A 70,114-nucleotide genomic window follows, 5' to 3' on the forward strand; every position below is an offset into this window, starting at 1 on the left:
CAACACTCTACTCAGCAAATTGGATGCAGTTTATCACAGTGGCATCCGTTTCGTCACCAAAGCCCCATATACTACCCACCACTGCGACCTGTATGCTCTCGTTGGCTGGCCCTCGCTTCATATTCGTTACCAAACCCACTGGCTCCAGGTCATCTATAAGGTAAAGCACCGCCTTATCTCAGCTCAATGGTCATCATAGCAGCACCCACCCATAGCACTCGCTCCAGCAGGTATATTTCACTGGTTACCCCCAAAGCCAATTCCTCATTTGGCTGCCTTTCCTTCCAGTTCTCTGCTGCCAATGATTGGAACGAATTGCAAAAATCACTGAAGCTGGAGACTCATATCTCCGTCACTAACTTTAAGCATCAGCTATCAGAGCTGCTTACAGATCATTGCACCTGTACATAGCACATCTGTAAATAGTCCATCCAACTACCTCCTCCCCATATTGTTATTTATTTTAAAAAAGTGGGTATTTTGCACCCCAGTATCTCTACTTGCACATTCATCTTCTGCACATCTATCACTCCAGTGTTTATTTGCTGAATTAAAATTATTTTGCCACTTCCAGAAGGATAACCATCTCTGCAGCACTTCACCAATCAGGCCTTTATGGTAGAGTTGCCAGATGGAAGCCACTCCTCAGTAAAAGGGACATGGCAGCTCGATTGGAGTTTGCCAAAAGGCACACAAAGGACTCTCAGACCATGAGAGTGAAACCAAGGTCTGATGAAACCAAGATTGAACTCTTTGGCCTGAATGCCAAGCTTCACATCTGGAGGAAACCAGGCACCATCCCTACAGTGAAGCATGGTGGTAGCAGCATCATGCTGTGGGGATGTTTTTCAGCAGCAGGGACTGGGAGACTAGTCAGGATCGAGGGAATGATGAACGTAGCAAAGTATAGAGAGATCCTTGATGAAAACCTGATCCAATGCGCTCGGGACCTTAGACTGTGGCAAAGGTTCACCTTCTAACAGGACAACGACCCTAAGCACACAGCCAAGACAACGCAGGAGTGGTGTCGGCACAAGTCTCTGAATGTCCATGAGTGGCCCAGCCAGAGCCCGGACTTGAACCCGATCTAACATCTCTGGAGAGACCTGAAAATAGCTGTGCAGCGACGCTCCCCATCCAACCTGACAGAGCTTGAGAGAATCTGCAGAGAAGAATGGGAGAAACTCCCAAATACAGGTGTGCCAAGCTTGTAGAGTCATACCTAAGAAGACTCAAGGCTGTAATCGCTGCCAAAGGTGCTTCAACAAAGTACTGAGTAAAGGGTCTGAATACTTATGTAGATGTGATATTTCAACTTTTTATTTTTAATACATTTGCAACAAAAAAAATGTAAACCTGTTTTACTTTGTCATTATGGCGTATTATGTGTAGATTGATGAGGTGAATAAACTATTTCATCCATTTTAGAATATGGCTGTAAAGTAACAAAATGTGAAAACGTCAAGGGGTCAGAATACTTTCTGACTGCACTGTATATGATTTCGCTGATGGCTTTCAGAGTTCAATTCAGGACTGTAACGTTAGCTAGCTAACTTACCTAGCTATTCCAGCTAGTGTAATAGTCTTGCTTCCGTCCCTCATCCTTTACCCAACCTGGGCTCAAACCAGGGACCCTCTGAACACATCAACAACTGCCTCCCACGAAGCATCGTTACCTACTGCTCCACAAACGCCACGGCTAACAATGCTTTGTGGGAGGCAATTGTTGATGTTTTAAGAGGGTCCCTGGTTCAAGCCCAGGTAGGGGTGAGGAGAGGGACGGAAGCAACACTGTTACACTAGGCTAGCTAGCGTTAGTTGACTAATTGAGAATCATACGTTTTGATGTGAATAAAATAAATAATAATAATAAATCAATGGTAAAATCAGCTGTCATCAAAATGTATTCCCCATCAGTTCAGCCTGAAAATCCCTCTGATAATCTTTGCCATTGGCAGCATTGGGGTAAATCTCTGGTAGGTAGAACAGTAAAACATAACCCATATTTTTGAGATTGCTGTGTGCTGTTCGTTCAAAGTACAAGCCATCATCCAACTTTGTGGGCACGCCCCATCTACCTTAGCGGGCAGGAGTGCATTCGCTATGAATGCCGGAATTTGTGGTTCACTTTGTGCAGACGAATACACAGGAAGTCAAAACTTTCTACCAGTGAAATTAAAAAGTTTCTAGCTTGTGGTTTGGATAATTGTGATGTTTTTGATAAAAGCGTAACGCTGTTAATATAGTAATGACTATATACTGTGGCAGAGCCAGGGTGTAATTCCCTTTTAATCATGGCATTATCAGGATTAATTTAGAAGTGTTCAGAAATATATGATCTACTCACTTAGGAATTCAATTACTCCAGTCATCATGCCCCATTCAGTTACAATTGGGCTAAACATAACCCAAAACAAACTGCAAATATAGTCATGCAAATATAGCATAGTCACAAGCTGTAGTCATTTCTTGCAAAGAATATGGGACCAAATACTTAACTTTTGACTACAAGTGAATTTGTCCAAATAGTTATGACTTCTTTACATGGGGCGACTAGACACATAAAGTGCCCTCATAATAAAAAGTTAAAACCCTCAAATGAAAGGTGACATTCTGTACCATCGCATCATGAATATTTAATCGTATCGTTGAAGATCCGCACTGTAGCGCGATTAAAATGTAAAGGTAATTTCCTATTGAGCCGACATATGCAGCGTTTACCGTGAACGCAGGAATATTGCCTTTACATTTCTATTGCCAGCCGCGCAGGCCTTCAGCGCCACTGATTGAATCAAGCTCTTGATCTCAAATCCAAAAGGCTGAAGTACAGTATAGAGACACATTTTTAATTGTAGCTTTACTGTCCAAATAAATATGAAGGGGAGTGTAGAAGAATAAGTAAATAGAAATACAGTATATGCCCCAGTGTGAAGGCCAATCTGATTGATTGATTCCTTCTGTGGACAGGTGTCTTTTATACAGGTAACAAACTGAGATTAGGAGCACTCCCTTTAAGAGTTTGCTCCTAATCTCAGCTCGTTACCTGTATAAAGACACCTGGGAGCCAGAAATCTTTCTGATTGAGAGGGGGTCAAATACTTATTTCTCTCATTAAAATGCAAATACATTTATAACATTTTTGACATGCGTTTTTCTGGATGTTTTTGTTGTTATTCTGTCTCTCACTGTTCAAATAAACCTACAATTAAAATTACAGCCGGATCGTTTCTTTGTCAGTGGGCAAACGTACAAAATCAGCAGGGGATCAAATACTTTTTTCCCTCACTGTATGATTGAGTGTAGTCTGGCCCAGGAGTGTGAAGGTGAACGGAAAGGCTCTGGAGCAACGAACCGCCCTTGCTGTCTCTGCCTGGCAGAGCAACCACCAACTTCCCCTCTCTCCACTGGGATTCTCTGCCTCTAACCCTATTACAGGGGCTGAGTCACTGGCTTACTGGTGCTCTTTCATGCCGTCCCTGGGAGGGGTGTGTCACTTGAGTGGGTTGAGTCACTGACGTGATCTTCCTGTCTGAGTTGGTGGCCCCCCCTTGGGTTGTGCCGTGGCGGAGATCTTTGTGGGCTATAATCGGCCTTGTCTCAGGATGGTAAGTTGGTGGTTTAAGATATCCCTCTAGTGGTGTGGGGGCTGTGCTTTGGCAAAGTGGGTGGGGTTATATCCTTCCTGTTTGGCCCTGTCCGGGGGTATCATCGGATGGGGCCACAGTGTATCCTAACCCCTCCTGTATTTATGCTGCAGTAGTTTATGTGTTGGGGGGCTAGGGTCTGTTTGTTATATCTGGAGTACTTCTCCTGTCTTATCCGGTGTCCTGTGTGAATTTAAGTATGCTCTCTCTAATTCTCTCTTTCTCTCTTTCTTTCTCTCTCTCGGAGGACCTGAGCCCTAGGACCATGCCTCAGGACTACCTGGCATGATGACTCCTTGCTGTCCCCAGTCCATGTGGCCGTGCTGCTGCTCCAGTTTCAACTGTTCTGCCTGCGGCTATGGAACCCTGACCTGTCCACCGGACGTGCTACCTGTCCCAGACCTGCTGTTTTCAACTCTCTAGAGACAGCAGGAGCGGTAGAGATACTCTTAATGATCGGCTATGAAAAGCCAACTGACATTTACTCCTGAGGTGCTGACTTGCTGCACCCTCGACAACTACTGTGATTATTATTATTTGACCATGCTGGTCATTTATGAACATTTGAACATCTTGGCCATGTTCTGTTATAATCTCCACCTGGCACAGCCAGAAGAGGACTGGCCACCCCTCATTTCCTGGTTCCTCTCTAGGTTTCTTCCTAGGTTTTGGCCTTTCTAGGGAGTTTTTTCTAGCCACCGTGCTTCTACACCTGCATTGCTTGCTGTTTTGGGTTTTAGGCTGGGTTTCTGTACAGCACTTTGAGATATCAGCTGATGTAAGAAGGGCTATATAAATACATTTGATTTGATAAAACAAGTAGGATGATAATGTGAGAGGGCAGGACATTCAATGGACATATAGTTCTTGAGATGCTCCTACAGATCAGGGTGTGGTAGCTAATTATGTTTCTATTTCACTGGCGAGCATATCTGTGAGCTCAAAATTCTGGCTGGCAGGAGATGACATGACCAAAGGGGTTGCATGTTTGATTGTGATGTTGTGATGTCCTCGTGAACCCGAACAAGGGTCAGTTGGCTATTCTGGGGCAATGAACAGCATAGTGAGCACAGCTTTGGGGATGGTCCCTTCTTTTACTAGTCATCAATCCTGTCTTGTTTTTATAGACACATACTTTTGCTTCAGAAGGGGATTTGGTATAATCAGAATCATACCATATTATACCTAATCAAATTGAGTAATCAGGAGATTGATTAAATGACAATTAACCTTTTAAAGGGCCTAGGATTATTTACAACCATGATCGACCAGTAATATAATTCCATAAAAAAATAACAATTTTTTTGCGTTCAAAGTGATTCATTCGTTTTTTATGCCTCTGCACACTGCAAAGCTCAAGTGGAACCTAATAATGCATCTTGTAGACACTATTTACTTCCTCATCCATGTAAAACTCTCAGCAATGGTGGAGCATGTTAAATGCTCCTTGTATAGGAGTTCTCCCTGCCTGTCAGTCTTTCACCACCCATGTACTGTACATCACTCCCAACTTTTATTTCGTAAAATCAGTCAACTTCATATTGCTGAGGTAGAAAGTGGTGAGTGGGAACAGGAATTATGCTGCTTTTGGTGTGTGTGTTTGCGTGTGTGAGTTTGAGAAAGGGGGGAGGAGTCAGGTTGAGTAGACTTGGTGCATACAAGGCAGGAAGAACAGTGTTATGTTATAGCAAACGTATTGCTCTACAGACATGGATTGTGGGTAGTTGCAAAGCTACTGGTATTTTACTGGAATCTTTAGTCATTTTGGTAATTCAGATAATCTATGCAATCTATTGTAATTTTGGTAATTTCTATTTGAATAATATACATATACTATTCATTTTTTATATCTGTGTCCATCTTGTCCATGAGTTTCTAGTAGATAAACTATATGGTTCAAGAGAAAACAGCCTAATCAATGAAAAAAGCATCTAAATCAACAATGGCATTATTTTCAATGAACTCCGCAACTCTTTCAACTGTTGACTTTTTCCACAACTGCCAACAGTTTGACACAAAAACATTGACAACAAATACATACTGACATAGTCAAATAAGTTAAAAAAATTATAAAGGATATTTCATGCGGAAACCCTCATACTAAACACCAATGGTATTCACTTAGTTCATGGTTTATATTTGATTGATTTCATTATTTTTACTTGGCAAGTCCACACAGAGGGCCGGAAATAATTACAGACACCTGTGATAATCTGAAGTACCCAAAAGGGTCTTGTGATAGATTACATACAATTCTTGAAAGATACCAAAATTCTGGTGGTTTACTGGTAAACATAGAAAGTTTCCAGTAATATACCCTCCCATTGCAAACCAAATTGTGGGTACTGATTTAATGTCAGATACTACAATCACCACCAAGGTGTTCTAAAACATGGCCATGGCACGGAGGAAATCATATTCCTGGGACTTAAGTCTATGCTTTATCACAACAACTTGTGGTTAGACTGCATCATGTGAGAACAACCCAGAGCAGTCACAACTGAAGTTGGATATAATGAAGTCAGGTTAATAAGTAGTTTTTTAGTTATTGTTCTATGATTATTGTGCATAGTATGTGGTTATTTCAAAAGTTGTACTAAATGTTGTTTAAACAATGCACCCTAACGTGTAAATGATTCATGCCACCTCTGTCTGGCTCATTTCCCTAGGTCACCCTGTAAGCACAGATGGTTCCTATTCTGGTACACTTGATTTAAGCTGCAGGGACAAAGCATTCTGCAGCGGATCGTGAACTTTGTGTTGACAATGCTACTCCTTCTCATCACGCTCTCCCTTTCTATCATTCCCTCTTTCTATATATGACACTGGTTTACAAGCCACTCATCAAGATGCTTTAAAAGGTCCAATGCAGCCATTTTTATCTGAATATGAAATCATTTCTGGGTAACAATTATGTACCTTACTGTGATTGTTTTCAATTAAAATGGTTGAAAAGAAACAAAAATAGCTTCTTAGCCAAGCAAGAATTTTGCTAGGACTGTCTATGAGTGGTCTGAGTGAGAGGTTTGGAACTCTTTCTTATTGTGCTATGTACTAATTTACTGCCTGGCCATGTCAAAACTCCAACCCACCAAAACAGTCTGACATTTAAGATAGTCTTTTGAAATCGCTCTTACACTAAAAGGGCTTCATTTTCCAAAATGTTGCAGTATTATTCCAACCTCATACTATGGAAATATATATAAAACACAGGAAAATCTAATTTGACTGCACTGGGCCTTTAATGGTGTTTCTGTGGCCTATGACCCTGGCTGTGTATCAGTCAGCTGTCAAAATGCGGGACCTGACTTAGTAGCCATTTCTGAAAATTACAGCATGTTCCTCTACCCCTCTCTTAGGGTGTCAAGTCCTCTGTGCCCCTCCTCTTCAGGCAGGCCATTTTGACCTGTTACATTACGGCTTGTGGTAGTTCAAACTCAGATATGGTTGTGTGTGGCTGAAATATAGATATGGGGTATTAAGTTGGATGGAGCCACATTTGCCACATCAAACCAATTACAATATCTGTTTTGCAAAACAACGCCTGTAAAGAGCTCAGAGATTTTGCCAAATCGAATCAACCTTGGACATTTAACCTGGCCCTGCACACATTGTCGGATCGTTCAGATTCACAACATAAAATATTTACCATCAGACAACTTCATTTCTGAGTGTAAAAACCTCAAAGATAAGTTTATTACTTGGGACTAGACAGTAATTTTTACAAATAAATAGAAACACAACATAACATCATCAACAGTTAGTTACATTACACATCATAGACTTGCTCTAAAGATATACATTATAAACTGAGTGTACAAAACATTAAGAACACCTTCCTAATATTGAGTCGCAACCGCTTTTGCCCTCAGAACAGCCTCAATTCGCTGGGGCATGGACTCTACAAGGTGTTGAACGCGCTCCACAGGGATGCTGGTCCATATTGACTGCCAAGTTGGCTAGATGTCCTTTGGGTGATAGAAAGAGCAGGTGTTCTAAATGTTTTGTACATTCCGTGTAGCTCTACAGTCAGAATAGAACATGCATTATTATTAATTAATGTGACAGACTATGACATTGACTTATGATTAGTTACTTTGTAAGACAAGAAAGTGATAGATTAAATTCTATAGGCAGGTTAGTGTAGTAAAACATAAACAAAATAAATATGTTGGTAAGTTTTCAGTCTAATGAGCAGATGTGATCATTTTGAGCCAACGGGTTGAAGAGTTCTGATACAAGTCTATCAGTCTTAGAAAGGGAGGCTTTCATAGTCACAGGCTACTTCTATGATAAATGTATCAAACATCTATTATTAGCTTCCTGAAAGTTGTTGAAGGCAGGATGGTGTGAAGATACTGAATTACCCAAACAATCTGGGCTTGACTTACATGTAATGCTCTGTTTGTTTAAATGATAACGCTAATGAGTGTGCCTTTTACTTTTCAGATTTATGTTGATAATGCTTTGTTTAACCGAAGATCCTGCACAACGTTTCTGACCAAAGGATTCTCTTTACATTGGCAGTCTACCAGGCAGGCAGAAATAAGGCCACAAAGCTACTTACCGTAATAGTTAGAGAGATAAACAAACACAAAACCAGACACAGTCATGGTTCCACTGCTACCATAGAAACAGGAGCTCACATTTCTTATTACTACCAAACAAGTGAAAGATTCTGCTGTGCCCATCAACAGGCAGCAATTACACATCCTGGACCTCACAAGACAATCTATATCTCATGACACGTAACATTCTTTAACCAGCAAAGCCTTAGTTTTGAATATTTATAACAGTGTAATACAAATCAAGCTAAGAAAATACACATTTTGACCTCACAAAAATAACCTATATATACACAAAAGTATGTGGACACCCCTTCAAATGAATGGCCACACAAGCTCACAGAACGGGACCGCCGAGTGCTGAAGTGCGTCTCTCCTCAGTTGCAACACTCACTACTGAGGTCCAAACTGCCTCTGGAAGCAACGTCAGCACAAGAACTGTTCGTCGGGAGTTTCTTGAAATGGGTTGCCATGGCCGAGACGCCGAACACAAGCCTATGATCACCATCCGCAATGCCAAGCGTCAGCTGGAGTGATGTAAAGCTCGCTGCTATTGGACTCTGAAGCAGTGGAAACACTTTCTCTGGGGTGATGAATCACGCTTCACCATCTGGCAGTCCGACAGACAAATCTGGGTTTGGCTGATGCCAGGAGAACACTACCTGCTCGAATGCATAGTGGCAACTGTAAAGTTTGTTGGAGGATAAATAATGGTCTGGGGCTGTTTTTCATGGTTCGGGCCCCTTAGTTCCAGTGAAGGGAAATCTTAACGCTACAGCATACAATGACATTCAATACGATTCTGTACTTCCAACTTTGTGGCAACAGTTTGGGGAAGGCCCTTTCCTGTTTCAGCATGACAATGTCCCAGTGCAGAAAGCAAGTTCCATACAGAAATGATTTGTCAAGATCGGTGTGGAAGAAATTGACTGGCCTGCACAGAGCCCTGACATCAACCCCATCAAACACCTTTGGGATGAATTGGAACGCTGACTGCGAACCAGGCCTAATCACCCAACATCAGTGCCTGACCTCACTAATGCTCTTGTGGCTGAATGGAAGCAAGTCCCCGCAGCAAAGTTCCAACATCTAGTGGAAAGCCTTCCCAGAGGAGTGGAGGCTGTTGTAGCAGCAAAGGGGGGAACCAGCTCCATATTAATGCCCATGATTTTGGAATGAGTTGTTCGATGAGTAGGTGTCCACATAATTTTGGTCATGTAGTCTATATCAAATTCTATTTTTGAAGGAATGTAATTCTAAAGTACATTTGGAAAGGAATCACCTACTCTCGTCTTACTGTGAATCTCATAGCTGTAGACTGAGTCACTCTAAGCCAAAGCCCTCTGCGTTTGAGATGGCGATGGTTAACTTCTGCTTCAGTTCCTTCCTGCTTTTATAAGGTGGGAGGCAGATCTGGTTGAAGCAGGTGTGAGATATGGGTAACCTGAAACAGACAAGGATAACCTGTATAAACAATTACCGTAAGGGCCCTTCTGTTGCCATTGCACTAAACCTGGCTGCATTATAACAGATTACAATGACACCACTAAATATCTGTCCACTTATACTCTACAATACTATATGATGCTCAACATATAGCATTTGCAGTCAACCAGTTAATTAAGTCAACATATAATAGCTGGTCTATTTAGATATTGTTCTATATGGTTGGATATATGTGAGAGTAAGAGGCAATGAGATGACTGTACAGTACCAGTCAGTGGACACGTCGATCTTGGCGATCTTGAAGTTGAGGTCGGCCAACCCTCCCACGGGGACACGGTCACTTCCTGTGGCGAAGTGGAGCAGCTTCTTCTGCAACTCCAAGGGGAAAGCCAGCACCACGTCCCAAAAACAGCTAAACACACATACAAGAAAAACATAGCCAACGTGACTTTTCTGTAAGGAAAGGGGGGTGGGGGGTGCAGCTGGAGTAAACAGGCCTGGAAGGGAGAGGAGCAACTTACAGCTGTAAGGGGGCACTGGCTGGCTGCAGGGATCCAGAGAGTGGAGGAGGTATGAAGAGTTCAGCTCTAGGTTCCTCCAACAGAGTGAAAGGCCCTATAGCACTGCATGGGTGTGTCATAATGGTTTGTTGCTGTAGGCTTTGTGATATTGGATATTTGTACTCCACAGCAGGATCAGGGGTTGCTGGCCAGGTGAAAGACGAAAAAGGTATGCATAGTTGTATAGATTGGGTGCACTGTGTGTTTGTGTGCATGACCCTTACCGTACTGTGAGGTCAGCTTTGCTGTAGCCCTCGTACTGAGCTGCTCTCTGTAGGGCGCTCATGTCCAGCTCTGGACTCCCACACACCAGCATCTCCACCTCCTCTGGCCTCAGCAGCTGCACAACCACAACATCATCACTAAGGAGTGCCCTATAGTATAAACCACAGGAGGCTGGTGAGGGGAGGACAACTCATAATAATGTCTACAATGGAGTGAATGGAATGGAATCAAACAAATGGAAATGTTTGATGTATTTGATACCACTCCACTAATTCTGCTCCAGCCATTACCACGAGCCCGTCCTCCCTAATTTAGGTGCCACCAACCTCCTGTGATATAGACATAACAGTCTCATATTATGCCTACTGTAATTCAGTAACATCACATATTGGACTATGCATCCAGGGCTTAGTTTGAGACATAGCTTTAGATGAGGGATTTATATCACACAGCTGAGCGCAGAGCTCTGACTAGCTCCCTGACATGAGGGATTTGCTGACAATGCCAACAATACATACGATGAGATCTTTTTAAGTTCAGTGCTTTATCTTGTCTATCAATATTGTGTTTGAGTCCATGCACATACATTCATTGTGGCCTACAATGTGTGCTTCACAGTGATTCGCATATATTCTACATGACCATACATCTTAGTGGTAATGTAAAGTTTGGCAAGAGCCTAAACACAAATATTTGATCTTAACTAGTTTAGGATTGGCTCAGACATACAGTAACTTGGCAGGGTGTAGACCATACCCACATTGTCTGCGTGTGTGTACACTTGTGGACAGACCAACATTGAACATAGTCAACCAGCCACAGATCCTGGAGTTGCACCAATATTAACAACGATCTTACTTATTAACTCAGTGTGTTACAATACAGATGAAGGATCTTAATTTAATTTGCAATGTAAAACTTGAACTGTATTTGAGGTTTAAAAAAAAGCTTCTGAAGTTTGTAATTTCCCTTACGAAACATGTGTGAACCCCTACAAAAATGAATGACAATCCACATAGTTATTCACATTTCCTCTTGCTGAGCATCATTTTCCTGCTGTAGCAAACTGGGTCAAATTAAAGATCCTACATCTGTAACTCCAAACTATTCTATAGGTCATCAAGTTATTCAGTGTCAGCAGGTTTTCAACCAATACTGAATGCCTATTCTAGGACGCTTTAGTGTCTCTGACAAACAGATATGTACCACCAACATTAGTATTTTGTTTATTTAATTACCAGGCAGGTAACATACACTAAATGACCTCTCTGTCAGGAGGAAATAAATTGACAAATCTATTGAGAGTTCACAATCTGAACATATAATTGATTCCATTGTATTTTAGCTAAAGTATTTCAGGAATGTACAGTATGAGTAAGCATACACAGTACCAGTCAAAAGTTTACACACCTACTCATTCCAAGGGTTTTCTTTATTTTTACAATTTGCTACATTGTAGAATAATAGTGAAGACATCAAAACGATGAAATAACACATATGGAATCATGTAGTAACCCCCAAAAATAGTTAAACAAATATATATTCCATATTTGAGATTCTTCAAAGTAGCCACTCTTTGCCAAATGACAGTCCCACTAAGCGCAAACCAGATGGGATGGTGTATTGCTGCAGCCATGCTGGTTAAGCACCATCACACCTCCTCCTCCTCCTCCATGCTTCACGGTGGGAACCACATGTGGAGATCATCTGTTCACCTACTCTGCATCTCACAAAAACACATTGGTTGGAACTAAAACTCTCACATTTGGACTCACACATTCCCACCAAAGGAAAGATTTCCACCGGTCTAATGTCCATTGCTCATGTTTCTTGGCCCAAGCAAGTCTCTTCTTATTATTGGTGTCCTTTAGTAGTGGTTTCTTTGCAGCAATTCGACCATGAAGGCCTGATTCACGCAGTCTCCTCTGAACAGTTGATGTTGAGATGTGACTGTTACTTGAACTCTGTGAAGCATTTATTTGGGCTGCAATCTGAGGTACAGTTAACTCTAATGAATGTATCCTCTGCAGCAGAGGTAACTCTGGGTCTTCCTTTCCTGTGGCGGTCCTCATGAGAGCCAGTTTCATCATAGCGCATGATGGTTTTTGCCACTGCACTTGAAGAAACTTGAACTGTTCCGTATTGACTGACCTTCATGTCTTAAAGTAATGATGAACTGTCATTTCTCTTTGCTTATTTGAGCTGTTCTTGCCATAATATGGACTTGGTCTTTTACCAAATAGGGCTATCTTCTGTATACCACCCCTACCTTGTCACAACACAACTGATTGGCTCAAACGCATTAAGGAGGAAATAAATTCCACAAATTAACAAGGCACACCTGTTAATTGAAATGCATTCCAGGTGACTACCCCATGAAGCTGGTTGAGAGAATGCCAAGAGTGTGCAAAGCTGTCAAAGGCAAAGGGTGGCTACTTTGAAGAATCTAAAATATTTAGATTTGTTTAACACTTTTTTGGTTACTAAATTGATTCCATATGTGTTATTTCATAGTTTTGATGTCTTCACTATTATTCTACAATGTAGAAAATAGTAAAAATAAAGAAAAACCCTGGAATGAGTAGGTGTGTCAACTTTTGACTGGTACTGTTGTAGAATTACAGTAATTTCGAATGGAATTCCATCTATTGCAGAATGTGGCTCTCCAGCACAGGAGGCTGGTGAGAGGAGAACGGCTCATAATAATGGCTGGAATGGAATCAAACACATGCAAACCATGTGTGTGATGTGTTTGATACCATTCCATTAATTCCGTTCCAGCCATTACTATTAGCACGTCCTCCCCAATTAAGATGCCACCAGCCGCCTGTGCTCTCCAGATAGTGCTTTCAGAAGTGTTTGATTTGCACAGCAACACATCCTGGATAGAGGAAGTCAACACTTGATTTAGATCTAACATGTTTCTGTTCTAGTACGTTTCAGTGTGTACTGTATCCAGCTTCACACAGTGAGCTGAGTAGAAGTAGACATGAATATTGGCCCACGCTCCACAGTGCCTGTCAATCATCCTCACCCTGCTGTGTCCAGACATCTATAGCCCGAAGACACAGAGTTGTTCCAAGGCTCATGATCATGATCCACTAGGTGAAAGTAGATTTAATTTCATACATACTTAAAAAAAAAAATTATGGCCCTAATCATAGAAATACATATAGAATCCCTATTAATTGAATAGGATCTCTATGGGCCTAATCATATAAATACATATAGAATCCCTATGAATTTAATAAGATCTCCATGGGCTTAATAGTAAAGATTTGTCATTTAACTTTTAAAACGTATTAACCTACCTTCTAATGTGGCATAAACACAACCAGTTATGCTGTTTTCATCTGATTGTTAAACATTATTTAAAAAGGCTCATGTAGGCTACCTGGGCATGTTACTCCGGGACGGCGGAAAGACAGTCAGTGCAGGAAAAATAGCTTTTAAGCCTCATTTAGATATTTTTCTGCTTCCAATTTCCGACATTTGGTAAAATTTTTGTTAGTCAACTTGTATATAATTATATACATGCAGCTTCTCTATTCGGTCATTACTTGATGCAGCTTCTCTATTCGGTCATTACTTGATGCAGCTTCTCTATTCGGTCATTACTTGATGCAGCTTCTCTATTCGGTCATTACTTGATGCAGCTTCTCTATTCGGTCATTACTTGATGCAGCTTCTCTATTCGGTCATTACTTGATGCAGCTTCTCTATTCGGTCATTACTTGATGCAGCTTCTCTATTCGGTCATTACTTGATGCAGCTTCTCTATTCGGTCATTACTTGATGCAGCTTCTCTATTCGGTCATTACTTGATGCAGCTTCTCTATTCGGTCATTACTTGATGCAGCTTCTCTCCGGTCATTACTTGATGCAGCTTCTCTCCTGTCATTACTTGATGCAGCTTCTCTCCGGTCATTACTTGATGCAGCTTCTCTTCGGTCATTACTTGATGCAGCTTCTCTTCGGTCATTACTTGATGCAGCTTCTCTCCGGTCATTACTTGATGCAGCTTCTCTCCGGTCATTACTTGATGCAGCTTCTCTCCGGTCATTACTTGATGCAGCTTCTCTCCGGTCATTACTTGATGCAGCTTCTCTCCGGTCATTACTTGATGCTCGTCTAGAATATTAAATAAAGCCTTGCTCGCCAGAATGATGTCATAAATCCAATGCATCATCAACAACCTAGTTGACATTGGTAAAGTTCTCTTTCATTTCTGCTTCTCTCACGGAGCGAGGACGTTTGGGGACCAGGGAGATTTCCAAATGACAACAGTTTGATTGGTTTTAAGGAAATTAAAAGCTGTGAAAATGATCCAACATGTTTCTGATAGTATTTCAGTTAGTCTTGATGCATATATTATGTGGTTGAAAATGAAATACTGTCAGGCTTTAATGTCACTGAAAGAAATGGCACTTTAGGCTACACAACAGGTCCCTAAACTTGCATTTGCATTCTCGCAAGATGCTGAAACAACAAATATATATTTCTCCACTTCTGTTCCCGAGAGACAATTCACATTTGGTCTATCATTTTACTGCGAGGAACACTTAATTCTTCAGGAGTTAATATTAGAATAGGCTATATGTGAGGCCTACATTCAGTGTCCATAGTTCAGTTACTATTCTAACCAATAGGCTACTCCACTCTAAAATAATTCCAGCATCCACACAGTGCCATTTGATGAATGCAAAGAGGCATCACTTACAAAACACCAAAAAGTGTTCTGAATGACATTCGGTGATTGTCATGATTCGGCCTACACAAGTCTTGTAACCTGAATTGAATGGTACACTGCTGTACGCGGGTGTCTCGGTATTGGCCACTCATCTCTGCCTTGGCAAAATGCCTCCGTTATCTTCGAGCCACACTGCATTTTGGAGTCTATTTGCACATTTTTCATGTGACTGACGTGGTAATGATAAAGAGTTTAATAGCCTACAGTTTTCTTGGAATCTATGTTTGAATTATTGTGATAAGCTCATGTTTTACCGGTACGGCTTACCCCACTATTTATTTTGCCGGTACTCCGTACTGGACCGTTCCGGCTTACTTTCACCCCTAATGATATCCATCTATGGCCACTGTCAAAAGGCAACAGCCCATGAGAGACACAAGTGTCCCCCATAGATTTCAAAAGCCAAAGCAAGTGTAAATCCAAGATACATGCACACTTAGCTTTCCAGGTGCTAAAGTCACTGACTGAATTGAAATTTTACCAGTAGTCAAGAAGCAGATTCCCGACCTGACAACAGTTGTGTTGCACGTTGGTTCGAATGACATTATGGGAGTTTAGTCTGAGAGACTCAAACAACTTCTTGTTGCTCTTGGAAACAGCTCGAAGCCTTGCGGGAAGAATCGTTATCTCAGGACCAATCCCATCTCCTCGCCGTTGTGGGACTGAGTTTTAGTTGTATGTCTTTTAAGAGACATGGGCACGTCATTTGTTGACAATTTTGATTGTTTTTGGAAAAAACAGAGGTACTTCGTCAATGATGGAATTCATCTGGGTGAAAATGGCGTCCGCCTGCTATCATCCAACATTAAAAAGGTACTTAAACAATCAAAATGATATAGGGCTAGTCCCAGTATTACTATTGCAAGTATTGTATCAGACTACCATTTAACCACATGTTTTCATAAATGTAGGGGTAATGTACTTAGTAATCTTGTCACTTGGTTCACACTGGCGGTTATACTTGTCTAAACACATCAAATACCCCGGTCGATATCAACAATCCACATTTTTAAAAACTGTAAGGGACTTGGGTTTTTACATTTGAATATATGTAGTATATTGTCAAATTTTGAATTTGATTAAGATTTTAGTTTCTCAGGCTAGTCCTGATTTCTTTGTTTAATCTGAAACTTGGTTATCGAGGAATTCTAATGATGCCGATATTGCACTGGACGGGTACAATGTTTTTAGAGCTGACAGGATGAGTAGAGGGGGAGGAGTGGCTATCTATGCTAAAAATTACCTCTCCATTGCACCAATTAAATCTGTCTCTCAGACTTCACTCCCATAATGTCATTCGAACCAACGTGCAACATAACTGTTGTCAGGTCGGGAATCTGCTTCTTGACTACTGGTAAAATTTCAGCTGCCTAAAAGTCAGCCAGTCAGAGCTATAATAAGTTTATCTAGCCTTAGCCCATGCTACATCTCTTTTAGTAGTTAAAAAAGTAGTTAAAACATTAAAAGAACAATATGCACTCCACACTCCCAAATCAGATAGGGTTGGATACTGGACTCATTACTGATAAGAACGCCATTGCTAATGCCTTCAACAATCACTTCATTGCAGCAGGCAATCTTGTTGAGAAAATGCCAACCACAAATGAAGGAAGAAAAGATACATATGAAGGCATTATGCATGAGTATGCGGATGCTGATGGTCAGGGTTTCTCACGAAGCCTCTTCACAGAGGAGAAAGTTATTGATGCCTTGCTAGCCATAGACACTAAGAAAGCGATAGGGGCTGACAAACTTGACCCAGGGTTGCTGGCTAGAGCTGCACCACTTATCTCTGGTGCTCGTACTCCTATTTGTAACCTCACGTTGACCTCTGGGGTCATACCTAAGATTTGGAAAATTGCCTATGTGCTGCCTCTGCACAAAGGTGGGGATACTGGTGACCTTGATAATGATCGACCAATCTCTAAGCTGTCTTGTAAAAATGTTAGTCATTGGTAAATGGCTTTCGACACAGTTGATCATTCTCTTCTGCCTGAGAGACTGACCTCACTGGGGTTGGCCTCAGATACATGTTTGTGGTTTCAGAATTATCTCAGTGACAGATCTCAGGCTATTATTGCAGATGGGGTAAAATCAGATTTTGTCACTGTTCACAAAGGAGTCCCACAAGGTTTGATTTTAGGTCCTTTATTATTCACTATATTCATAAATGATATCTGTATCTCAGTGAAAGAAATGCTGTTTTAATTTCTATGCTGATGACACAGTACTATATGCCACAGCCCCATCACTCACTAAAGCATTTGACTTCCAATTGCTTCAAGATGCACTTGTAGATCTTAGGCTGGTGCTTAATTCAAGTAAAACTAAGTATATGGTATTTTCACAATCCAAAAGTATACAAATTGAAAATCTGAACAATGCTAACCATGATGGCTCTCTTTTGGAACATGTTCCCACCTATAAATAACTTGGAATTTGGTTAGATGATCATCTCTCTTTTACGTGTCTATAAAGCAGTCTTACAGAAATGTCCTAATTATCTTAACTCAAAAATTCAGTGGTCAAACAGTATTTATCAGACTCGGTCACAGGACATGCTAGTGCTAGAGATACCCCGGATTCACTGAGTTAGGCAAAATGCCATTTGAATATCATGCTTCACACTCATGGAATGATTTTCAGAGAGAACTCCAGTTAGATGTTTTGGTGCCTGTAAGACAGTTTAAATGCACATTACATTAACTTCTTATTATAAACTGTGATTGCTTTTGTAATGTGTGTTTTTCTTATAGAAGTTAATTTATTTTAATCTTTTTAATCTCCATCTTGTACTTTTTATGTTTTAATTTTGTTTGGTTTTAAATTCTTATTAATTGTTGTGTTGTTGTTATATCACAGGACACAACTGTAAAAGAGACTTGGTCTCAGCTTGTTTCCCCTTAATAAATAAATAAATAAACAAATCAATCAATCAATCAATCAATAAATAAATGAGGCTACCCTGCTGGCCAAGTCTGGGCCAGGGAGGACATAAGCTGTTCTGTGTCTCTGGCTGATCGGTATTCAATGGTAGTCAGCTGTGTTAGATTTGTGCTGCAGTAACGAGATAAGTAAAAACATTCTTCCTAGGAGGCCCTAATCCCTATAGACTGTCTAAATAACTAAATCAACTCATCACCTCCATTCTTGAGCCACTTAAACGGTCATGTTTCGCAATATAGGGGGGCTACAGTATCTGAGAAATGTCAGTCAGTGCAAAATATACCCCAGGAGAGGGGGTCATGGAGAACAGGAGGGGGTAGAAGTTGTGCATATTTACATTAACAGTCAAGAGAGACTCCTTCATACAATTGTGTATGTGTGAGACACATGCATGCACACCACAGTGGCTAGTGGCACCTTAATTGGGGAGGACAGGCTCATAGTAATGGCTGGAATGGAATATATGGAATAAAATCCAGCCATTATTATGAGCCATTCTCCCCTCACCAGCCTCAAGTGAGGTACACATATTGATATTAGCTTATCTCCTCCTTTTACTATAAAACCTGTATTAGAACTTTCATCTAGAGTTTCGGACCACAGTGATGTGAATAACTTATTGTAATAACTTATTGTAACCCTCCAAGAACCTGGGAGCCGAGCCGACCTTAACCCCACCCCCACAGAAAACCCAGAGAAGTCCTGACTCACCATCAGAGCGTCTGACGCACACACACTGTGGAAGCCACGATAGAAGGCTGCAAACTGCTTGTAAATTGACTTATTAAGCAGGAAACCAGTGTACAGCTGAACATACTCTGCAGAGAAAGAAAATAATTTTATAAATCACTCAAGCACCCACAAATTGAGACACATACTCAAACAAGTTTCAGTTTTCAAGTCTTATGCTTCAATGTCACGTGCACAAGTACAGTGTGATGCCTTTCTTACAAGCACCAAAACCAACAATGCAGTAATCGATATCAACGTAGCACTAAACATAAGGTAGAACTAAAACACACAAGAAGTAAAATAAGAACATGAGAAAGTAAGAAGCTACAGTTGAAGTCAGAAGTTTACATACACCTTAGCCAAACACATTTAAACTCAGTTTTTCACAATTCCTGACATTTAATCCAAGTAAAAATTCCCGGTCTTAGGTCAGTTAAGATCGCCACTTAATTTTAACAATGTGAAATGTCAGAATAATAGCAGAATTATTTTTTTCAGCTTTTATTTCTTTCATCACATTCCCAGTGGGTCAGAAGTTTACATACACACAATTAGTATTTGATAGCATTGCCTTTAAATTGTTTAACTTGGGTCAAACATTTCAGGTAGCCTTCCACAAGCTTCCCACAATAAGTCGGGTGAATTTTGGCCCATTCCTCCTGACAGAGCTAGTGTTACTGAGTCAGGTTTTTAGGCATCCTTGCTCGCACACGCTTTTTCAGTTCTGCCCACACATTTTCTATGGGATTGAGGTCAGGGCTTTGTGATGGCCACTCCAATACCTTGACTTTGTTGTCCTTAAGCCATTTTGCCAGAACTTTGGAAGTATGCTTGGTATGCATTTGCATTTGTATGCATTTGCGACCAAGCTTTAACTTCATGACTGATGTCTTGAGATTTTGCTTCAATATATCCACATAATTTTCCCTCTTCGTGATGTCATCTATTTTGTGAAGTGCACCAGTCCCTCTTGCAACAAAGCACCCCCACAACATGATGCTGCCACCCCCATGCTTCACGGTTGGGATGGTGTTCTTCGGCTTGCAAGCGTTCCCCTTTTTCCTCCAAACATAACGATGGTCATTATGGCCAAACAGTTCTATTTTTGTTTCATCAGACCAGAGGACATTTCTCCAAAAAAGTATGATCTTTGTCCCCATGTGCAGTTGCAAACCGTAATCTGGCTTTTTTATGGCGGTTTTGGAGCAGTGGCTTCTTCCTTTCTGAGTGTCCTTTCAGGTTATGTCGATATAGAACTCGTTTTACTGTGGATATAGATACTTTTGTACCCGTTTCCCCCACCGTCATCACAAGGTCCTTTGCTGTTGTTCTGGGATTGATTTGCACTTTTCGCACCAAAGTACGTTCATCTCTAGGAGACAGAACGCCTCTCCTTCCTGAGCGGTATGACGGCTGCGTGGTCCCATGGTGTTTATACTTGCATACTATTGTTTGTACAGATGAACGTGGTACCTTCAGGTATTTGAAAATTGCTCCCAAGGATGAACCAGACTTTTTTTTCTAAGGTCTTGGCTGATTTCTGTTGAAAGGCACAGTCAACTTAGTGTATGTAAACTTCTGACCCACTGGAATTGTGATACTGTGAATTATAAGTGAAATAATCTGTCTGTAAACAATTGTTGGAAAAATTATGTGTCATGCACAAAGGAGATGTCCTAACAGACTTGCCAAAATTAGAGTTTGTTAACAAGAAATTTGTGGAGTGGTTGAAAAATGAGTTTTAATGACTCCAACCTAAGTGTAAGTAAACTTCAGACTTCAACTGTATATACAGGGTCAGTTCCAATAACTTTTTAACAATGTGCAGGGATACTGGAGTGATAGAGGTCGATATAGTGCATTCGGAAAGTATTCAAAACCCTTGACTTATTCCACATTTTGTTACGTTACAGCATCATTCTAAAATTGATGAACTCGTTTTTTCCCCCTCATGATGACAAAGCAACAAAAAAAAGCAAATTTATAATATATATATTTTTAATATCACACTTACGTATTCAAAAAATATATATATATTTTAAACATTTTAGAATAAGGCTGTAACGTAACGAAATGTGGGAAAAGTCAAGGGGTCTGAATACTTTCCGAATGCACTGTATGTATAAGGGTAAGTTGACTAGACATCAGGTAGAGAAGAATTGTGACATAACATGGGAAACAGACAAATACACAGAAAGGGGAATTAGCTTAAAGTGAACGGCACATCTCCGATTTTCTAACAGAAATGTGGTCCCGGAGGCACGACGTGTGATTTTATTGTGTTGTGGTCTAAATTGACGAACAGAACTAGTTGAATTAGCTGCGTTAGAGATGGGATGGAACAAAACAAAGCACATCCTGTGGTCCTGTACATGTATGTCTACCCTTCATATATTAATCTACAGTATAGGCCTACTCACCCTTTCTGTTCTGTTTGTTGACTGGAATCTTGTCACCTCCAGGTTTCAGGTTATAGGACCTGACCACCCCGAGCTCCTCTTGGAAAACCTAGATACAATGATACAGTCATTAACTTAAAATGATGAGAGTGGATTTCCTGGGAAAGGCCAAAGCTTATTAGTTTATGGTCAACATTCACTTACGGTAAACATGTGGGCTTAAAAATAGCCTACTGTAATCAGAAACCAGAGGTATACGGTGGGGAGAACAAGTATTTGATACACTGACGATTTTGCAGGTTTTCCTACTTACAAAGCATGTAGAGGTCTGTACATTTTATCATAGGTACACTTCATCTGTGAGAGACGGAATCTAAAACAAAAATCACATTGTATGATTTTTAAGTAATTAATTTGCATTTTATTGCATGACATATGTATTTGATACATCAGAAAAGCAGAACTTAATATTTGGTACAGAAACCTTTGTTTGCAATTACAGAGATCATACATTTCCTTTAGTTCTTGACCAGGTTTGCACACACTGCAGCAGGGATTTTGGCCCACTCCTCCATATAGACCTTCTCCAGATCCTTCAGGTTTCGGGGCTGTCGCTGGGCAATACGGACTTTCAGCTCCCTCCAAAGATTTTCTATTGGGTTCAGGTCTGGAGACTGGCTAGGCCACTCCGGGACCGTGAGATGCTTCTTACGGAGCCACTCCTTAGTTGCCCTGGCTGTGTGTTTCGGGTCGTTGTCATGCTGGAAGACCCAGCCACGACCCATCTTCAATGCTCTTACTGAGGGAAGGAGGTTGTTGGCCAAGATCTCGCGATACATGGCCCCATCCATCCTCCCCTCAATACGGTGCAGTCGTCCTGTCCCCTTTGCAGAAAAGCATCCCCAAAGAATGATGTTTCCACCTCCATGCTTCACGGTTGGGATGGTGTTCTTGGGGTTGTACTCATCCTTCTTCTTCCTCCAAACACGGCGAGTGGAGTTTAGACCAAAAAGCTCTATTTTTGTCTCATCAGACCACATGACCTTCTCCCATTCCTCCTCTGGATCATTCAGATGGTCATTGGTAAACTTAAGACTGGCCTGGACTTGCGCTGGCTTGAGCAGGGGGACCTTGCGTGCGCTGCAGGATTTTAATCCATGATGGCGTAGTGTGTTACTAATGGTTTTCTTTGAGACTGTGGTCCCAGCTCTCTTCAGGTCATTGACCAGGTCTTGCCGTGTAGTTCTGGGCTGATCCCTCACCTTCCTCATGATCATTGATGCCCCACGAGGTGAGATCTTGCATGGAGCCCCAGACCGAGGGTGATTGACCGTCATCTTGAACTTCTTGCATTTTCTAATAATTGCGCCAACAGTTGTTGCCTTCTCACCAAGCTGCTTGCCTATTGTCCTGTAGCCCATCCCAGCCTTGTGCAGGTCTACAATTTTATCCCTGATGTCCTTACACAGCTCTCTGGTCTTGGCCATTGTGGAGAGGTTGGAGTCTGTTTGATTGAGTGTGTGGACAGGTGTCTTTTATACAGGTAACGAGTGGAGAACAGGAGGGCTTCTTAAAGAAAAACTAACAGGTCTGTGAGAGCCGGAATTCTTACTGGTTGGTAGGTGATCAAATACTTATGTCATGCAATAAAATGCAAATGAATTACTTAAAAATCATACAATGTGATTTTCTGGATTTTTGTTTTAGATTCCGTCTCTCACAGTTGAAGTGTACCTATGATACAAAGTACAGACCTCTACATGCTTTGTAAGTAGGAAAACCTGCAAAATCGGCAGTGTTTCAAATACTTGTTCTCCCCACTGTAGATAATGTATTTGCTCTGGTGTTGAACTCAGCTGGTGAATAAAGGATATAGAACATATGATACAGTGCCTTCAGAAAGTATTCATACCCCTTGACTTATTCCACATTTTGTTGTGTTACAGCCTGAATTCAAAATTGATTATATAAATTTTTTCCCTCACCCACCTATACAAAATACCCCATAATGACAATTTTTTTGTTTTTTTGTGTGCAATTTTTGCAAATATATTGAAAACAAAACACAGAAATCTCATTCACATACTGTAAGTATTCACACCGCTTTGCTAGAACACTCCAAATTTAGCGTAGGTGCATCCAATTTCCTTTGAATATCCTTGAGATGTCACTACAACAACTTGACTGGAGTCCACCTGTGGGCAATTCAATTGTTTGGACATGATTTAGAAAGAAACACCGGTCTATATAAGATCCCACAGTAGACAGTGCATGTCAGAGCATAAAACTATACCATGAAGTCCAAGAAACTGTCCGAGATAGAATTGTTATAAGGCATACAGGACCAATCAAAAGTTTGGACACACCTACTCATTCAAGGGTTTTTCTTTATTTTTACTATTTTCTACATTGTAGAATAATAGTGAAAACATCAAAACTATGAAATAACACATATGGAATCATGTAGTAACCAAAAAAATTGTTAAACAAATATTTGAGATTCTTCAAAGTAGCCATCCTTTTCTTCAAAGTAGCCACACTTTGCCTTGATGACAGCTTTGCACACTCTTGGCATTCTCTCAACCAGCTTCATGAGGTAGTCACCTGGAATGCATTTCAATTATAAGTTGTGCCTTATTAAAATAATTTATTTCCTTCTTAATGCGTTTGAGCCAATCAGTTGTGACAAGGTAGAGGTGGTATACAGAAGATAGACCTATTTGGTAAAATACCAAGTCCATATTATGGCAAGAACAGCTCAAATAAGCAAAGAGAAATGACAGTCCATCATTACTTTAAGACATGAAGGTCAGTCAATGCAAAAAATGTCAAGAACTTTGAAAGTTTCTTCAAGCGCAGTCACAAAAACTATCAAGCGCTATGATGAAACTGGCTCTCATGAGGACTGCCACAGGAAAGGAAGACCCAGAGTTAATTACGCTGCAGAGGATAAGTTCATTAGAGTTAAAAGCCTCAGAAATTAAAGCCCACAGAGTTCAAGTAACAGACACATCTCAACATCAACTGTTCAGGAGGAGACTGCGTGAATCAGGTCTTCATGGTCGAATTGCTGCAAAGAAACGACACCAATAATAATAAGAGACTTGCTTGGGCCAAGAAACACGAGCAATGGAAATTTGTCCTTTGGTCTGATGAGTCTAAATGTTAGATTTTTGGTTCCAACCGCCATGTCTTTGTGAGACGCAGAGTAGGTGAACAGATGATCTCCGCATGTGTGGTTCCCACCGTGAAGCATGGAGGTGGTGGTGTGATGGTGCTTTGCTGGTGACACTGTCTGTGATATATTTAAAATTCAAGGCACACTTAACCAGCATGGCTACCACAGCATTCTGCAGCGATACGCCATCTCATCTGGTTTGCGCTTGGTGGGACAATCATTTGTTTTTCAACAGGACAATGACCCAACACACCTCCAGACTGTGTGAGGGCTATTTGATCAAGGAGAGTGATGGACTGCTGCATCAGACCTGTCCTCCACAATCACCTGACCTCAACCCAATTGAGATGGTTTGGGATGAGTTGGACCGCAGAGTGAAGGAAAAGCAGCCAACAAGTGCTCAGCATATGTGGAAACTTCTTCACGACTGTTGGAAAAGCCTTCCAGGTGAAGCTGTTTGAGAGAATGCCATAATTTTGATGTCTTCACTATTATTCTACAATGTAGAAAATAGTACAAATAAATAACCCTTGAATGAGTAGGTGTTTCCAAACTTGGCTGGTACTGTATGTAAATAAGGTATTTGTTTTTTAATAAATGTGCAAAAATTTGAAAAACCTGTTTTCGCTTTGTCATTATGGGGTATTGTGTGTATATTGATGAGGAAAAACATCTACTTAATCCATTTTAGAATAAGTCTAATATAACAAAATGTGGAAAGTCATGGGGTATGAATAATTTTCAAACGCACTGTATATGATATGTATATGATATACTCAGTTGTCAGTTTATTAGGTACAGCCATCTAGTACCGGGTCGGACCCCTCTTTGCCTCCAGAATAGCCTGAATTCTTCAGGGCATGGAATCGTTGCTTAATTTGTATCAAGGAACCTAATGTGTTCCAGGAAAACCTTCCCCACACCACTACACCACCGATACCAGCCTGTACCATTGACACCAGGCAGGATGGAGCCATGTACTCATGCTGCTTACAAACAACTCCTGACTCTGCCATCACTATGACGCAACAGAAATGGGTATTCGTCGGACCTGGCAATGTTTTTCCACTCCTTAATTGTTCAGTGTTAGTTATCAAGTGCCAACTGGAGACGCTTCTTCTTGTTTTTAGCTGATAGGAGTGGAAACCGGTGTGGTCGTCTGCTGCAATAGCCCATCCATGACAAGGACCGATGAGTTATGCATTCCAAGATGCCGTTCTGCACACCACTGTCATACCTGCACTGTTGTTTGTCTGTTTGTGGCCCGCCGGTTAGCTTGCACGATTTTTGCCACTCTCCCTCGACCTCTCATCAACCAGCTGTTTTCACCCACAGTACTGCCGCTGACTGGATGTTTTTGTCGCACCATTCTCGGTAAACCCTAGACCAGGGGTATTCAACTCTTACTCTACGAGGTCCGGTGCCTGCTGTTTTTCTGTTCTACCTGACAATTATTTGCACCCACCTGTTTTCCCAGGTCGAAAATCTATCCCTGATTAGAAGGCAACAATGAAAAAGCGCAGTGGAACTGGCTTCGAGGTGAGGAGTTGAGTTTGAGGGCCCTAGACACTGTCGTGCGTGAAAAGCCCATGAGGCCGGCCGTTTCTGAGATACTGGAACATTGTTACCGACGATCGTCCCACGCTCAGCCTAGTTCTCGTTTTGCCCATTCTAACGAATAGTAACTGAATGCCTCGATGCCCGTTTTATATAGCAAGCCACGGCCACTGTTTGTAGGTGCAAACCATTTTTTTCTAAAAGGGTGTACCTAATAAACTGGCCACTGAGTGTAATGTCTATATGATGTGATATATGTCTATAGATATAGCATAGAGGGGTAATGGATGGTGGTGGTCGGGAACTGAATACAGGTCAGTGAGTATATCTCTGCCTCAGTAAAAGGGTGAAAGACCCTGAAACCTTGGGCCTCGACACAGAGGCCAAAATGCACATTTCCAAAATCATTATCTCACAATTTTGTAATAGTTCAGAGGTGTGACCACCTAACTCATGATTAGTGATGGATTGATTTTGACCTCTGACGTTCTTCTATCTCTATCGCAGATTCAGTCTAAGTTTCATGATCACTAATGATGAAAATCAAAGCCTTACCCAGATCCCACTCCTTCCAATGGCAATTCGGACACAGTGATAGTCACTGCTTTTCACACTGGAGTGTTAGTCTTGAGGAGGGCGTGAGAGAATGCATCTCCACAGCCTTCAGACCCTCCATACCCACACACTATGACACGTAGCCCTATTACCAGTGACACACCACCTATTAACTTCCTATGGCTGCAGGGGCAGTATTGAGTAGCTTGGATGAAAGGTGCACAGAGGTGCCCATATTAAACGGCCTGCTCCTTAGTCCCAGTTGCTAATATATGCATATTATTATTCATATTGGATAGAAAACACTCTGAAACACTTCTAAAACTGTTTGAATTATGTCTGTGAGTATAACAGAACTCATATGGCAGGCAAAAACCTGAGAAGTTCCACTTCCTGTTTGAATTGTTTCTGAGGTGTCAGATTTTCAACCAAGCTCTCAATTGAAATTGCAGCGAGATATAGATGAGTTTTCACTTCCTACGGCTTCCACTAGATGTCAACAGTCAACAGAACTTTGTCTGATGACTATAATGTGAAGGGGGGCCGAAGGAGACAGGAATGAGTAATCACTTCCACGAGCTGATCACACATTCACCATGCACCTTCACGAGTAGGACGTCCGTTCCATCGCTCTTCTGACGTCAATGTAATTCTCCGGTTGGAACGTGGCGGCTAATTTGGCTATTGTTCTGAGCTCCGTCTCAGATTATTGCATGATTTGCTTTTTCCGTAAAGTTTTTTTGAAATCTGACACAGCGGTTGCATTAAGGAGAGGTATATCTATATTTCCATGTGTATAACTTGTATTATCATCTACATTTATGATTAGTATTTCTGTTGAAACGATGTGGCTATGCACTATCACTGGATGTTTTTGGAACTAGTGAATGTAACGCGCCAATGTAAACTCCGATTTTTTGTTATAAATATGAACTTTATCAAACAAAACATGCATGTATTGTGTAACATGAAGTCCTATGAGTGTCATCTGATGAAGATAATCAAAGGTTAGTGATTAATTTTATCTCTATTTCTGCTTTTTCTGACTGCTATCTTTCGCTGGAAAAATGGCTGTGCTTATTGTGGTTTGATGGTGACCTAACATAATCGTTTGTAGTGCTTTCACTGAAAAGCATATTTGAAAATCGGACACTTGGTGGGATTAACAACAAGAATACCTTTAAAATGATATAAAACACATGTATGTTTGAGGAATTTTAATTATGAGATTTCTGTTTTTTGAATTTGGCACCCTGCACTTTATCTGGCTGCTGTCATATCGATCCCGGTAGCGGGATGCAGCCATAAGAAGTTTTAATTGATGAAGTCATGTAACTGAATCATTAAACAGCTCCCGGTCATCTTGATGGAGTCTGTAATTAAAACCTTGTGAGGCCAAAACCTTCTGAAGGTTTGGGGAACACTTTAGCCAAACTAATTGGCCTAAGATCCTTTTATTTTTTTGATCTATGTACATTTGAACTTTATAATTACATATTTCTCACTGGGGCAATTTGGTGAACTTGTGCTGCTCAATGTGTCCTGTTCAATAGTGCACTGTTGGCCTTGCACTGTTAATACATAGGAGAGGTCCATACCTGGAAGGTCAGATAGAAGTCTTCTTCCACATTGCCCTCATAGCAGAGCAGCTCTCCAAGCCCATGAGCCAGATCCTGAAATAGCAAATACTTTGTCACTTTTATTATTTCCTTTCAAATGGACTGTATGTTGCACACAGCGTGACACGGGTCATGTATTACTATGTGTGCTGCATGAATAAGCATGTTATGTTAGCAAGCTTCTGTTCTAAAGCTAATCAGCTGTTGTATTCAGCACACCATTCAACACACGTGAAACACATGTAAGCCAGTGAGGGCAGTGGGAAAAACTAAGTTTAACAACAACAAAAAACAAACGTATTGGTTAAATAATTGAACAGTGCACCAGGGGTACTGTGATTCCTGAAATGCAGAGTCTGTTGGAGTATTTTTTAAATCTGAAATTATACTTTTGTTACATTGTTTGCTAGCTTCTCATTGACTACCCAACTTTGCTAACACTAGCTAGCTAGCCAGTTTTCAAAAAATGTATGTTAGCTAGCGAAGTCAGCCATGTTATTAATACAACTCTCATCTGCTGTCGACATCAGGATATGATTTGAGAGCTCTAGTTAGCTCAAAAAATGGTTAGTAGCTTTGGCTGAATTCAGTGAATTCAGAGACATTCAGTGGCTAGACACACTACAATTTTACCAGGTTCCCATTTAGCGATTGTAATGACAGTCCACCACAACATACGCGAGAGTTTGCTAATTAGCATGGGGTAATCTGTGTTTAATATTATTATGTACTAAAAACACAGTTTGAGATTTCGCCAGTGGTTCATACGGGGAAATAGGCTTCCCATAAAAATGTTGTCAGAGATTGCAATAGTAATCAAGGGGGGCGGGGCTTAGCAAAAGGTCAATTGCCTTTGCAGATGGGACTGTACAGCAAAGCGACTTTTAACCGTCTTCTTGAATCAGCCCAGCTGCAAAGCAGTTACATAAGATGAAGGGACAGTCTCTGATCAGTGATATAGTGGCATGGCTGTGCCTGCCTTTCATGCCCCAAAGGGAGCCAGGGCAGCATTACTGTGGCACTGGGAGTATGCCAGGCCAGCCACCCTGCTTCATCAAACCCACAGTGTTATTAAAACAAAGGATTTTTTAGGACAGACAGGGCAGAGAACAACACCCCACTCTTATGAAACTATGAACAAAGCCCCAAGAAACTAGGAGGCAAACATCTGGCACAGTTTAACAATTAAAAGCAAATTCTTACACAGAGAAACACTATCTCAGCAATGGGTGTGTACATTTTAGAATAAGAGACCGTAGAGTTATTTCACATTGGACAAAATGAATGAAAAGTGTAAAATACTGATACATTTTTATGAATTCAGATGAGTTTCAGAGATTGGATCCAGCCCAAAGGAAAACATTTGGGAGTAAAGAAAGAAAAGCTAAACTGTGGTTCCCCCAGCTGGTTAAACAGGGTATTGTGATCCTCACTGGTCTGACTGACCTACTGTTGAGGATGCCTATCCTTAATGAGTACATTTCTAACTCTAAATGCTGTGCTTCAGATGAACCAATCAGAGAAGACATACCGGCATGACCTGCTGCAGGTTGCCCAGAGTGGCGGTTGCCATGCCGATGGGAGTATTCTGGTCACATGGCACAATGGGTGGAGTCAAGAGCTTCTTGTAACAGTAAGGAGGGAAGTGGATGTCCAGAGCAATGCTGTTGTACACAGCGAGACCCATGAGCTGGCACAGAGTCAAGGACCAGACATTGATTCACAGAAAGATCAGGCCATTTTAGGTGATCAGTGTTCACCAAAGCAGGATCAGTGTCTTATATCAAAACGCTATTATCCTGAGCCTTCTAACAATACACAGATTCAGTAACATTAATGAATGTATTAGTGCAACACAATAACACAGGAAACTTGGACATAACGTACAGTACCATACGACTGTGAATGTTTGGGCTGATGCCCAGTAAGCACACAGAGACCAGACTGCACGAAGAATGTTTCTAAATTACACCAGGACAGAGTAAATGACTACATTGTGTTACTGTGTGTGTTCAGACTACGTCAGCCACCGCCCCTTCCCCACAAAACCCAGCAGGTGGACAGGACATTTATCCCATTAATTCTCCATCACCTACGCACGCACGTTCCTAACTGCCTAGTCTCCATATTGCCTCCAAATGAGGGAGCCACTCGATGTATTTCAGAGTTAAAGCCCACACAAAGATCACTTTATAATGTGTTAACTGCAGGTACAGTGGGTGCCTGGATTCAAGAGTACACACACAAACACACATGTATGCAAACTGCACAGACACGCACAACACTAAGACATGCACACATACACACTTTTGTGCACACACTTTCAAACTCACAGAACCATGAGAAATTCAACGGGGTTCCCGTAGTGAAGGAAATACACCGCCACCTACTCTGAAACTCTAATGTCATTGGCTTTCCAAGTACTTCAACGGTTGGAAATCTCACCGTACAATATTAGGCAACACTGAGGGAAGGAGCTTCACACAACGTTATTTTGGGGAATTTGAGGGCAAAGACCTAATACACTAAACAAAAATATAAAACGCAATGTAAAGTGTTGGTCCCATGTTTCATGAGCTGAAATAAAAGATCCCAGAAATCTTCTATACGCACAAAAAGCTAATTTCTCTCAAATTCTGTGCACAGATTTGCTTACATCCCTGTTAATGAGCATTTCTTCTTTGCCAAGATAATCCATCCACATGACAGGTGTGGCATGTCAAGAAGCTGATTAAACAGCATGCTCATTACACAGGTGAACCTTGTGCTTGCCACTAAAATGTGCAGTTGTCACACAACACAATGCCACAGATGTCTCAAGTTGAGGGAGCATGCAATTGGCATTCTGACTGCAGGAATGTCCACCAGAACTGTTGCCAGAGAATTGAATGTTAATTTCTCTACTAAACAAGTATCGGGTGGCCAGTACGTCCAACTGGCCTTACAACCGTAGACCACGTGTAACCATGCCAGCCCAGGACCTCCACATCCAGTTTCTTCACCTGTAGGATCATCTGAGACCAGCCACCTGGACAGCTGATTAAACTGTGGGTTTGCACAACCGAAGAATTTCCGCACAAACTGTCAGAAACAGTCTCAGGGAAGCTCATCTGCATTCTCGTCGTCCTCTCCAGGGTCTTGACCTGACTGGAGTTTAGCGTCGTAACTGACTTCGGTGGGCAAATGTTCACCTTCGATGGCCACTGGCACGCTGGAGAAGTGTGCTCTTCATGGATGAATCCTGGTTTCAACTGTACCGGGCAGATGGCAGACAGTGTGTATGGCAAGCGGGCGAGCGTTTTGCAATTGTCATCGCTGTGAACAGAGTGCCACATGGTGGCGCTGGGTTTATGGTATGGGCAGGCATAAGCAACGCACAACAAACACAATTGCATTTTATTGATGGAAACTTGAATGCACAGAGATACTGAAGCCCATTGTCGTGACATTCATCCGCAGCCATCACCTCATGTTACAGCATGATAATTCACAGTCCCATGTCGCAAGGACCTGTACACAATTCCTGGAAGATAAAAATGTCCCAGTTCTTCCATGGCCTCCATACACACCAGACATGTCACCCATTGAGCATGTTTGGGATGCTCTGGATCGACGTGTACGACAGCGTGTTCCAGTTCCCGCCAATATCCAGCAACTTCTCACAGCCATTGAACAGGAGTGGGACAACATTCCACACACAACAATCAACAGCCTGATCAACTCTATGCGAAGGAGATGTCACACTGCATGAGGCAAATAGTCACACCAGATACTGACTGGTTTTCTGATCCATGCCGCTACCTTTGCTTTTAAGGTATCTGTGACTAACAGATGAATATCTGTATTCCCAGTCATGCAATCCATAGATTAGAGCCTAATTAATTCATTTCAATTGACTGATTTCCTTATATGAACTGTAATTCAGTAGAATCTTAGAAATTGTTGCATGTTGCGTTCATATTTTTGTTCAGTGTAGTAGGCTAAAGGGCTCATACTGAGCTGTATATACTATGTGCTTTGAGAGACAGTAGCCTGGAAGGCTATATCAATACAAGAGCTGGTTGTAGATCTGCTAACAGACAGACTACTTGACATTGTGTCTGTGACAGGGGGGGGGGGGGGGGGAGGTAATCAGAGAGGTAATGCCAAGACAACTGTGTGGCTCAGAGAGGTAATGCCAGTGGTCCCGTGTGGCTCAGTTGGTAGAGCATGGCGTTTGCAACAAGGGACCAGTTTGAAAAAAGTATATAAATGTATGCCCTCACCATTGTCAGTTGCTCTGGTAAAGAGCGTCTGCTAAATGACTAAAATGTAACATGTAAACCGGCGACCTTCAAATGTCTGTCTCTACAATCTCTCTATGTCAAAATCTCCCTCCGTCTGAATTTCTCTTCCTTTGAACCTGTCCCTGTAGTCTCGTTTTGCAACACGTGTCTTAACCCATCCCATTGCAAGTTAAAGCAATATGCAGGCTCAATTCCAGCACAAGACTACTGCAAAGTGTAAAAACTCCAAACAACATGCACAAAGTAGGAACAGCATGCAGTGTGCACCATCTCTGCACCGTGCAAAGCACAACTCTAACATCATGGAAACACACTTCAGTGTAAACAAATCTCAGAGGTAAGTGGCTGTGATCCACTATCCATATCAAAGTCTGTGAGCTATAAGAGGGTCCTTCCTCATCCATCTGGCTTTTATTTGACAGGCTGCCTTTTACTGCCTTGAGCTCTCGAGTAGGAGAGGGATTCAGAGGCCTCAGATGTAGTCTCAGATCTATAACTCTTGGCCTGTTCTGCACGCAGAGACATACAAATGGTATCCATGAGTTCATCTGACTCTTGACAAGTGGGAAAAGGGCTTAATTGCCAAAATCTCACACTATCCCTTTAAATCTCCACCCGGAACAGCCAGAAGAGGCTGGCCACCCCTTGGAGCCTGACGACCTGCATAGGGAATAGGGTACCGTTTCACATGCAGACATTGTCTAGACTCTAACCTGACATTAAGTTTCTAAGTTTCTTCCTATACTCTTTCCATGACCGCCTGACAGACTGCCAAGACTACAGGAACAGGTTGGCTAATTTAGCACTTAGCTAGCACACAGCCCCGCTAGGCCACAGACTAATGTTATGTAAAGCACCGGCTCACCTGTAGGTAGGAATAGACTGAATATGATCTACTTCGCAATGTGGTAATACATCACTCCCTTGAAACATACATAGGGGAAAACGTATTCCGTCTATTTCTTTAAAACTTTTTATTGCCGTCTCTTGAAAACGCACTAATGCAATTTACTTCAATGGATTGACACCCTATGGCAGTTAATGAAAACAGAGATGGTGCATTACAGTAAGCAGTAACAATTGGACTAGATGTTGACAAAGATATTCAACAAGATCGTCCTCGAGCTCAGAAAATCTAAAGCCGACTTCTTCATTAACGTCAAAAATGAGGCGAAAGGTGATTGTAAACAAATTTGGAAAAACATAGTTTAAGAGGCATGGGACATTTAAGGGAAATATAAAACTGAAAGTTGATGGAAGATTGGTCGAGGATAGCTACTTCCACTACTTTTAACAATTTCTTTGTTCAGTCTGTACAACATCTGGGGCAAAAGTTTACAGTGAGAGACTCACTCAAAATGTTTGATATAATTCCAACTACTGAGGTGAAAGTTAAAATATTAAATGGATAGTGAGATTTTTCCACTTATCCATGGGTTCATCTGACTCGGTACCATTTGTATGTCTCTGCATCCAGTTTGAAGGAAGTTGCTAACTAGCTTTGGCACAATTGCTAACTAGTGTTAGCGCAATGACTGGAAGTTGCGCTAACACTAGTTAGCAATTGCGCCAACGCTACTTAGCAACTTCCTTCAAACTGGATGCAGAGACATACAAATGGTATCCATGAGAAAAAGTGCTTCATTTCCTAAAATCTCACACTATCCCTTTAAATCTCCACCCGGTAAAGCCACCCCTTGGAGCATGGTTCCTCTCTAGTTCTTTCTAGGTTCCTGCCTTCTAGGGAGTTTTTTTCTAATCAATGTGCTTCTGCATCTGCATTGCTTATTCTTTGGGTTTTTAGGCTGGGTATCTGTAAAGCACTTTGTGACAACTGCTGATAATAAAAGGGCTTTATAAAATTGATTTGATTGCTTAATTGTGACATCCCACTAGGAGGCAGACGCACAATAGGCCGGCCAATCACAGCACAGTGGTTTCTGTGTTGGTTTCTGTGTTGGCGCTGCAGTCACTCGTGATCAGTCCTAACAGCACTAACACCACCACACCCATGGATTCCATTTCTGTATCGACAGTGTCTTCTTCAGGCACTGCAACCCAGTAGATCAAGTCAAGAGAGGACAATCCTAGGTCAAAGTTTGCAAGTCATGAGTACTCCATGAGGGCTTTACAGACAAAGGAAGACTATCTACAGATAAAGGATATTGCCCACTCCAGGCTGTTTACAATATAAGTATATGTAATAAATATGTTAACTAAAACACAATAGGTTTAACATTCGTAGATAAATAGCAATGTACAGTGGGTTAAGTGAGGACAAGTTGTCAGATTACGTTGGCTTACACTGACATGACATATGAATGTAACGGCATTACTAGGTCAATATGATGATTAGGTGGCCGCTGGCATCCTAATATATAGACAGACCAGCTGTCCAGATCAGCTTTATCTCAGGAGTGTTAGGAATGTTATGTTCAGTGGTTTGAAATTGTACTTTTTCGTATCTCTTACTTATTGAATACAGGAAACAACCTCATGCTTATGAATCATGAAGATTCTGTTATTGTTCATGTCTCGCAAAAGTGGTTTACATAATACAGTGAAAATTTCATCTAAGTCCTATTAAATATAGATAATAAGCATATATTGCAATGGTTAGACTGATTTATAGCATCGCAAATACATTAAGTATCAGTTTCGCCAGTGTGGTTTTCCAGCACTGCCTCATCTGTGTGTGTGGTGCAGATTGCTGCATATCTGAAACCGTTGACACAGTAATTCCTGGGTTAGGAATGAAAGGATACAGTCCCGACCAATTGAAACTCTGAGTAGTTGTCACATTTCCAGCTGCTGAACCAATGACAACCGGAATCTTTCAAGTAGGTGAACATGCCTGAAAAAACAAACAAGTTTGATATATAATCCAGTGAAAGGAGCATAAATGGGACTGGGAAAATCCCTCCACAGGCCTAATGTAACACAAACGTCTGTTCAATGTCTAGTCTAATAATATTATATATAGTAGCATTCTAAAAGTTGACCGAAAACATTCCCAGGTGCTTTCAACAGTTTCCTTAACCAGATGAAAACTCTTGACCTTCAAACATGAAACATTATTGTGCCCTTTACAGCTGGGCTATGAAAAGCTGACAAACAAAAAGCTAACATTAACTTTCTGACAAGAAAAAAAAACTTGAGTGTAGATGGGTTGGTTCGCGTTTTTAATGAGCGGGCACAGTTTTCATATAGTCTAGGCAAGCAGCCCGCATCTCTGAAAATGTATCTATGGAAAGAATAACTGGGCTTGGAGGACTGAGAGAGAAGGAGAGAGAGAGACTCAATGACTCCAAAAGCAACAAGCTCACGCCAGTGTTTCACAGTTATTAGGTTTGTATTGGCAGTGTGAGAATGGCTTTATGGCTAATATTCTAATTCTGCTGAGATTTCAATAAAAGCTGATTTGCTTTCCATTTCTTCCAGTATCTCAAATGAGAGGCAGAAACATTTGATGAATCTTGCATGGGTTTTAAGCAATATATGGATTCTATGTGAAAGTTGCTAAATGAGGCCAATATATTCTGTCCTGCATTCCATGTCTCACCATAGTCAGTGTGGAAAATCTGTCGAACCAGCAGCAGGAACCACTCCTTGGTGAGGCCGCCCATGTCGAGCCCCGCCTCTCCTACGAAAGTGACCTTGAGCTTTTTCTTCAGGTCTGCTCTCTTCCTGCTCAGCTGGACAAGGTGAGGGAGGGGTGGAGGGGGAGGGGAGACACAAACCCTGCGTTTTACGGCCAGGACGGTTTTCCAAATCAAGCCGTGGTGACAGAACTTCCAGAGCAAAATACCAGATGGGCTTTAGAGGGGGAAGCAATGGGTCCACTAATGGCTCTGTGCTGTAGCGTTATGTGATTTCTATCACCATTAGAACCAGACAACTTCATAAAGAGGACATTTCTTATATATATACAGTGGGGAGAACAAGTATTTGATACACTGCCGATTTTGCAGGTTTTCCTACTTACAAAGCATGTACAGGTCTGTAATTTTTATCATAGGTACACTTCAACTGTGAGAGACGGAATCTAAAACAAAAATCCAGAAAATCACAGTGTATGATTTTTAAGTAATTAATTTGCATTTTATTGCATGACATAAGTATTTGATCACCTACCAACCAGTAAGAATTCCAGCTCTCACAGACCTGTTAGTTTTTCTTTAAGAAGTCCTCCTGTTCTCCACTCATTACCTGTATTAACTGCACCTGTTTGAACTCGTTACCTGTATAAAAGACACCTGTCCACACACTCAATCAAACAGACTCCAACCTCTCCACAATGGCCAAGACCAGAGAGCTGTGTAAGGACATCAGGGATAAAATTGTAGACCTGCACAAGGCTGGGATGGGCTACAGGACAATAGGCAAGCAGCTTGGTGAGAAGGCAACAACTGTTGGCGCAGATATTAGAAAATGGAAGAAGTTCAAGATGACGGTCAATCACCCTTGGTCTGGGGCTCCATGCAAGATCTCACCTCGTGGGGCATCAATGATCATGAGGAAGGTGAGGGATCAGCCCAGAACTACACGGCAGGACCTGGTCAATGACCTGAAGAGAGCTGGGACCACAGTCTCAAAGAAAACCATTAGTAACACACTACGCCGTCATGGATTAAAATCCTGCAGAGCACGCATGGTCCCCCTGCTCAAGCCAGCGCATGTCCAGGCCCGTCTGAAGTTTGTCAATGACCATCTGGATCATCCAGAGGAGGAATGGAAGAAGGTCATGTGGTCTGATGAGACAAAAATAGAGCTTTTTGGTCTAAACTCCACTCGCCGTGTTTGGAGGAAGAAGAAGGATGAGTACAACCCCAAGAACACCATCCCAACCGTGAAGCATGGAGGTGGAAACATCATTCTTTGGGGATGCTTTTCTGCAACGGGGACAGGACTACTGCACCGTATTGAGGGGAGGATGGATGGGGCCATGTATCGCGAGATCTTGGCCAACAACCTCTTTCCCTCAGTAAGAGCATTGAAGATGGGTCGTGGCTGGGTCTTCCAGCATGTCAACGACCTGAAACACACAGCCAGAGCAACTAAGGAGTGGCTTCATAAGAAGCATCTCAAGGTCCTGGAGTGGCCTAGCCAGTCTCCAGACCTGAACCCAATAGAAAATCTTTGGAGGGAGCTGAAAGTCCGTATTGCCCAGCGACAGCCCCGAAACCTGAAGGATCTGGAGAAGGTCTGTATGGAGGAGTGGGCCAAAATCAATGCTGCAGTGTGTGCAAACCTGGTCAAGAACTACAGGAAACGTATGATCTCTGTAATTGCAAACAAAGGTTATCTGTACCAGATATTAAGTTCTGCTTTTCTGATGTATCAAATACTTATGTCATGCAATAAAATGCAAATTAATTACTTAAAAATCATACAATGTGATTTTCTGGATTTTTGTTTTAGATTCCGTCTCTCACAGTTGAAGTGTACCTATGAAAAAAATTACAGACCTCTACATGCTTTGTAAGTAGGAAAACCTGCAAAATCAGCAGTGTATCAAATACTTGTTCTCCCCACTGTATATACACACACACACACACACACACACACACACACAGTTGAAGTCGGAAGTTTACAAACACCTTAGCCAAATACATTTAAACTCAGTTTTTCACAATTCCTGACATTTAATCAGAGTAAAAATTCCCTGTCTTAGATCAGTTAGGATCACCACATTTTTTTAAGAATGTGAAATGTCAGAATAACAGTAGAGAATAATTTATTTCAGCTTTTATTTCTTTCATCACATTCCCATCACATTGTTTAACTTGGGTCAAACGTTTCAGGTAGCTTTCCACAAGCTTCCCACAACAAGTTGGGTGAATTTTGGAATATTCCTCCTGACTGAGATGGTGTAACCAAGTCAGGTTTGTAGGCCTCTTTGCTCGCACACGCTTTTTCAGTTCTGCCCACAAATTCTCTATAAGATTGAGGTCAGGGCTTTGTGATGGCCACTCCAATACCTTGACTTTTTTGTCCTTAAGCCATTTTGCCACAACTTTGGAAGTATGTTTGGGGTCATTGTCCATTTGGAAGACCCATTTGCAACCAAGCTTTAACTTCCTGTCTTGAGATGTTGCTTTAATATATCCATATAATTTTCCTCTTCATGATGCCATCTATTTTGTGAAGTGCACCAGTCCCTCCTGCAGCATAGCATCCCCACAACATGATGCTGCCACCCCCGTGCTTCACGGTTGGGATGGTGTTCTTTGGCTTGCAATCCTCCCCATTTCTCCTCCAAACATAACGACGATAATTATGGCCAAACAGTTCTATTTTTGTTGTTTCAACAGACCAGCGGACATTTCTCCAAAAAGTACGATCTTTGTCCCCATGTGCAGTTGCAAACCGTAGTCTGGCTTTTTTATGGCGGTTTTGGAGCAGTGGCTTCTTCCTTGCTGAGCGGCCTTTCAGGTTATGTCAATATAGGACTCGTTTTACTGTGGATATAGATACTTTTGTACCTGTTTCCTCCAGCATCTTCACATGGTAATTTGCTGTTCTGGGATTGATTTGCACTTTTCGCACCAAAGTACGTTCATCTCTAGGAGACAGAATGAGTCTCCTTCCCGAACGGTATGACGGCTGCGTGGTCCCATGGTGTTTATACTTGCGTACTATTGTTTGTACAGATGAATGTGGTACCTTCAGGTATTTGGAAATTGCTCCCAAGGGTGAACCAGACTTGTGGAAGTCTACAATTTTTTTCCTGAGGTCCTGGGTGATTTCTTTTGATTTTCCCATGATGTCAAGCAAAAGGGCACTGAGTTCGAAGGTAGGCCTTGAAATACATCCACAGGTACACCTCCAATTGACTCAAATGATGTCAATTAGCCTATCAGAAGCTTCTAAAGCCATGACATCATTTTCTGGAATTTTCAAAGCTGTTTAAAGGCACAGTTTAGTGTATGTAGTAGTGTAATGTAATTTAGTGTATGTAAACTTCTGACTCACTGGAATTGTGATACAGTGAATTATAAGTATTATTATAAGTTAAATAATCATAACGACGATAATTATGGTGAAATAATCTGTCTGTAAACAATTGTTGGAAAAATGACTTGTCATGCACAAAGTAGATGTCCTAACCTACTTGCCAAAACTATAGTTTGTTAACAAGACATTTGTGGAGTGGTTGAAAAAGTTGTTTTAATGACTCCAACCTAAGTGTATGCAAACTTCAGACTTCAACTGATATATATATATATATATTTTTTTTTTTACAGAGGACAGTGTTTCAACAACATCTCGACCACACCCAACGCTTGGTGTGTTAGGAGGTCTTACCTCATCCAATGAGTCGCTGAGTAGCTGGGCCCGTCGTACCTTGATGTTGAGGAACAACAGGTTCATGTCCACTCTCTGCCTGCGAGAGACCTTGTTCACCAGGCTTTGCTGGAGATAGAGAAAAAACACATAAGGAAAAGGTTTTAATATGAATGCAGGTCACTGTACATCATATGCATCTCAGTTCATGCACAGCTCAGGGCCAACTGTGTTGATAGAAGAAGGTTGACAGAAGATAATAGTCGCTGATAATAGTCTCACTCTGGCCATGCTTATCATCTGCTGTTCTGAGTCTCTCTGGATGATGGCTTTCTTCACCACCGTTGACAGGATAAATGGGAACTGGCAGAAAGAGAACCTGAGGAGGAGAAGATAGGAAGAAAAAAATGCACTTGGGAAGAAGATGATAAAATATGGAGAGTGTAGCCCACAGTCTCTGGACTGCTCCACAATCAGTTCCATCTTTAGAAAGAGGAATCATTGTGCAATATCCTTCTCTCTCCATAATATGTGTCCCTTGACGGTCACACCATATGGAGGCGTGATGTGCTCTGTTTTGAGTTTCGGCTCTGACTCACAGAGCTGTTCCACTGAGGGTTGCCACAGCGAGAGGAGAGCTGGGGAAGGCTAACCTTCAGTAGCGCTGCATTAGCACTTTCAGCTGTTCATATGATGTATGGCACACAAGAGGGAGCTGTATCATCAAAAACTTGGAACGGACACACAGGGAGAGAGGAAAAACATGTGCAGCTTATGAGAAGTATATCTAATGTGCCGTGTGTTCTGCTCTCAGTACCATGTGCTGTCAATCACTGGCTGATATGGGAAATGGGAAAACGACATGCTGTGGTTTACAATCTTCCCAGCAGGACTTCCTAACTATGTTCAGAATTGGAAGACGTTTAACCAATAAGTTTTGGCCTATAAGAAGGGCTCAGAAAATGTCCTGGTCAGGAAAAACACTGGACCCTGAATATGGGATCCGAGTGTTGATCCTGTAAACTAGGGACTCACTTGTTGGAGTTGCCGTGGCTCTGCCAGGTGCGGTACTGCTCCATGATGTCGATGTGGTCCAAGGTGATGTTGTAGAAGTCCGTGAAGGACATGATAGGAGGCGTGGATATGCTGTTAGCTGCATCTGGTGGGGACAGGGTATACAAGGGCATTAGAGTTTATCTACACATGTCTAAATGACTTTACACCCGAGATAGAATCTAGGTAGAGATTCTATATGCATGAAAAACCACGTCACCCCTCCGGCCCTCCTGACACCTCTCTCTGGATGATGGCTCTAGAAAACTCCCTTGAACAATGACACTTTCACTTTGTCTCTGGTATGTGTATCAGGTTTTACAGCACATGCTGGATAACACAGGGCTCATATTGTAGCACTGTGGGGTTACCCAGAATCCACTGAACAGCTCCAGGGGTACACCGGGTAAAATACCCTGTTCCTGATGTTGTGGACATGACTTACTGAAGAGGGCGAGGACCTTGGTGGCAGCAGGGATCCACCAGGAGCACCTGGTCAGAGGGGGCAGTTCATCAGGAGGAGCAGGTAACAGACGAGTGGAGATGAAGTGAAGAAACCGCTCCACCAGCTGCCTGAAACGCCTTGGAGACAGTCTGGGGAGGGGCGAGGAACAGGAAGCGTTACACACACACACACACACACACACACACACACACACACACACACACACACACACACACACACACACACACACACACACACACACACACACACACACACACACACACACACACACACACTACGTTTAGGTTACCACAGGCCATACTGAACTTTAGGTAGTGTTTGGGTGTGACAGCGTGCAGGGAGAGATTGTAACGCCTACTCAACTGGATACAGGCTGGGTGTTAGTCACCTCTATGAAGATCAAATACTTCACTACTCAACCCCTATTCATAACTGTGGGCTGTGTTAGTGTGAAACAAACACATGGTTTATAATAATACATGTTTAAGAATCCATGCAGGGGTGAGGCTTTAAGACACACTTTGCAGACTGCACTTACTTTTTAAACCAGTGCACTAGGAAATGGTGGTCAGCCTCGGACAGGGCAGCTATCTGTCTCAGTAGGTGGGCATAGATCACATAGGTACTGGTGCTGGAATACTGAGGGTTCTAGAAAACAAATCAACACATGTCATCTGTACTAAAAATCCAGAATGTACTGCAAAGTTGCCTTGCACCAATACAGAGAAAAGAGAGGCAAGAGAAAGCTTTAAAAGCTGACTATGGTCCAGTCTATTTAATCGGTTACTATGCACTGAACTTCAGCGAAAACCATAAAACATTCAGCCTCTCCGAAAGAACAGCATCACACAGGAAACCGACATTCCAGCAATCCAGGATGACCTCACCCAGTCTCCATGGAGAACAAGGAACATGACATCAGGGATCTGGCTGATCAGACGTATGCTGTGTATCTCCCAGTTGAACAACCACCCACATTCTTTACACGAACGTGTAACAAGAGAATAGGCCTACACTTATATACAGGAAATTGAAACAGAATTGCTATAGCCTATCTTGTTTACAATTGTCCTACACTGTTAGTTACAGCAAGTACAGACTTACTCAGAGTATTTCAGTTAATGACATCATTAACATTTTCCCTAGACGGACTAGGGTTACTAGATTTTATGTGAAGTGAAACAGGTGAAGTGAAATCAACGACTCTAGTCACACAGCTAGCTCGGGGCACAGAGAGTAGTTGTTGAAGTACTGCTGTGGACTGACTGCCTGACATACGCCTGGAGTCAATGGGGTGTATGGAGAGGGAGGAGGCCTAAGGATTCCAGCCGGTCTTGCTTAACCTGGCCACTGTACTGTACAGCTAGGCATTAGACCAACAGACAGAACTACTGCTGCAGTAAAAAGTGCCCAGGTGTAAGAAGAACAGAGACACAGTGTACTGTTGGAATAGAAGAACATCCACTGCCACAGTACACTGAAACAAGACATACTGAACCAGAAAAACACACTACCATCTGATATAAGCATCTAGACATCAGACCAAAACCAATAACTACTGTCTCTCTATGAAAAACACAGACACTTAGACCACCAAAACAAACAGAGACTCACTGCACTATAGCCAAAACTATCTTCAAAACTGACGTGAGAGCAGAAATAAGTCCTGCCACTGAATCCAATGAGCCAGAACGGCTGCCTCTGTATCACTTCACATGCGACTGCAGTGGGATATAATACTACAGGGACTAGAGTACAAAAGGGGCTAGAATATAAAAGGGGCTAGAATATAAAAGGGGCTAGAATATAAAAGGGGCTAGAATACAAAAGGGGCTAGAGTACTACAGAGGCTAGAATACTGCAGGGGATGTGGGACCCTAACAGTCCCTTTAAGCCTGTGGCAGTGGTGGTTTGGAAAGCACAAAATAACCCACTTTCCACAGGAAATGACAGGGATTAATGGAAACCAAAAATCTGATGACGGGAGCATTATAAGCCATTTATTTCTGTCCTGAAATTAACTGTTTAACAACATGGGGATTAACTGAGCATTTACACCAATCCAAGCTTTTTCACAAGGGAATTGAACACAAAAGACAAAGCATAAAACATAAAACATTATTTATACCTTATAAAATGAAACTTTTACAAACAAAACATACTGCTGCATGTACTTAGAAAGATGTTAGCTTAAGGAGTAAATGTTACCTGAACTAAGATGAAGTATGCCCTCAGGTCATCTTTCGTTCTGGGACTGAAAACACAACACATCGTTTTCAGCAAAAGGATGAAATCAAAATGTATACAGTCAGCCTAACGAGACCTATTTCATTATTTAGACTACCCCAAACTAGCACAATGTGGCAACAAATTTGAAAATAAATGTTGTGTTTAATTAGATGCCCAACTGTATGAATGTCATTTAGTTCTCATAAGCAATGCTCTATTTATGGTAAATGGTTGCTGCAGTGTAACAACAGGTAGCATAGTAACAGTAAATGGTAGTAGAGGTATAAATTGAAAGCAGCACTCACCCTTTCCATTCTCTTAATAGGCTGTTAATGATTCCCTTCAACACTGATTTCTGGATGTCTTGGGGCTAAAACAATACAAACAAACATGAGTTAACCTCTAAATCAGATGAATATGACCCAAATTCTGCTAGTTTCAGGAAGCACTTTCATGGTAAAAAATCTGAATAGGACTTCATTTGTTTTGTCATACGATAATCTTTTCCATAGAAAGGTCATGTTGGCAGTACTTACTGTGCAGAGTAAAGCATCATAAACAGCATTCAAAAATGTTGAGTTGACTCCAGAATCCTCGATTGTGTTAAATGGGGCATTAGCTTCTCTCTAAGAAAGGAGGAAAAGGAGGGGAAAATGTTACGTTTCTCATTGTTAAAATGTTTTTATTTCAGGCCTTTTTAACGACAGCTCAAACAACAGGCACTTGCTACAGCCAAACCCTGGGCTTGTCTGCAGTGAGGACATATAGTGTGTGTGTGTGTGTGTGTGTGTGTGTGTGTGTGTGTGTGTGTGTGTGTGGAACCATTCTTGCTCGATGCCAACAAAACAAGGATCGCACCTTATGTGCATTTGGAAAGTATTCAGACCCTTCCCCTATTCCACATTTTGTTACATTACAGCCTTATTCTAAAATGGATTAAAAATGTTATTTTTTTTCACATCAATCTACACACAATACCTAATGGGTAATGGGTATTTGTCCTAATGGGACAAAGCAAAAACAGGAATGTAGACATTTCTGCCAATATATTAAAAATTAAAAACACCCTTTGCTATGAGACTCGAAATTGAGGTCAGGTGCATCCTGTTTCCATTGATAATCCTTGAGATGTTTCTACAACTTGATTGGAGTCCATCTGTGGTAAATCCAACTGATTGGAGATGATTTGGAAAGGCACACACCTGTCTATACAAAGGCCCCACAATTGACAGTGCATGTCAGAGCAAAAACCAAGCAATGAGGTCAAAGGAATTGTCTGTAGAGCTCTGAGACAAGATTGTGTCCAGGCACATATCTAGGGAAGGGTACCAAAACATTTCTGCAGCATTGAAGGTCTCCAAGAACAGAGTGGCCTCCATCATTCTTAAATGGAAGAAGTTTGGAACCACCAAGAAAAACTCTTTCTAGAGCTGGCCACTCGGCCAAAGTGAACAATTGGGGGAGAAGGGCCTTGGTCAGGGAGGTGACCAAGAACCCGATAGTGACTCTGACAGAGCTCCAGAGTTCCTCTGTGGACATGGGAGAACCTTCCAGAAGGACAACCATCTCTCCAGCACTCCACCAATCAGGCCTTTATGGTAGAGTGGCTAGACAGAACCCACTCCTCAGTAAAAGGCACATGACAGCCCGCTTGGAATTTGCCCTTAAGGCACCTAAAGGACTCTCAGACATGAGAAACAAGATTCTCTGGTCTGATGAAACCAAGACTGAACTCTTTGGCCTGAATGCCAAGCATCACATCTGGAGGAAACCTGGCACCATCCCTACGGTGAAGCATGGTGGTGGCAGCATCATGCTGTGGGGACGTTTTTCAGTGGCAGGGACTGTGAGACTAGTCAGGATCGAAGGAAAGATAAACAGAGCAAAGTACAGAGAGATCCTTGATGAAAACCTGCTCCAGAGCGCTCAGGACGTCAGACAGGGGTGAAGGTTCACCTTCCAACAGGACAACGACCCTAAGCACACAGCCAAGACAGCGCAGGAGTGGCTTCGGGACAAGTCACTGAATGTCCTTGAGTGACCCAGCCAGACCCCGGACTTGAACCGGATCTAACATCTCTGGAGAGACCTGAAAATAGCTGTGCAGCGACACTCCACATCCAACCTGACAGAGCTTGAGAGGATTTGCAGAGAAGAATGGGAGAAACTCCCAAAATACAGGTGTGCCAAGCTTTTAGCGTCATACCTAAGACGACCCGAGGCTGTAATCGCTGCCAAAGGTGCTTTAACAAAGTACTGAGTAAACAGTCTAACTTCTTATGTAAATATTATATTTCTGGATTTTCTTTGTTATAAATTTGCAAAAAAGCAGTTTTTGTTTTGTCATTATGGGGTATTGTGTGTAGATTGATGAGTTAAAAAATAAAAATAAAATTAGAATAAGGCTGTAACGTAATAAAGTTCGGAAGAAGTCAAGGTCAGAACTTTCCGAATGCAGCTTTTCTCTTACATTATGCACCGTTGGTTTCCTCATGAATAACACTTTCCAGAACACATGCTCTGCATGCTTTCCTTAAGAGAATTCACAATGGAGAAAGAGGTGCTGCAAATATCAATAATTTAATACGAGGAACTAAACCAAAGGGTTTGGAATATTCTAAAATTGATAAGGTATGTTTGGGGAAAGCATAACTCACAACATAATAACAAAATGCCTGCATGAGCCAATTCAAGAGCCATTACCTTGAAGGCAGCATTGATCTCTAGAAAGGAGTCAAAGGTGGTAAGGTAGAAATCCCTCACATCCCTCCAGTCCCCTGAGGTTGTGGCTAGCTCCATGTCTTCCCTGCAACACAGTGGAAGGAATCCATCAATAAATCATTGTCATAGCGAATCATAGCCCAGTGAGCAAAAACTGTTTGAATCAACGTTGTTTCCACGTCAATTGAACAAAAAAATGTAATGTGTTGATGTTGAATCAACGTGGAAAACTGATTGGATTTGCAAACAGTCATCAATGTAAGGGACATGTTTAAAAGATTTTCACCCAACTTTTAACCTAAATCCAATGACATGATGTTATTTCATGTTGAATTTACGTTAGTTGACAACTCTACCAAATTTAAATCAAAACAAGACGTTGAAATGACGTCTGTGCCCAGTGGGAAGTTGTGACGATCATAAGGTATGTTACTCACTGTTACAAGGTCAAATGGAGGTCATGGGGAGAGGTGGTGTTACTCACTGGAACTCTTTGATGGTCTTAGTGCGGAGGGGGATGACAGGTTCAGAGGGGAACGGGGCCTTCACCTCGGGGGGAAGTGTGTCGATGGAGATCCTCTGTTTCTGCCTCACATCACTGCAAATAGGAGGTAGCTCCCTCCCTGGGAAATTACAAGACCCACATAGTTAGTTCCCTTTACACAGAGTATCATACACATGACTATTGTGTACTGTGGCAGATATGTAAATATATTTTTACTGCTTGCAAAGACGACATACATAGCTTCCACAATGGACATGATTCACAAGGCTTTGATTGCGAGATCCTTAGATTGCGACTTGCTCAGACTGGCTTCACTAACAACACTAATTAAACTCGACCCAATCAGTCTGTAATCACATAGTACATTCACTGCATGACCTTAGTTAACCAATGCTGACTTTCCGTTAAGTATGGACACATTATTGTCTCTACCAATCTTTTTCAGGACCTAACAGGCCAGGACCACAGTGTATTCAGACTAATGACAGCATTCTCACAAGAAGACACAATGAAGTTGTTAAACTATTTCTGCTGGGTGTTGCCAGGTCATAACAATTGATGACGTCCATCATTACCTCAGATAGCTGACCCATCTCATCTCATCCTATTCATGTTGCCCATACTTTTGTTTTCCTATCAAAACCCTTTTATGCATAGAAATCTCATTTGAAGATCAGAGGAAGAAAATGTTAAACTGAAAGTTTCAATTTCAGTGAGGTTACACAAATATCAAGTGATGGAACATATTGATTGCATAAATGGCAGAGCAATCATATAGTTTGTGCATAACAATAAATCAGGCAAGGAATCTAAACAACTACATTTGAAATGACAAATGCTTGGAAATGTTTTCCTGCTGCATGGTTCCTCTCCACCAACATGTATACGCCATGAAAATAAGCCTTCATATGGCTTTCATTTGACAGAGATGTTCGCATAATTATATTGGCATCAGTAACAGCGGTGACTAAATAGATTTAGTGTGCACTGCAGGCCTGACAACTGTTTTTTGATATACTGTCATTTTTTCATTTAACTAAATAAACAATGTCTCCATTGCTGTACAGTGGTGAGTGACATATCATTGTATCCAGTGGAGAGACCAGCTTCTGTGTGAGTATAGGGAAGCCCATCAGGAATCTGGTTGGAAAGAGGAGAGATTCTTGTAGGATACGCAAGGGCTACGTTTCTCCAGTGTCTTTGTAGACCACCACAGTGTGTTGTTAACTCACCATGTCGTCCACCTGGTAGACACTGGTTTGTGCCCATGCTGAACCGTCCTCCCGTCTCCCTCCGCTGGTTAAGGGAGGAGATGAACGTGCTGAGGGAGGGAAAGGGCTGTTTCGCACCACGCCCCAAATCCTGTAGAAGATTACATCATTATGGGAGGAAAACTGAAGACAATGTCTTATGTATGTATGCCTGTGTGTTCTTGTAGTGGGCTCAGAGTTCAAAGGGCCTTTGAGTCTTACACTTTAACAGCTATGGAGTCATGGAACTCCTGCTACAGTTTGTGCTGTTGGGAAACATTTCATATAGGAGTTAGAGATTAACTTTGCTCCAGAATGACTTTGTGATGGTGACAGGCATGCTCAAGTTCAAGCCCTGCTCTCCCTTGTGTGCTCTTGACTTAAAGGCCCAATGCAGCCATTTTTATTTTAATATGAAATCATTTCTGGGTAACTAGGTACCTTACTGTAATATTGTTCCATTGAAATGGTCAAAAAGAAACCAAAATAGCTTTTTAGCAAAAAAACACTTTCTCAAGCAATCATTTTTCTAAGACTGTTTGGGAGTAGTCTGAGTGAGGGGCCTAAGGGAGTGAAAACTATCTGTTATTGGTAGAGAGGTTTAGAACTCTTTGTTATTGGTCTATTAACTTATACCGCCTGGTGATGTCCAACCATGCAAAACCTGCTGATTAGAAGATCCAGTGTAAATTATATTTTAAACCAGCAAATATCAGGAAATAACACTGATAAAAAAGTCACACTTTTACAGTGTTAGGTACATCAGCTGTTGTACAATATGATACAAAACACAGGAAATTAAACTTCCCTCTTGTCATTAGCCTATGTTTGTTAATCAAGTGAAGTTATTTTCCTTCAGTTTGTGCATTTATTTAGGTTGCTTACTGTGTGTGTTCTTGTTTGTTGCTGCTTCTCAGAGCTCCAATTGGACACGCGGACGTGTGAATGTACACACACCTATGAATGTGATGCCATGATAGACTAGTTAGTCTGCTTTTAGAGTTTTCTATAGCCACTGTGTTGGCTAAATGATTGATTTCAACCAGTTGTGCACCACTGCTCATTATGGCTATGTTTTAGCCCAGGAAGTGGCACAAAGTATTTCTACCTGGCTCTGCCAGTGTTCTGTAAACTCTGTTGGGGAGAATGTCCCCATGTGGTTAGGCTGTACCCCTTGCCTCCTCAGCCCAAATCCTGATTTTGGATTGAGTTAAATTTCTTGTTAGAAGTTTATTTATTTATTCATAATTTGTTTGTTTTCGTAAGTCCATTTTTGCCAACATTATTTATCCTAACCACTGCTACTACCGCTACCGTTTTTTTGTGAATAGAAAAGGAATAATTGCACTTTATCCTTTGCCAGAGGAAACCCTATTAGGCCCACACATTAGACTCATGAATCATAGGGATAGAATACCATATCATATAATTGGCATTTTTGTCATTCAGTTAAGTGGCCCAGGTGATTTTTCCACCCAAGGTGAATCCGACAACCAGTTTAGAAAATATATATGATGTCAATTTCCTATTTCTTGCTGCTGCTCTCACCAATGCCTACAGCCAACTGTTCTGGTAGCCCAGACAGCAAGGTGAGGTCTCCTAGCAGCAGAGAGCAGACAGGGTGGGAGGTAGGAACTGAGTGCAGTGGACAGATTGAGAGAGAGGAGGGCCAACTAACAGCATATGCACAGCAGCAGGTCCTGACACCTTAAAACTCTCCACCGAACGAAGAGGAGGGGGAGAAAACACATGTCTTACAGATGACATGGAGAGAGGGAGAGAGAGAGGGAGGGGGACTTCTCAAGTCCAGACAATCCTAATGAGATCACTGAGATTAGAATTACATCCATAAAAATCTTCCCTGATTATGCCATTAGCACTCCACATGGAGTTACTCTGATACAGACAGTAATATTGTCTCCAATGTCTCATATTGTAAAAACTATTGTTTAGCACAATTTCAAAAACATTTCAGTTTGTGCTAATCAAACTGACATCTATATAAAAAAAACTGCACCTCAGTAGAATATGGTAGATGCTAAATTTCAGAGGGATAAAAGACATCTCCTCCCCCTTATCCCGTTGTCTAATTCGATCCAATGGATTCTATTCAACTAATTCAGTATTCGTGTGTACAAAAGGGCAGATCAAACAAACTCTTCATCTGAGACACAGACAGGAACAATATCTCCAAACAGCACACTCCATTAACATACAAAAAGAGGCTGCCACACAGAGATACACCTAGTGTGTATCATCTCTCCATCTCTCCTATTAAAACGCTCTTAAAGAAGTATGCATTTACATTTGTACATTCTAGTCATTTAGCAGACACTCCTATCCAGAGCAACTTACAGTACTTAGTGTTAAGACTTTATTTTTTTGTACTGGTCCCCCAAGTGAATCAAACCCACAACCCTGGCGCTGTAAGTGTCATGCTCTACCAACACACGGGACACGCTCTTAAAGAAAAAAATAACAGTACGCGCATGCACACCACACATACATTAGACACACACAAACCTTTCAGTTGATTTTAGAGTTGTAGTTTACCCATTGTTCATAATAAGGTCACATTTTTCTCCTAACAACCTTAATAACCAGAAATGCCTATAACTTCTGGGTTATACTTTCCATGCGTTCGAATAACTGCTTAGTTTGTTTAAACTTTATTAGTGTTGCTTTTAGTGTGCATTTGTTTTTGTTTTTTTAAACTGTTAAACATTTCCTTTCCCAAGCGGACTCAGAGGATCCAATAATGTTTTTGTTTACGGAGGAAAAACAGGAATAATGTGTTATTTATAGTGTGGGGAGACACACAAGGCAGTTGCGGTGTTCAGCATTATGTGTAATGACACACAGGGCCAGGCTGGACTGGACTTAGTGTGTGTGTGTGTGTGTGAGAGACATAACAGCATTACGACATTTCCAGATATTAGGCCTACATTAGTCTGAAAATGATGATGTGACACAATAACACATACTGTATCACGGGCTAAGTGATTCTTGGTGTGGCTCCTCTCCTCTGAATTACAGAATTGTTCTTTATATTACAACCCTAAAATCTGGATAAAAACATCACTCTCCTCCCTCCTTTTCTCCCCCCCCCTCCTCGACCACTCCTGTCCTTCTATTCTGTTATTCATGGCTGTGCCAAAATGCAGCACTTTATGAGAGAATAACCGTCTGTGTCTGTGGAAAAGTCTGCCTCACTCCTAAATCTCTTCCCATGTTGCTCTTCCAGGACGTTTACTATCTAGATCACCACAATGATGCTACCGTGTGATGAGTGTGTTGGTGGGAATGTGTGTGTGTGTGGGTGAGAGAGAGAGAGGGAGAAAGAAAGCGAGAGCAAGAGAGCGAGAAGCAGCATTATGACATTTCCAGACATTATGCCTACATTAGTATGAAAAATTATGGGTTCCGTATTGGATAGTTAAAGGGGAAATCCGCAGTAAAAACAATAACAAAGTGGTCCCACCCGCCTCTGTACGGTAAAAAGTTGAGGGATTGGCCTGGAGAAATCTAACCACTCTTAAATTCATAGACAAAGCTTTTGATGCAAGGACTGACCATCCAAGATACAAAAATTATAGTTAAGCATTTGTTTGTTTACATGTACAATGTTTACAAACATTGGATTCAAACAAGCTTATATTTTGGGTTCCGATGGGGTATGACAGTTGAGCTAAGCTCATGAGGAATTTACAAGTTATATTCTTCAAGAATCAATGAATTTATAAGTCCAAAAACGGATGTAGCAACTGCGGATTGCCCCTTTAAAAAAACTCTTCAATGTCCCTCTTTTGAGGGGGACTGTTGGGGAACAAATGTCAATGCTTTTTCCAATGACAAATATCCTGGTTCACCAAACTGTGTGGATTATTGGTATAGGTCCTATTCTGATACTTTAAGTCCTTGAGTCCACTTACTTTGTGAATTAATTCACTAAGCATCTTGTTCCACAGGAGAATTAAGCAATAATGCCTGAGGAGGTGTAGTATATGGCCCATATACCACGGCTAAGGGCTGTTCTTTTTCACGACGCAACAAGGAGTGCCTGGACACAGACCTTAGCCGTGGTATATTGGCCATATATCACAACCCCCAAGATGCCTTATTACAATTATAAACTGGTTACCCCCATAATTAGACCAGTAAAAATACATGTTTTGTCATACCCCTGGTATACGGTGTCAGCCAATCAGCATTCAGGGCTCGAACCACCCAGTTTATAATGCCATTTATAGTAGGGATGCTGACAATAACAAATTATAATAGTAGCCCATACTGCAAAATAAATACTGCACATTGTTTGACTGGGCCAGTTCAGTAATGTCTTTAGGATGAAGTTGAATAAAGGAAATATTGTGTAAGAAAAAACATTACAGAAAAGACCTCAAATTATTAACTATATTTTACAGCAACAAGTTGTAAGCATTTTCTGATTGAATGTAAACAATTTTGCACTTACCATAGTTGGTGACGTATGGCATATTGGAGGGAGCTTTTCCCTTTCCACCTCTGATTGCGCATAATTCTCTTCATTCATTATAGAGTGAGCTTTTTTTTTAAAGAGAAAGTTGTTTATTGCATTACAATGAGTCTACGGAGACGTTTAGTCGTTACCTCGCTGTCGAAGAATAGGGCATAATATTGCAGGTCTCTATCAAAGGATATCGTCCACTATATTGTCAGGTTCAGGAGATTCATATTGATCCACCGTCGTCACAGTTTCTCCGGCAGGTGGGCTCATGCGCAACCTGTCACTAACAAACTGTTGCTGCACGCAAATTCCAGAATTTTACATGAAAAGAGCACAAGTATTATTTATAATTACTACGGTACCGTTATACTTTTTGTAGTTAACTGTTACATTCAACAATCATATTTTCCTCTTACGGCGCGGTTTTTGGCATCCCTTTGGAAGGCAGCACCGCTGTAAACTGGCGCCATGTTGTTAGAAGGCGGTGCATGGAAACGAGCTTGGAAACGGAGGCAGTCTCCAAGATGAGACATCCTGCGTCATCGGGGCAATTTAACTAACATCCATAATTAGAGAAATAACCTAGATATTTGCTCCCTAAAAGTCATACCCTATTAATGGGATATTTAATTCGTGGCTCTCTGGGAAGTCCTGAATATGCCAGTTTCGCAGCAGTTTGAAGAACTCCCCTACCCAGCTAACAACAAACGTTTCCACAACTTTAGTAAACTGTTCCCTTAAGAGTCTCATTAGGTCATTAACTAACGTTTTCATAGGAATGTTCCTGTGACGTGCAAGGATTGTTTCCAAGAGACCATTCCCTTAAAATAGAACTTACCCAGAACGTGGTTACCAAGTTCTCAGATATTAAGATATTGTTGAAGACACGTTTCATGGGAACGTGGCAAGAACATTCATGTTTCCAGTTTTCTGTGGGTTAGTTGTACATTCCATCAGCAGCCCACCAAACATTCACAGAACATGGTTGCCATGTTCTCAGAATATAATATATCAATGTTCTAGGCAAGTTTCATGGTAACGTTGCATGAAAATTTGTGTTTCCAGTTTTCTGTGGTTTAGGAGAACATACCATCAACATCACACTAATCTTTGTTACCCAGAAGTAAAATTCTCTTGAAAGTTGTCACTTCCTGTTTACACTGGAATCTGTCCACAAGAGATTAACATCACACTCAACATACACAGAACATGGTTGCCATGTTCTTAAAATATAAGATATTGATGTTCTAGGCATTTTCATGGGAATGTTGCAGGAACATTTCTGTGTATCAGTTGTCAGGACTTCGCCTGATGGTCGCAAAGAAATGTTCTCCCTCACACCTGGGATTTGAACTGACAACCTCTTTGTTCACGGTTAGGGTTGCAAAGCTACCAATAATTTACCAAAGTTACTGGATTCGTCAGTAATTAACAGAAAATCTATGGCAATCTATCATAACTTTGGTAATTTATACTTGAATAACTTTTAAAAATTGTATTCATATATAGTATTCATGTTTTTATATCTATGTTTATATTGTCTATGAGTTTCTAGTAGACAGGCCATATGGTTCAAGAGAAAACAGCCTAATTAATGAAAACAGCATCTAATTAACAAGTATTGTTTTCAGTTACCTCTGCAATTCGTCCAACTATTTACTTGTTTCGCAACTGCCACCAGTTTGACAACAAAATATTGACAACAAATAGATATTGACATGGTAAAATAAGTGTGACATGGAAGAACCGGGACATTTTCAGATTCAAAGAACTGTACAGATCCTTGCGACATGGGGCCGTGAATTATCATGCTGAAACATCAAATAAAAATGTATTGGTCACATTCACATGATGTTATTGTCAGTGTAGCGATATGCTTGTATGAAGTGATGGTGGCTGATGAAGGGCACGACAATGGGCTTCAGGATCTCGTCACGGTATCTGTGCATTCAAATTGCCATAGATAAAATGCAATTGTGTTCGTAGCTTATGACTGCCCATACCATAACCCCACTACCACCATGGGGCACTCTGTTCACAACATTGACATCAGCAAACCGCTCACCCACACAACATAATTCTGCCATCTGCCCGGTACATTTGAAATCGGGATTAATCCATGAAGAGCACACTTCTCCAGTGTGCCAGTGGTTTATCGAAAGTGAACATTTACCCACTGAAGTCGGTTAAGACACCGAACTGCAGTCAGGCCAATACTCTGGCGAGGACAACGAGCACACAGATGAGCTTCCATGAGACGGTTTCTGACAGCTTGTGCATACATTCTTCAGTTATGCAAACCCAGAGTTTCATCAGCTGTCCGGGTGGCTGGTCTCAGACGATCCGGATCCTGCAGGTGAAGAAGCCGGATGTGGAGGTCTTGGGCTAGCGTGGTTACATGTGGTCTGCAGTTGTGAGGCCGCTTAGACGTTCCCACCAAATTCTCTAAAATAATGTTGAAGGCAGCTTATGGTAGAGAAATTAACATTTAATTATTTAGCAACAGCTCTGGTGGACACTCCTGCTGTCAGCATGCCAATTGCACCCTCCCTCAAAACTTGAGACATCTGTGAGATTGTGTTGTGACAAAACTGTACATTTTAGAGTGGCCTTTTATAGTCCCCACTACAAGGTGCACCTGTGTAATGATCATGCTATTTAATCAGCTTCTTGATATGCCACACCTGTCATGTGGATGGATTATCTTGGCAAAGGAGAAATGCTCACTAACAGGAATGTAAACAAATTTGAGATAAATAAGCTTTTTGTGCACATGGAACATTTCTGGGATCTTTTATTTCAGCTCATGAAATGTGGGATCAACACTTTACATGTTGCGTTTATATTTTGTTCAGTGTATGTTAATGTCATTATTTGGCAACAGTTACCACACACCATTATAACAGCAAAATCCTTATCCTGTAATTAAACAAACCTATATTGATTAGGCTACTGTCATATTCTACAGCAGAGGTGTCAAACTCATTTTTCCCTGGGGTCACATTTGGTCTTAGCCCATTGGCGCCCTGCAAATTTGTTATAATGGTATATGTTTGACACCCCTGTTCCAGAGAAAGATCTAGCTATCATCTATCTATCTATCTACACTATACAGTATATACAAAAGCAAATTAGTAGATTTGTTTATTTCAGCCACAGCACATTGCCATGCAAACTCCATAGACAAACATTGGCAGTAGAATGGCCTTACTGAAGAGCTCATTGACTTTCAATGTGGCACCATCATAGGATGCCACCTTTCCAACAAGCCAGTTCGTCAAATTTTCTGCCCTGCTAGAGCTGCCCTGATCAACTGTAAGTGCTGTTATTGTGAGGTGGAAACAGCTAGGAGCAACAACAGCTCAGGCGCCAAGTGGTAGGCCACACAAGCTCACAGAAAGGGACTGCCGAGTGCTGAAGCGTGTAAACATCATCTGTCCTCGGTTGCAACACTCACTACTGTGACGTCCCTCCACCTATGTCTGCTGTGATCTCCTGTCTGGTAGTCCACTTGTTGCAGGAGCCTAGTGGGCAGAGCAGGGAGGATGGTCAGTTGATTTGGCACACCTGGGCAGGCTTGGTCTGCAGGCTATAAAGGGTGACCACATCATCCAACATTCTCTCTCTTCCCTGACTGGCAGGCTGAGTTTTTCCCCCCACCGTACAACACCTGCTCCACATACTACTGGTCCTACAGATGTCCACAGCTTATGTTCCATTTTTATATTTAGTTTAATAAATATATCACTTTTTACATTTAAATCATGCGCAATCTCCCTTTATTATGAACTATGAGTCATGTTGTAACACAGTGGGGGCTCGACCAATTGGAGATTTTGCTTATATGGCAGTTTTGGTAGTATGTTATTTGTAAAATTGGCTATTTTGTTTTGTTTGGCATTTGGTTAGGACTCCCTGTTTTGTGCATGGTTAGCTTGGAGCACCGTGTAGGGGTAGTAATTGGTGCTAGATTGGGTTCAGCTGTGTTGCTACAGTTCTTCAAGTGTAATGTGGTGCTATTTGTTTGGCAGTCTTCGTTAAAGCCAAAGCTTGGGAGTATCAAAGCTGAAGTTTGGGAGCGTTTATTTTTTCAGGGTTTTTCCTTAACTGTGTAGGCTTTAGGGGTTTTGTTTTGGTGGATTCTGGAAGGGAAGCAGCTTTTGTTCCCTGGGTGTTGGCCTACAAAGCCATTTGTTTGTACCTATTTCCTAATCACTGGGGTTTTAGGTGCTGTTACATTGATTTGGTAAGGATAGCCACTTCAGTTGGTAGGACCACATATCCCCTTGTAGGTTTCAGTGACCATTTTTGTTTTCTCTCTAGTATCGTGGAGACTGCAGGTAGAACCAATTTGTGATAAATTGCCTCTGGAGCACTTCCTTGGATTCAGATCAGTCACTGGTTTCCGGTTGTCTTTCTGTTTTTGATGGAACCAGTGCATAAATACCCCCTGCCAGTATCTGCACGAAGACTAGGGTTGAGATTAGATAGTCAGTTAGATAGGCGTATTAGTTAGAATGGGGCCGGGGAGGTTCCATTTTGAGTTAGTTTACACTAATGTGAAGGACAACCATGTACCAGCCCTAGTTGTGTAGGCTTGTCTCAATCGAAATTGGTCATTTAATTTCATCATTGCTAGTAATCTAGACAAGTTTATTTAGTGCCCATTTGAAGCACTTTTGGAGCAGTGCACCAAAGAGCAGATGGCACAGATTACTGAACACTACAATATTGGATTGAACGATATTATGAAAGCCAGTCTAAAAGCCAAACTAGTTGAGGAAGGAATCCTAACTGTTCGAGAGCTACAGTTTGTTACTCCATTTGCATCACTAGGTGTCGCTGGTTTAAGTTTTGAGCGACGAGATATAATGCTACAACTAGAAATAGAGCAGATTAATACAAACTGAGTTGGTAAAATGACCGATGGAACAGTATAAGCTAGCTATAAAAAAGTACAGAGTACTTCTCCCCTCGCCAAAAGTTTTCAACGTTGGGAGCAGATCAATGTTTTCCTAAGGTTGATCGTGGCATATGAGTTAGAAATGATCTAATTAGAGTTTGTAACTATTGTCAAGGTAAGGGACACCGGAAAAATGAATGTCCTGAAAGCTAAAAATTCTGGTGGCAACTCAAAAGTACAGTTACAGGCCTAGTACTTTATCTCAGCTTGAGAAGCCTGCAGAACGTTTTGAAAAAGCCACTGCTTATGACTGTGCTGTGTACATTTCTGAAGGTTATTTCTCCCTGGTAGGACGTGATGAGAAAGTGGCAGTCAAAATATTGTGAGACACAGGCTCTGTGGAATTATTTTAGCATGCCAGCAAAGCCACAACACTAAACAATATGTTAATTGCACTATAACGGTGACAAACGGTGCCCACAAACTGATAGGGCCTACATAAAGCTGTCCCAACAGCAGAGTCCCAAAGCCTTACCACTGTTACACCTGGCTTTCAGCTGAGCTTTGTCTGGCAGCGAAACAGTTCATTCAGCCTCATTTACTGCCTTTAAAAAAAACATAGCTGATATGGCAGACTTGCTTAAACAAATGTGGTTTCTACTGACAATTGAGATGTACAAACTATGGCATAGGGGGATGAGAAACAGATAAGAGGCAATCCGTAATTTTGATTAAGACAATGAGCAAGCGACGACGGACGTAGTCAATATAACTATTTGGTCAGCACTTTTGAACAGCAACAGAATTCAGAACATGGGCCATTCTTACAGTGTACTCCCTGTAGAAGTCAGAACCGTAGGATAAGTAAAGGGGGCATATAAACAGACAATGAAGGCTCTTACAATATTCGATGATTACATTTCTCTAAAACAGGTTATAGGCTAAATGTGCACCACCAAGTTAGAACAGTAGGTGAAATTAAGAGGTGAAAATAGACCAAATTATTAGGGTGAGGCACATTGAACGCCGTTTGGGTCTTTGCGTGTCAGAAAAGATACCGTAATATAACAGTATTTGACGCGTTAAATAAGCTTTTAATTTGACACCTCAAATAACACAATTCTATTATAGAATGTTGTGTGTGCAGAATTTGCATGTGCAAGCTAAGCACCACCACTACTATCAGTAGCACTGTCAAAACTGTACAAAAAAGTAGCCAAACAAGCAGACACCGGGCCACGAACAATGTGTTTACAATACCACGTTGGTGAAAACAGACCAAATGATTAGGGTGAGGTACATGGGCTACTAACAGCTTACTACAAAACATACACTTAGTATTACTTTCTTAGCTACAGTATACATTTCTCTTCTATTACATCATTTATGCAGCAGCATGCAATACAATACATACGACTCAACTTGTGAAGGTGGCAAATTTTGTCATCAAACCTTGTCAACAAAGTCTGGCTTTCTCTGGATTCATGGTGGGAACTCTGGAATAAAACACAGCCACTCCATTGAATAGCAGGCTAACGTTAGTGGTTTCTTTGCAACGCTTGCAGTTAGCCACTGACTCCTTCTAAACGACTCATTGTTGAATTTGCGATTTCCGACTTGTTGTGTAATCTTAATGGCCAATGAGCACCGATACGTTTTATCTACAATTTCTCTTCGTTATTTCTCTTCATATAACAAGGATGAAAAAGGATTTGCCAGTAGATTGTCTACTTGATTTATAATGACTGCTAGCTAAGATTTTGAAAGTAAATCCAATCAGTCCAATCAAAGTTACTGTAGATATGTGATTTGAAATCATTTTATCTGTGGCCAACGACCTTGAGCCTTCTTGGAAGGGCACTTCTAATCTAAGTCTATGGCAGGACCCAAAGGGCTCACATTCTTGATGTCTACCCTTACTAAAGGTGGATGACATGTGTCCTCATGAGTGACAGAACACTGAGCCAATGCTCCTATTTTCTGCTGACCAGCCCCACCACCACAGAACGCACTGAGCTAGGCTGAAACACCTGCATTTTGGAGATGCCTTACTCAAGAAAACAAAAAAGAGACCATGTTTGTGTGGCTTTATTAACTCAATGATATATATATATATATATATTTTTTAACATTATTTGCAAACTGATGTGTGACAAGTATTAATGCCAAAATAACATACATAACAGGCAAGCCCCCCCCCCCCCCAGAACCCCCCCCAAGAAATATATGCACATATTTATTTCCATTTTATTTTTGCAAAAAATGTAGGTTCGCCACTGGATACAGGTGATTCTACACTAATTCGTGGGATATGTTTGTTTGTTTTTCCTGTTCCTGTGCATACAGTGCAACTTGACTCAGATCTTGTGAAAGGTGTGTTTTGTGGTGCGTCCTCATCTACCAGTGGAGGGTATTGATCTCATTGTACAGGGCTTGGGTGCCACCACCTTATGTGGCTACACAGCAAACCCCTGTTCTCCCTGCTCCTCAGGAGTCAAACCCCTGCTCCCGAGGAGTCAAACCCCTGATCCTGAGGTGGCAAACCCCTGCTCCTGAGGAGTCAAACCCCTGATCCTGAGGTGGCAAACCCCTGCTCCTGAGGAGTCAAACCCCTGCTCCTGAGGTGGCAAACCACTGCTCCCGAGGAGTCAAACCCCTGATCCTGAGGTGGCAAACCCCTGCTCCTGAGGAGTCAAACCCCTGCTCCTGAGGTGGCAAACCCCTGCTCCTGAGGAGTCAAACCCCTGATCCTGAGGTGGCAAACCCCTGCTCCCGAGGAGTCAAACCCCTGATCCTGAGGTGGCAAACCCCTGCTCCCGAGGAGTCAAACCCCTGCTCCTGAGGAGTCAAACCCCTGCTCCTGAGGTGGCAAACCACTGCTCCCGAGGAGTCAAACCCCTGATCCTGAGGTGGCAAACCCCTGCTCCTGAGGAGTCAAACCCCTGCTCCTGAGGTGGCAAACCCCTGCTCCTGAGGAGTCAAACCCCTGATCCTGAGGTGGCAAACCCCTGCTCCCGAGGAGTCAAACCCCTGATCCTGAGGTGGCAAACCCCTGCTCCTGAGGATTCAAACCCCTGATCCTGAGGTGGCAAACCCCTGCTCCTGAGGTGGCAAACCCCTGCTCCTGAGGAGTCAAACCCCTGCTCCTGAGGATTCAAACCCCTGATCCTGAGGTGGCAAACCCCTGCTCCTGAGGTGGCAAACCCCTGCTCCTGAGGATTCAAACCCCTGATCCTGAGGTGGCAAACCCCTGCTCCTGAGGAGTCAAACCCCTGCTCCTGAGGATTCAAACCCCTGCTCCTGAGGATTCAAACCCCTGATCCTGAGGTGGCAAACCCCTGCTCCTGAGGATTCAAACCCCTGATCCTGAGGTGGCAAACCCCTGCTCCTGAGGAGTCAAACCCCTGCTCCTGAGGATTCAAACCCCTGCTCCTGAGGATTCAAACCCCTGATCCTGAGGTGGCAAACCCCTGCTCCTGAGGATTCAAACCCCTGATCCTGAGGTGGCAAACCCCTGCTCCTGAGGAGTCAAACCCCTGCTCCTGAGGATTCAAACCCCTGCTCCTGAGGATTCAAACCCCTGATCCTGAGGTGGCAAACCCCTGCTCCTGAGGATTCAAACACCTGTTCTCCCTCCATCTGAGGAGTCCGAGAACTCTTCAGATAGTACAGTTATCATGTGCCATGTGCTGGGAGGTGTCAGTAACTGAACAAAATTCTGTCTGTTACAGAAGCGTTTTACTCACCTTTGCCTGAGCATCTCTTGTCTGTTTCTCGTGATGACTTGGTGAAGGAACAGCAGGACGACCCCTCTTTGAAGGAGCTGTTTGACAGTGTTGCCAGCTGATGGGATAGAAAGCTCTGCACAAGGTTACTGCCTTCAAAACAGTATGCTTGTTCGCAGGTGCGTGCCTCATGGGGAAAACTTTGAAGGTGATCTTATCATGCAGATTGTAGTTTCGCCAGACAGTGCTTAAAATCTCCCATGATAATGTTGCTGGACATTTGGGAGTTAGGAAAACGTATGACCGTATTTTGCGTTACTTTTTCTGGCCAAGGTTGAAATGTGACATCTCTGCTTACATAAAAATATGTCACACATGCCAGTTGACTGGTAAGCCAAATCAGTCAATTAAACCTGCTCTTCTGTATCCTATTCCTGCCATTGGTCAGCCTTTTGAATATTTGATCATTGACTGTGTTGGTACTTTGCCCCATTCTGTCTGGCATTAGCTATTTGCTTACAGTGATATGCCACGCAACCAGGTACCCTGCTGCTTATCCGCTACGCACAATAACTAAGTCTGTTGTGAAGGCTTTATCTCAGTTCATCTCTGTATTTGGCATTCCTAAGGTCATTTAGAGTGACCAAGGCTCGAATTTTACCTTTCATGTTTGCACAAGTGCTACAGCAGCTTTGTGTCTAGCAGAACCAGTCATGTACAGTCCCAGGATGAGTTAGAGCATTTTCATCAAACCCTAAAGTCTCTCCTGCCTGCATACTGTATAGAGCTAGATTGTGATTGGGAAGAAGGTTTGCCATGGTTACTGTTGGCAGCTTGAGAAGTTGTCCAGGAGTGTAGGATTTAGCCCAAATGATCTGTTCTTTGGACATGCAGTGCGTGGACCTCTGGCTGTGTTGCATGACAGCTGAGGAACAGTAGAGCCACCACTAAATTTACTTGGTTATGTTAATGGTTTTCGTAATAGTGTTCTTAGCTGGTGAAATGGAAAAAGAGAAACTGGAAAGTGCACAAGTAAAGATTAAGCATATTTATGACCGTCGGACTGAACGTAGAAAATTTAGCCCTGGTGCTAGGTTTTAGCTCTGTTACCAATTGTAGGTTATGCTTTTTAGGCTAAGTTCACTGGGCCTTTCACAGTGGTGTGCAAAGTGTCTGAACAGAACTATCTGGTTGCAACTACTAAGCGCAGGAAGGCCTCCCAACTTTTTCATGTGAACTTGTTGAAACCTCACTACCATCAGTCATCGGCATCGATTCCTGTTAAGTCAGGTGATAGGTAACTTAGTTCTGCCCTTTCTGCATTCTCAGTTGCCCTAGACTCCTTTTCGCCTCATACTTTGTATGAGGAAGAGTTCAGCTTCTGAGGGTAGTTTGAAAAATTCAGAAGTGTTGGGGATTCCTTTCCTCTTCCTCATATGGAGGATTGTGTTGATTGTGTTGAAGTGGGTTCTGCAAAGTTTCGGAGCAAGTTCAATCTCCTTAAAGGGTACTGGCAGGTCCTCTTGTCTACTAGAGCAAGGGAGAGTTGTGCTTTCATCACAAATTCTGGACTGTATTCTTATACAGTTATGCCTTTTAGTTTGCGTAATGCACCTGCAACATTTAAGCACCTCGTGAACTGTGTTGTCTTTGGTCTGGACGGATGTACGGTGTACTTGGATAAAGTGGACATTTATAGTGACACCTGCTCTCAGTATGTCCAACGTATACAAGCACTGTTTGATAGGTTGGCTTGGGTACGTTTGACAATTAATCTTAGTTTAATAAAAGTATTCCTTTTACATTTGTATCATGCGCAGTCTCCTTTTGTTGTTACGAACTATGAGCCAGGGTTCCAAACTGCCTCTGGAAGCAACATCGTTGGGAGCTTCATGAAATGGATTTCCATGGCTGAGCAGCCACACACAATCCTAAGGTCGCAATGCCAAGCATTGGCTGGAGTGGTCTAAAGCTCTCCGCCATTGGACTCTGGAGCAGTGGAAACGCTTTCTCTGGAGAGATGAATCACACTTCACCATCTGGTAGTTTGACGGATTAATCTGGGTTTGGCAGATGCCAGGAGAACGCTACGGGCCCCAATGCATAGTGGCAACTGTAAAGTTTGGTGGAGGAATAATGGTCTGGGTCTGTTTCATGGTTTGGGATAGGCCCCTTAGTTCCAATGAAGAGAAATCTTAACACTACAGCATTCAATGACATTCTAGACGATTCTGTACTTCCAACTTTTTGGCAACAGTTTAGGGAAGGCCCTTTTCTGTTTTAGCATGACAATGCCCCCGTGCAGAAAGCGAGGTCCATACATAAATGGTTTGTCGAGATCGGTGTGAAAGAAATTGACTGGCCTGCACAGAGCACTGACCACAATTCAATTGAACACCTTTGGGATGAATTGGAACGCCGACTGCGAGCCAGGCCTAATCGCCCAACATCAGTGCCCGACCTTACTAATGCTCTTGTGGCTGAAGTGAAGCAAGTCCCCGCAGCAAGTTCCAACATCTAGTGGAAAGCCTTCCCAGAGGAGTGGAGGTTGTCATAGCAGCAAAGGCAGGACCAACTCCATATTAATGCCCAGGATTTTGGAATGAGTTGTTCGATGAGTAGGTGTCCACATACTTTTGATAATGTAGTGTATCTATCTCCCTTTCACTCTCTCACTCACTCTCACTCTCTTCAATTTCACTTTTCAGGACACACTTTTGATTCAGGCCTCTCTCTGAAATGTGGACTGTCCATATGGACCTCTCGTCTCCCTTTATGCCTTGTGTTGCATAACTGCAGATGTGCCCGGTCGTGAGTCGTGCCTGTTGACTCTGCTGTGCGGGTGTGGAGAGAAGGGATGGGCCGCCGGAAGGAGATCCCAAAACCACTGTGTCCAAACGGATGAGTCTGTGGCAGGGTTTCTACTCCATCCTTCCTCCCTCGTTCCATCCCTCCCTTCCCTCCCAAAACCACTGGCTCCTGACTGGGCCACTGTTTGCGGACCAGGTGTGAAAACAGTGCAGGCATAGAACCAATCAACAGCAGCAGCCCCGGCCATACCTACAAATATATCACAGTTTGAGCATTTTCTCTCATACTTTTTTTTTTACTCCTCGTTCATATACTGCTGAATAAGAGAGATTATATGGAGGGAGAATTAATCAAGTACAGTGTATGTTTGTCTAGTACATTTTAGGGTTGATTTATTTGACATAAACTAAGTTAATCACCAATTGCCCCCCACCAAAAAAAAGGTTATGTCACAATGTGTTTTTTTGCAACTCTCATACATGGAAGTCAAGTACATATAAACATTAACTGGATAAGTGGTTTGAAAATAGACTAACTTCTGTGGAAATACTATAGTTATACCAAATGTGAGTCGTACAATAGTTACATTGGAGAGGAATCAATGGACATCCACCCACTGCAGATGGAAGAGGTCCTCTACCTAGTTTAAATTGATCGTAAATGCTATACTTTCACCTCTACTCCTATTGCTTGAGCACAAACTACAAAAATATAGAAATATTATTTTTTTCTCTTGAATACTTTCACTGACATCAAGCTGATTTGTAGCTTACATCATTAGACATGGTCCAAGCATGACAGTGGTACAGATAAAAAGCAAGGCACAGGAATGTAATAGGTTTAGTTTTGTGGAGGAGAGTATTAGCTCTGAAGTTAAATCTATCATACTGTTGTGAGAGTTATACCCTAGTCTCTGCAGTCTTTTATTGATGGTTAGGAGGTGCACTCCACTCCTGGGTGGGTGGGTGGGTGGGTTGGTTGTTAGGAGTAATATTTAGTTTGATTCATAGCAACCCAAAAAGCGTGGGAGCTTAGTCTGTTCACAGAGCCTCCTGTGACTTTTTCTTACAGCACACTTTGTTCATTGTGTAAGGCAGAGGTGCACACAGAAGCACAAGGTTACTCCAGTTCATAGCCTGGTTGTGCCTGTTTGAGTAATTAAGCCGGCATATTATGTAATGGTTATTGCTACCATAGTACAAGAAAATGTGATGCATTACGTCCACCATCATGAAGAAAACTGAGAACAGTTGCTTTTAATATTGCACAAATATAGAACCAGACTGAACTATTCTAACGAACCTCAACAATTTTTGTGACATTTCTTGGGTAAATACTAAAAAAGCCTCACATCTACTTGGACAACTATAGATCCTGAACCCGACTCATTCCAATCCCATTCTGCTATGCATTGTCCTCAGTAAATCATTTTTTAAAGAAACAGCTACACCTGCTGAATTATTGCTGGCATTACCGATATAATGTAGGCGTTTTGCTGACTCAAGTCTCAAAAAGGCACATAACAAAATGTTGAATAAAATCATAAAGAGTGTGTGATGTCACAGGGTAGGCTAAATCCATTGGAATTCAATCACTTTTTGACAGCATCCATTTTGATATAAACCAAACTTTCCATACATTTTTGCCAATGGAGGAAGTTGTCAGGAAGTGACTTTTTGGATCTGAAACATTCAGGAGATAAATATGCTCAAAGTTGACACATTTCGCATACCCCACCATACCATGAGATATCCATGTCATTTAAGAAGTGTCGGTGGCTTGCGGGCTGGTTGAATAAAGACAAAACAATACCTTAAACGCATAAATGTGTCATTCTTGTGCAATTTATATTTATGGGCTACATTGAGGGGTTTTTTCTCATTATTTTAGGGTATTATTTAATTTTTTTTGTTACTGCATTTTATCCCCTGGTCCTTAAACATCTTTGCTCTGCGAAAGAAGCAGAGATGACAGAAAACTTGACCGATGTCAACTAGATAGAAGCATTCATTCTATAGATTTATAACATCATCTTGAACAAGGGGTTACGTTTATTTCGTCTTCTAGGGCAATATATAATGACAGAAGAGAAGCTGCATGTATCTAATTATAGACAAGTTGACTTATAAATAGGCTACTGAAATGTCGGAAATTATAAGCAGAAACATGTTTAATTCAGGCAACAACAAAAAATTCCTGCTCCCCCTGTCAAAAAATCGTTCTGCTGTCTCTGACTGTAGCTAGCCTACAGCGTATTTTCTATATTAGTGTTAAAGCCAATTTATGCTTGATCTGCAAATGTGGTCAGAGACTCCATATGGAGGGTGTGACACAATTGCGGTGCCTTCAGAAGCCTGAAGAGGCCAAATTGACCTCTGTATTGCATCGCTGTGCCCCTCCCAAATTGTGTAACAATGTGGAGGGCTCCATATAGCTCAGCATTGACATGATTGGTTGATGGTAGTTGGGGGCGGGAGGTCCTGTATTAACACAAACTCACTTCCTTGGCAACTTCCTTCACAACAGCTCTGCTCAACAGATCTGTGCTGCTGCACAAAGCACAATAATTATGAATGCCCTCACTTCTGCAGAGGCCTTATCACCGTAAATGCTGCACGGCCAATGCAGATGTCGATTTGACCATGCAGTGCTTTTTAGGGTCTGGTGCAGGCCTCACATTTTCACTTTATCACATATAGTTAGGCGGTTGCAGATGGGTTACTAGCAAGTGCGGGCAGGTGCAGGTAAAAGGCACTACATGGTCAATCCGAGGTCTGCATTGGTCATGCAGCATTTACGGTGATACAACCTCTGCAGAAGTCAGGGCATTCACACTTCTTGCTTCGCAGAGCAGTGTAGAGCTGTTGAGCAGAGCTGTTGTGAAGGAAGTTGTAAAGGAAGTGAGTTTGTGTTTATACAGGACCTCCCACCCCCCTACCATTAACCAATCATGTCAATGCGGAGTTATACGGAGCCCTCCGCATTGTAAAAAAAATGTGTAGGCGCACGGCGATGAGTTATGGAGCTCAATTTGGCTTCTACATGCCTCCGGAGACTCCACAATTGCGTCACACCCTCCATACGGAGCCTTCGACTACATTTCCAGATCAAGCATAAATTGGCTTTGAACAAACAGCTGACTTGTGCACCACTAGCAGGCACAACACAAAAACCTCAGATGATGTAAAATAGGATCTAACTGCTACATATGCTAACATGAAGAAAATCTGACTTTACACGTTTTTATATAGGCCTAATAATATTTACAATTTATTTTCAAGAAATTATAAATAGTTTGGCAACCATGTTTGTAACCTTTTAAATTATATTAATCTCAAGAGTTTATATTTTACACTGATGAAGACATGGATGTCTCATGGTAAGGTGGGCTATGCTATAGGTCAACTTTGAGCACCTTTGTCTCTTTGAATGTTTTGGCATTTAGGTCCAACAAGTCACTTTTTGAGCACTTCTACAATGAGCAACCACGTATGGAAGATTTCGTTCAAATTAAAAGGGGTTCTGCAAAGTTTTTTTTTTTTTGTTTGCATTAGACTCTTGCAGTGTGTGTGTGTGTGTGTGTGTGTGTGTGTGTGTGTGTGTGTGTGTGTGTGTGTGTGTGTGTGTGTGTGTGTGTGTGTGTGTGTGTGTGTGTGTGTGTGTGTGTGTGTGTGTGTGTGTGTGTGTGTGTGTGTGTCATTTATTGACCAACAGATATAATGCCATTTATTAACCATATTCATTGGTGATGGGGCTATCTTTGAGGATATTTTATATTTCCATAAAGTTAAAGAGATGTGTTTAAATAGATTATTACTCAATCAATTAACAATTCAAGTTCTAACTTCTAACTTTGTAACAATGACTAACAACATAAAAACAAACTACTTTTAGTTTTTATGGTTGCCTAGTGGTTAGAGCGTTGGGCCAGTAACCGAAAGGTTGCTTCAGCAGTGATAAATTCATGAACTTCTTTGAGGAAAAGATCATGATCATTAGAAAGCAAATTACAGACTCCTCTTTAAATCTGCGTATTCCTCCAAAGCTCAGTTGTCCTGAGTCTGCACAACTCTGCCAGGACCTAGGATCAAGGGAGACACTCAAGATATTTAATACTATATCTCTTGACACATTGATTAAAATAATCATGGCCTCTAAACCTTCAAGCTGCGTACTGGACCCTATTCCAACTAAACTACTGAAAGAGCAGCTTCCTGTGCTTGGCCCTCCTATGTTGAACATAATAAACGGCTCTCTATCCACCGGATGTGTACCAAACTCACTAAAAGTGGCAGTAATAAAGCCTCTCTTGAAAAAGTCAAACCTTGACCCAGAAAATATAAAAAACTATCAGCCTATATCGAATCTCCCATTCCTCTCAAAAAAAATTGAAAAAGCTGTTGCGCAGCAACTCACTGCCTTCCTGGAGACAAACAATGTATACGAAATGCTTCAGTCTGATTTTAGACCACATCATAGCACTGAGACTGCACTTGTGAAGGTGGTAAAATACCTTTTAATGGCATCAGACCGAGGCTCTGCATCTGTCCTCGTGCTCCTAGATCTTAGTGCTGCTTTTGATACCATCGATCACCACATTCTTTTGGAGAGATTGGAAACCCAAATTGGTCTACACGGACAAGTTCTGGCCTGGTTTAGATCTTATCTGTCGGAAAGATATCAGTTTGTACCTGTGGATGGTTTGTGCTCTGACAAATCAACTGTACATTTTGGTGTTCCTCAAGGCTCCGTTTTAGGACCACTATTGTTTTCACTATATATTTTAGCTATTGGTAATGTCATTCGGAAACATAATGTTAACTTTCACTGCTATGCGGACGACACACAGCTGTACATTTCGATGAAACATGGTGAAGCCCAAAAATTGCCCTCCCTGGAAGTCTGTGTTTCAGACATAAGGAAGTGGATTGCGGCAAATGTTCTACTTTTAAACTCAGACAAAACAGAGATGCTAGTTCTAGGTCCCAAGAAACAAAGAGATCTTCTGTTGAATCTGACAATTAATCTTGATGGTTGTACAGTCATCTCAAATACAACTTTGAAGGACCTCTGTGTTACTCTGGACCCTGATCGCTCTTTTGACAAACATATCAAGACTGTTTCAAGGACAGCTTTTTTCCATCTACGTAACATTGCAAAAATCAGAAACTTTCTGTCAAAAATGATGCAGAAAAATGTATCCATGCTTTTGTCACTTCTAGGTTAGACTACTGCAATGCTCTACTTTCCGGCTACCCAGATAAAGCACTAAATAAACTTCAGTTATTGCTAAACACGGCTGCTAGAATCTCGACTAGAATCTTGAAATGTGATCATATTACTCCAGTGCTAGCCTCTCTACACTGGCTTCCTGTTAAGGCAAGGGCTGATTTCAAGGTTTTACTGCAAACCTACAAAGCATTTGGTCCTCCCGTACATACCTACACGTATGATACGGTCCTTACTGTCCCTAGAATTTCTAAGCAAACAGCTGGAGGCACGGCTTTCTCCTATAGAGCTCAATCTTTATGGAATGGTCTGCCTATCCATGTGAGAGACGCAGACTCAGTCTCAACCTTTAAGTCTTTATTGAAGATTCATCTCTTCATTAGGTCCTATGATTGAGTGTAGTCTGGCCCAGGAGTGTGAAGGTGAACGGAAAGGCACTGGAGCAACGAACTGCCCGTTCTGTCTCTGCCTGACCGGTTCCCCTCTCTCCACTGGGATTCTCTGCCTCAAACCCTATTACAGGGGCTGAGTCACTGGCTTACTGGTGCTCTTCCATGCCATCCCCAGGAGGGGTGTGTCACTTGAGTGGGTTCAGTCACTAATATGATTTTCCTGTCCGGGCTAGTGCCCCCACGTGGGGGAGATCTTCATGGGCTATACTCGGCCTTGTCTCAGGATGGTAAGTTGGTGGTTGAAGATATCCCTCTAGTGGTGTGGGGGCTGTGATTTGGCAAAGTGGGTGGGGTTATATCCTGCCTGTTTGGCCCTGGGGGCTGTCTGGCTCTCTCTCTCTCTCTCTCTCTCTCTCTCTCTCTCTCTCTCTCTCTCTCTCTCTCTCTCTCTCTCTCTCTCTCTCTCTCTCTCTCTCTCTCTCTCTCTCTCTCTCTCTCTCGCTTCTACACCAGCCTTGTTTGCTGTTTGGGGTTTTAGGCTGGGTTTCTGTACAGCACTTTGTGACATCAGCTGATGTAAGAAGGGCTTTATAAA

The 70,114-nt window shown here is 41.9% G+C and overlaps 1 protein-coding gene across 1 annotated transcript; it reads right to left on the reverse strand.

Annotated features, from left to right (window-relative positions):
- Positions 1-7,304: 7,304 nt before the first annotated feature.
- On the reverse strand, positions 7,305-53,121 carry LOC139562379 (probable E3 ubiquitin-protein ligase HECTD2). Its single transcript, XM_071380068.1, has 21 exons — positions 52,448-53,121; positions 47,956-48,085; positions 46,703-46,841; positions 46,201-46,303; positions 44,034-44,123; positions 43,803-43,867; positions 43,477-43,522; positions 41,807-41,916; positions 41,248-41,396; positions 40,785-40,908; positions 40,032-40,128; positions 39,771-39,878; positions 36,025-36,157; positions 35,228-35,316; positions 29,708-29,866; positions 28,156-28,230; positions 21,289-21,376; positions 18,848-18,954; positions 10,440-10,555; positions 9,924-10,067; positions 7,305-9,653 (listed from the first exon to the last, which is right to left on the reverse strand). Exons 1-21 carry the CDS (start codon positions 52,523-52,525, stop codon positions 9,533-9,535), a joined length of 2,271 nt encoding a protein of 756 aa, XP_071236169.1. The 5' UTR covers positions 52,526-53,121; the 3' UTR covers positions 7,305-9,532.
- Positions 53,122-70,114: the final 16,993 nt, after the last annotated feature.

The sequence above is a fragment of the Salvelinus alpinus genome, chromosome 32 (assembly GCF_045679555.1).
Source record: "Salvelinus alpinus chromosome 32, SLU_Salpinus.1, whole genome shotgun sequence".
Classification (NCBI taxonomy): Eukaryota; Metazoa; Chordata; class Actinopteri; order Salmoniformes; family Salmonidae; genus Salvelinus; species Salvelinus alpinus.

Bases quoted from the DNA above. Each gene is read 5' to 3' on its own strand.
- LOC139562379 (XM_071380068.1), bottom strand. From the start codon at position 52,525: ATGAATGAAGAGAATTATGCGCAATCAGAGGTGGAAAGGGAAAAGCTC. The intron at 43,868-44,033 runs GTAAGTACTGCC...GTATTGTTTTAG, and splicing joins ATGATGCTTTACTCTGCACA to CCCCAAGACATCCAGAAATC. The intron at 39,879-40,031 runs GTGAGACTATTA...CTCTATCTCCAG, and splicing joins AGATGATAAGCATGGCCAGA to CAAAGCCTGGTGAACAAGGT.